Source organism: Doryrhamphus excisus, linkage group LG23 (genome assembly GCF_037039965.1).
Source record: "Doryrhamphus excisus strain RoL-2023G ecotype Guam linkage group LG23, RoL_Dexc_Guam_v1.1, whole genome shotgun sequence".
NCBI lineage: Eukaryota > Metazoa > Chordata > Actinopteri > Syngnathiformes > Syngnathidae > Doryrhamphus > Doryrhamphus excisus.
This window is the reverse complement of record NC_136379.1, coordinates 5,429,284-5,501,372: the sequence shown is the minus strand read 5'-3', so window position 1 is coordinate 5,501,372 and position 72,089 is coordinate 5,429,284. Positions and strand designations below refer to the sequence as shown.

General features: G+C 41.6%; 3 protein-coding genes and 1 long non-coding RNA gene across 5 annotated transcripts; all 4 read left to right on the top strand.

The window, feature by feature from the left end:
* The first annotated feature begins 827 nt into the window (after positions 1–827).
* Positions 828–3,010, top strand: gar1 (GAR1 homolog, ribonucleoprotein). Its single transcript, XM_058064266.2, has 7 exons — positions 828–948; positions 1,216–1,399; positions 1,544–1,698; positions 1,788–1,847; positions 1,912–2,035; positions 2,134–2,277; positions 2,358–3,010. The coding sequence occupies exons 2-7, from the start codon at positions 1,228–1,230 to the stop codon at positions 2,366–2,368; spliced, it is 666 nt and encodes a 221-aa protein (XP_057920249.1). The 5' UTR covers positions 828–948; positions 1,216–1,227; the 3' UTR covers positions 2,369–3,010.
* Positions 3,011–3,307: 297 nt separating this feature from the next.
* On the top strand, positions 3,308–6,817 carry LOC131113691 (alcohol dehydrogenase class-3). The gene is made up of 9 exons (XM_058064265.2): positions 3,308–3,346; positions 3,731–3,832; positions 3,982–4,123; positions 4,189–4,276; positions 5,517–5,736; positions 5,818–6,078; positions 6,225–6,360; positions 6,443–6,581; positions 6,668–6,817. The coding sequence occupies exons 1-9, from the start codon at positions 3,329–3,331 to the stop codon at positions 6,690–6,692; spliced, it is 1,131 nt and encodes a 376-aa protein (XP_057920248.2). The 5' UTR covers positions 3,308–3,328; the 3' UTR covers positions 6,693–6,817.
* A 488-nt stretch (positions 6,818–7,305) lies between these two features.
* On the top strand, positions 7,306–10,636 carry eif4ea (eukaryotic translation initiation factor 4ea). The gene is made up of 7 exons (XM_058064267.2): positions 7,306–7,400; positions 7,882–7,985; positions 8,053–8,148; positions 8,212–8,275; positions 8,602–8,715; positions 8,808–8,947; positions 9,895–10,636. The coding sequence occupies exons 1-7, from the start codon at positions 7,383–7,385 to the stop codon at positions 10,007–10,009; spliced, it is 651 nt and encodes a 216-aa protein (XP_057920250.2). The 5' UTR covers positions 7,306–7,382; the 3' UTR covers positions 10,010–10,636.
* Positions 10,637–22,545: 11,909 nt separating this feature from the next.
* LOC131105912 (uncharacterized) lies at positions 22,546–64,902 on the top strand. 2 transcript variants are annotated; one of them, XR_013625420.1, is made up of 3 exons: positions 22,562–22,945; positions 57,183–57,339; positions 64,670–64,902. It is a non-coding gene; the product is annotated as an uncharacterized LOC131105912 (long non-coding RNA). The 2 variants fall into 2 exon arrangements; XR_013625419.1 differs by lacking the exon at positions 64,670–64,902 and having other exon boundaries at positions 22,546–22,945; positions 57,183–58,472.
* Positions 64,903–72,089: the final 7,187 nt, after the last annotated feature.

Sequence of the window (72,089 nt, the reverse complement as noted above, 5' to 3'; positions counted from 1 at the left end):
AATCGCCCTAACAACAGGCTTTTATTGCAGGCTTGTATGATCTCACAACTGTCAGAATAATCCCTAACACAGACTACTGTTGTGGCCGTTCCCCGCACCAAGATAAAACTCAACTATGACCCCCCCCCCGACATCACTTCCTGTCTTTTTATGTCTTATTTCCCATACTATAGTGTGTGACGCATGTGTAAAGGTGACTATAGGGTTGTTACTTCATGTCTAGAGGGCTCTAATAATGTTGAAAAAAAACTATTTAGAAGAGTGTAAACAGGTTTGCAATACTCCCAATTATACAAAAATATTCAATTTATACATAAGCAATCAAAATTCCCTTAACACAGTCGGTAGTGGAACCAATTAACCATGATGAGTGAGGAATTACTGTATAACTTTGTAGCGCTTATATGCCAACAGCTCAAAGGCCACATTGGCTTGCTCAAGTGGGAGTTTGTGAGTGATGAACTCATCCAGCTGTCGCGTCTTCTTCATGTAGTTGTCGCCCAGCTTTGGGAAATCCTGCACACGCTCTTCCAGCCTCAACATAAATCCATTTTATCAAAGTGTACGCAAAGCGCATCACTTTATTTTATATTCAGTTCAGAACTAGTGAATACACTGTACACTATTGTCACCTCTTGCTCACCATCATGGCGGATTTTCTCCTCCACGACACAATGAAAAGTACCGCCGAATCGGCAGTCCTATTTTCTAGAATCCTTAATATAAAAAATTAACGCCCGTTTGGGCAGATTACTTTACCACGGGATATCATGTCTATCTAATTTACTGCAATTTGTTTTTAGCCGGGTCGACAAACACCCCCTCAGAGTGTACGGTTTACGACCGTGTCGTTTTTTCGACATGGCTGTAGTGCTTTACGGCAGATTGTAGTCACACGTGTTGTGGTCGCATGGAGGATCGTTGGAGTCTGTAGCAGCTGCTGAAGTTGTAAGTCATGAACACGGGACACAATGAACATACTTTGCATAGTTATATACGTTGTATGTTAAATTTACAGTATTTGCGTGTTAAGATGGCTATATATAGAATGTTGCATTATTTCTTTTGCAAATTGTGTATATATGTTTACGTGGTCGGCTAGCTAACGTAGCTAGCTAAGCCATACATTGTGTTGTCCGGTCAACTCGCCATCATCCTTCCTACCAAATGACTTGTAGTTTATTTTGATATGATATTATATTTCTGTTTTTGTAGATCACCTGAAGGATGTCGTTCAGAGGAGGTGGAGGACGAGGTGGAAGAGGTGGAGGATTTAACCGTGGTGGGGGTGGCAGAGGAGGCTATGGCGGCGGCAGAGGAGGCTATGGCGGCGGCAGGGGTGGTGGTAGAGGAGGTTATAACAGACAGCAAGACTTTGGACCCCCGGAATATGTTGTTGGTGGGTTAATGTGACAAATAGCACTGTGGGCCAGTACCATGGAGATCCTGGGTTTACGTTGTTCCAATACTGTAGATGTTTTCACAACTGGTGCAAAATTGAGTCACATCAAGTGTTCTTATGTTTACTTCGCTGCCTCCACAGCTGTAGGAGAATTCATGCATCCATGCGAGGATGACATTGTGTGCAAATGCACAACAGATGAAAACAAAGTTCCTTACTTCAACGCGCCGGTGTACCTGGAAAACAAGGAACAGATCGGGAAGGTGGACGAGATATTCGGACAGCTGCGGGACTTTGTATCCTTTCTATTATTCTGTCTTCCACTTCAGTGTTAATTTACATCAACAACATTGCTGCTCACAATCTACTTAACACAAACCCTCAGTATTTTTCCGTCAAACTGTCTGAAAATATGAAGGCGTCTTCGTTTAAGAAGATGCAGAAGGTAAACATTGCATCCAAATTAAATACATGTTATTTTGCATTGCTCTATTAAACTCTGTTTTCAGTTTTATATAGATCCAATGAAGCTCCTCCCACTGCAGAGATTCCTGCCCAGGCCACCCGGAGAAAAAGGCCCGCCAAGAGGAGGCCGAGGTGGGGGTAGAGGCGGTGGACGAGGCGGCCGTGGAGGTGATGAATTTAAACTGCAACCTGACTAACTCTGTCTTTATTATTGTGTTAATGTATTGTCTTTTTTTCCCTTTCTTAAAATCCACGCCGGTCCTCAGGTGGATTTCGTGGTGGAAGAGGGGGAGGAGGCAGAGGTGGCGGATTTGGTGGAGGTGGCGGATTTGGTGGAGGTGGCGGATTTGGAGGACGCGGAGGTGGCTTCAGAGGGAGAGGAGGAGGTGGCGGAGGACGTGGATTCAGAGGTTTGACCGCATTCTCCACAACTTTTATGTTCTGTAATGTGTTCATGTTGAGTACATATTAAGCTGTGTTTCTTTTGTAGGTGGGAGATGATATGCCGTGTGGTCATAATTCATCCCTGTTCTCTGTGAGCGTTTGTCCTGCGTGCCAACGCTTTCCCATGTGGACACATCATTGGACTATACCTCTTGGATGGATTTGTTTTCTGTCTTTTTTTTTTTACGAGTTTTTGTATGAGTGATGGACCTTTTTTGTTTTTATTTCAAGGTCTCATATGTATGCTTGTGACAACCCCTTTTCTCTTTGTGCACAGACATGTTAATTGTCCTGTATAAGTCATAAATATTTGTACTTTGACCATTAACACATGCAATTACTAAGCATCATTAGTCACGTATGGACATGTGGGCAAATAAGATAAGATATGCCTTTATTAGTCCCTCAGTGGGGAAATTTGAGACTTTTAAGTTAGAAAAGTTTTTTAACATTCAAAATTTGTCAACAGAAGATTTTGTAATTACCTTGATTAAAAGTTTTTGTGTAATATGTGTTGTTTTTGGTATGCTAAAGAACTACAAATTCTAAAAACTACAATGGCTTGCAATGGCTACCCTGACAGATTAAAGTAAAAAGTTTGGCTTTTGGGTGAAATTTCAGATTGCTCAATTTTATGCCACAAAAATAAAAACCTTTGGACTACTACAATATTTCATTAAATAGTTTAAAGATGAGTTAAAATGATCCATGTTATTATCCATTATGTGTTGATCATCAGAGTGAATTAAATGTGGAATTGTGTATTGATTTGTTTAAAAATATTACAAATTTAAGAAAAAAAACATTCTTATAGATATGCTACACGTTGTGCATTAACCTTTATCTGTAAGTAATGCATTCTCCAAGAGGCTTTATCTTAAACGTGTGCCAATGATTTTCCAACCAACTTCCGCGGTGGGCCATTTTCCGGAAGTGCGTCACCATTGACATCGTTGATTGGTCAGATTCTCCTCCTTTTGCGGCTGCGCTCACTTCGCTCGAGGCAGAGCAGAGAGTATGGAGACTGCTGGGAAAGTAAGTCACTGCTTATATTTGTTCTGCTGATTTTTATGCAAATGTCGCCAAGTTGGTAACTACTTTATTTTTATCACGTGTTTTAGGCACTTATGGACCTATTGTCGAGGCAGCCGTGTCTGAATCACTGATTTAATTACGTAATTACGAGAAAATAATAAGCGGCTAGTATTGATGAAAATGTAGCCATTTTTTAAATTAGCTATCATGTTAACAATGTGCTGGAAGGGCACGTGCGTGTCCTTAGCACACGAACTTCTGCAAGTTCAAGGGTCACACGTACGCCACATTACTTGTCAATCACCCAGCCATAACGCCTCAAAGGTGCACTTACTCACTTACCTGAATGTATTGTTTTAATAAAGCTGTGATTGACCGCCCCAGGTGATCAAGTGCAAGGCAGCTGTTGCCTGGGAGGCTGGCAAGCCTCTGTCCATCGAGGAGGTGGAGGTAGCACCACCTCAGGCTCATGAGGTCCGCATCAAGGTGAGATAAAGCCCTCCACTACCTACGGCCATGCTGTCTTTATTCATTCTACTCTTATACACTCATGACCACAACATCAGCCGTGCCTACAAAGTCAAACATAAGCCAAGAAAGACTTGATAATCGAGCTTGGTTATGTTTTCTCTCAGCTCTTTGCCACAGGAGTGTGCCACACCGACGCGTACACTCTGAGCGGCAGCGACCCCGAGGGCCTTTTCCCAGTCATCCTGGGCCATGAGGGGGCGGGGACTGTTGAAAGTGTCGGCGAGGGTGTCACCAAGTTTAAGCCAGGTGAGAAGTCACAACTAAAGGTCAACATTTGGAGTGTGTATGATGATTTATTTTTTTGTACTAAGGTGATGCTGTCATCCCGCTTTACGTGCCTCAATGTGGTGAATGCAAGTTCTGCAAAAATCCCAAGACCAACCTATGCCAGAAAATAAGGTCATGTCAGACACCATGTTCATTCACACGCTTCCATATCTTTTTTTTTTTACTGTGCACATGCAACTAATTTGTACTACTTTGTTTAGCTATATTATATATTCAATGTATGTGTCTGTTCCTTGTTTACATTTTGATGGATTGTTAGATAAACGGCCAAGGCTCTGTGCGAGGGGTCGGCTGATGGCGTCTTTGCCTGCCCAAAGAGGCGTCACACTGTCTCCGAAGTCGCATTTCAATCCAATCCATTTTATTTATATAGCACGATTAAACAAACATAAGGTTTCCAAAATGCTGCACAAGATAAAAAAATACAAAGCACAATAAAAATGAAGTCAGTAGGGTAAATTAGAATAAAATAACATAAAACAAATGTAAAATTTATTAAATCAAATAAAATGAGATAAAACACAGTACAATCAAAGTAAGAGCAAATAAAGGCCAAAAGGAAAAGTAAAAAGAAGTCAGCCTCCTACTGAGTGTTAAAAGCCAAGGAGAAGAGGTGGGTCTTAAAATGGGATTTAAAAAGAGACAGGGAGGAGGCCTGTCGATATTATTCCAAAGTTTTGGGGCTGCAACAGCAAAGGCACGATCCCCCCTGAGCTTCCACTTTGTTTTAGGCTCTCTCATTAGCAGTTGATCAGCTGACCTCAGAGACCCGGACGGTGTGTAAAAATGTAGAACCTCAGAGAGGTATGGCGTTGTTTGTTTTTGTTGAAAAAGTAGTGTCTAGCTGGTAAAAAGTGTTGCAGGTCGAATAGGATTCAAAGTCCAAAATGACGGACTGTAGGCAGAATCCTAGGCAGAGTTTTACAGCAAGACGGCTGTGTTTTTGGAGAGAAACATCACCTTTGTGCTCAGACAAATGCGCACTTCTGAGTGGCCCAAAGCCCCACACTCAAAATCCCACCATTGTAACGTGATATTGTTCCTGTAATAGCCATTTACACTGTGTTCAATTCTTTGTCATATACCCATGCACAGTGGCGGCCTCTGCTGTATAAAAAGGGTACTGACTAAGTTAGTTACTAAGGGCTCACATTAAGGTCAATGCTGCAATTACAGAGGTTACTTGAGGTCATAATTCAATTATTGTATCCACTGGAATCAAACTTTATGTGTAGATTATTTCAGAGGGTTACTAATAAAGTTTCACCGTTGTTATTGTGCCAGAAATAACTTCCTTTATACAAAACCAACATTGAAGTTAGTTTTGTTTGCTTCTCCCACCCTTTGGCAGAGTGACCCAGGGTCAAGGCCTGATGCCAGACAAGACCTCCCGCTTCACTTGCAGGGGGAAGCAAGTGTTCCACTTCATGGGGACCAGCACCTTCTCCGAGTACACCGTGGTGGCCGACATCTCTCTGGCCAAAGTGAACCAGAAGGCTCCCCTGGATAAAGTGTGCCTTCTGGGATGTGGCATCTCCACAGGATACGGTGCTGCCCTGAACACCGCCAAGGTGGGTATGGTGAAAAAGACCACACCATACGATCATGTTCACATAGTCTTGTAATTCTGTCTTCTTCACTCACACTCCAAGGTTGAACCCGGCTCCACGTGCGCCGTCTTCGGCCTGGGAGCTGTAGGTTTGGCCACTGTTATGGGCTGCAAGGTCGCCGGGGCAAGCCGCATCATCGGTGTTGACATCAACCCTGCCAAGTATGACACGGCTAAGCAATTTGGAGCCACCGAGTTTGTGAACCCCAAGGACCACAGCAAGCCCATCAATGAAGTCCTGGTGGAGATGACCGACGGCGGCGTGGACTACTCCTTTGAATGCATCGGAAATGTACAGCTCATGGTGAGGGATTTTGTATGTCGGGGCTGCTCAAAAAAATAAATTCACACTAACGACACACTTGACGTATTTCTGCAAACTTGTGCAGCCGAATTGTATATCATGTTTGCTATGCAAAACAAAAGTAAACAGGAAGTTGCATGTTCCAGCGAGCTGCCTTGGAGGCGTGCCACAAAGGATGGGGAGAGAGCGTCATTATCGGCGTCGCTGGAGCCGGACAGGAAATCTCCACCAGACCTTTCCAGCTGGTGACGGGCAGAGTGTGGCGCGGCACCGCTTTCGGAGGTGATGATTTTAACACGTAACATGGCAGTATGAGTACATCTGAGGCGATAATCCAGTGGCAACTTCACTTTTGTCCTGACAGGCTGGAAGAGTGTGGAGAGCGTTCCCAAACTGGTGGAAGACTACCTGAGTAAGAAGTTGAAGGTGGACGAGTTTGTCACTCACATGCTGCCCTTTGACAAAATCAAAGAGGGTTTTGATCTCATGCATGCTGGAGAAAGGTCAGCACAGATTTCCCATATTGTAATTCTTGTTTTTTTTTCTACCATTTACATTTGTAACTTTTATTTCCCCGCTCGTCCTGCAGCATCCGCACTGTTCTGACCTTCTGAAGTGCCTCCACCAGTCAAGCAGCTCCTTAATGTTTCAACGTTCCTAGCGCTTAATGTGATTACTGTTTAACGGTCTCCTTAACTGTTTCAATAAATCTTTTTCAACACATGCCAATCTATTCTTTAAGTGCACATATTGCATTTTGATGCCTGATCATATGAGAAAACCTGCATAATGCTATATTGCTACAATTATAGTAATATAGCATATGACATGCATAATTTAATATTGGAAGCAATGTATGTACAATTTGGATTATTGGAGGTTTAGCACCATCAAGTATTTCATATGAGGATGAACATAGGAGAAAGTGCTAAATATGAATAAACTGCACTATGTTACATATTGATGAACAAGATAGTGTGAGGCAAAAGTGATTTAATACCATATAAATACAATTTTTACCAAGTGTTGCGGTTCAAAAATATTGCACCGGGACTATTACAGATAATGGTGGTTCTAGTCTGTTTAGACTTGTGAAAATAAAAATATTGTATTAATTCCAACAGCTATAATTTAGGTTCACTGTAATTAATACTTCTTAATACTAATGATTTGTCAACATTGTATTTATATACAGTACAGTGTTTTGTATGGAAACGCAGTGCGCATGCGCAATGTTATGCCCCAGGTGGTCCAATCAGCTATTTTAACAGACCCCAAAACAACTGAAAGGAAGGTTTCACAAGATGGCGACCGCCGTTTTGGTGAGTTATTCCCTGAACGCCCGGAGCTTAATTAGTCCAGGTTAGCTAGCGGTACATGTATGTCAGCTACGACGATGGTTTACTTTGCGAAGTATGCGCCATACCAAGCGGGGCCTGCAAGTTTCAGTGGAATCAAATCACAGTTATTGGTACATCTTCCGGTCGCTAGCTGGCTGCTAGCTAAAGGTGACGTCAGCAACGTTAGCCTAGCATCTTCTCGCAGCCGTACGCCAGATATGATTGTGTTCTCTTAAAAATCGCATAGAAAATTTATTATGGAGGAAAACCTGTTCTTTCAAAGTGTACTGAAGCGTTCTAATGGGAAAGAGCGTCCCAATGGTTACCCTTCACGCTTTCCGTTAAATGGATTGCGATTGTATTGCATCCATGCGTCACCAGTCTCTTTAAATTAGTTTAGTCTGGGATTTAAATTGTACAACTTCAACATAGCCTTGTTAAAATCGTTTGTTTGTTTATTTAGGTGATCGCTTCAGTCACTAGCAAGCCCGAGAAAGAAGTGAGTGAGAGCACGATTCAAAAATGTGAGAGTCCAGAGTCGTACATCAAGCATCCATTGCAGAACAGGTATGGTGGAAGCCATGCTTCTTTCAGGTCTGTTTATATGTTATGCATTTATTTATGTATTGTGCAGATGGGCTCTCTGGTTTTTCAAGAATGACAAGAGCAAAACGTGGCAAGCAAACCTTCGTCTCATCTCCAAATTTGACAGCGTGGAGGACTTTTGGGCGTAAGTCATGTTGTTCCCATGATGCCTTCAGTTGCTATATAATTACTATCATCACCTTCCCAGGTTGTATAACCACATTCAGCTGTCAAGTAACTTGATGTCTGGATGCGACTATTCGCTCTTTAAGGTAAGCGCACACATTTGGACGACCAAGCTCGAGCATGTCCGAATCGAGTCGTCTGCAGCTTTAGCTAATTGATTTAGAAGCACACTTTGCACCATATCGGTATTTTTAAAAGAATAAACTTTGGGCACATTTAAACAACAAAACTATTAAAACGAGCTGTTCGGCAGCAGGCACCCCAGAGTATGATTTCTAAAACTTCTTTGGAGATGATCCCTTATGTATGTATGCCACAGTCTCCACTTTGCTGCAGCACTCTGTTTTACTGCTGCCTTCAGTTTCCTCCGAACTAATACGAATCTGACTAAGGTGCATTTCTTGATCCACAGGATGGGATTGAACCCATGTGGGAGGACGAGCGGAATCGACGAGGCGGCCGCTGGCTGATAACGCTGTCCAAGCAGCAGCGCAAATCAGACCTGGATCGCTTTTGGTTGGAGACGGTAAGTTCGATGAGGTGATGGCTGCGGGGGTCCTCCCTCCTGTTTCTCGCCAGCAAGATGGCTATCATGTCGCAATTTCCTTTTCGCTGCAGCTCTTGTGTCTGGTGGGTGAAGCTTTCGACGACCACAGTGACGACGTGTGCGGAGCCGTCATCAACGTCCGAGCTAAAGGAGACAAGATCGCAATCTGGACCACGGACTATGAAAACAAGGAGGCCATCACACACATAGGGTGAGCTGCGGGACTGTATACAACTCTAGCTTGTTTCTCCCCCTCCAAACCATTCAGTTAGCTTTAGGTTGACTCCTCTGATTTAATTTGTGTTATGCTGCACATTTTATGCTTATATCAATTATTCACACATTACTACTGTATTTTTGGAGAGAAACGGCACAAGTGGGTGAGTTAAAAAATATATATCAACAAATTTGCAGCGTGGCAAATTACTGAAGCACCAATCCACATTTTTTCCATCCGGTTACCTGAATTTGGATATGTGGTGATACTGATACTAATCCGATGTTGATTGTCCTTATTAGGGTCACAGGAAAGCTGGAGCGATTGTTAAATTATTTATACTTAATATTGTTAAGTAGTGTTTACAAATTCTACAGTATGATACAATACAGTATGATAATGAGGTGGTCGATTAACAATCGCTGTGATAAGAAAGACAACTACAACCACATCCAAAGAGTATTAGCAAAGATAGCTAGAAAAATATCAGCAAACATAGCCGTGTGCACACCAAGCCCTCAGCCTGACTCGTTCACGGCTTCGCAGACAATCAGACAACACAAAACCGTTGTGCGTAGCTTCCATGGCGTTGCGTTACCTTTGACTTTATGAGGCTGTAATAAAATCCTCACTGCAGGCAAGTATGATATTGTAGCAGCCCAGTAGTTATTGTCTTGTTATACTTCTAATGTCCAACTAGTATGGCCGTGAATGCATCAGGAGGAGGACTGTTGCAGTGCATGTGTGGAAACAGCTACATTTGCTGATACTCTTTTAGCTATGCTCATGGATCAGACATCTCCAATATGTGAGTGAATACGCCGGTATCTGAACCAGATATCAATACTGGATCGGATCGGCCCAATCATGTCCAGAATGGCGAATATGCGAGGAGCCACAGTTTTCATTGCCTCTTTACTTTAGCATTTGTTTCTTTTTAGGCGTGTGTACAAAGAGCGGTTAGGTGTCCCGCCCAAAGTGGTCATCGGATACCAGTCGCACGCCGACACGGCCACAAAGAGCGGCTCCACAACCAAGAACAAGTTTGTCGCCTGATGATATCGTCATGCCTTTGTTTGCCTTGTGCCAACGGGGAACCGTCTTTTTTTTCCATGAATGTATGATGTGTTGATCCACTAACAAGAACTTGAAGTGGACACGATGGCTTCCTGCCTGTGTATTTGTTGTCACTTGGCCAAAGTGTTTGGACGAGAGTACGTGTACAGTTAAATGGCTGCACTCTCCATGGAGAACCGTTATGTTAGCTGAAGTGGGTGAAGGGAAAGGGATGTTTTGATGCCCGTTTGTTTTTGTTTTCCAATGCAGCTGCATATTCAAGAATATATTGTTTCTTTGTTTTCACGGCGACATATGTCAGGGAGTGTTTGAACCTTGTACAAAGTGTGAATAGTAAAAGAAAATGACCTATTTTTGAAGCGCCGATAAACTCATCATGAAAAAACACACATGGTGTATGCGTAATGTTCTGGAATATTTAAGTTGACGTCTTTGGCAATGACATGAAGTGATTTGTTACAGTCTTTAAGACATTTATGTCCATTATTCAGATGACGTTTGTGCTTTGGTCACGTGACTCTTGCATCATGTGATTTCTATTTCACAATTATCTCTGACCCTGAAACACTACCTGTGCCCTGAACAGTAAATGTGCAAATACACAAACTGAGTGGCATGGTTTTCTTTCAACAAGGTACACACAATTACTATTTAGTCCGCTAATTTGTTAATATAATATTGTTTATATTTTACCCACTTTTGCACCTAAATTAAACTACAATTTCAGTAACGGATCTGCACACGGCATAATAAGCATTGATACTATGATTTTTTATTATCTTAAGAGAATGATTGTTTACACATCTCTTGTATTCTCGTTTCAACGTGTAGGTGAACCTAATGGTGTGTCCTGGGGGAACTCATCGCTTCAGTGTTACCAACCGTCCATTAGGTGGCAGTAGAGCTCCGCTTTTGCAAACTGACCTCTTGTCTGACTCTCCAAACACCACAAGTGGAGGTAATTGGCATTCCACTGAGCACTCCTCCCTCAGTTGGGAAAGGAGATATCTGCAAATAGCAGCTTGGCATCTTATTTATTTATAGGCCCCACCCCCTCTCGCTTACAACCAACAAAAAAAAATCTCCATTACAACGCCCGTCCCCGCCTCAGGCAACTGTCAACCTGGTGCTCAGCATCTCCAGTGCGTCACACAGGCGGGCGGGGGACTGGGGAAGTCAAGCTGTGAGGCCTCACTCTTGTTTGTGTGCACGGCTTATAAACCTCCAGACATGACACCACTGTGGATGAGGTTCCCCCTTCCCGCTCCTTCCAAGGAAGCCTCTTGACAGACATGTCAGAGGACTACAGCGTGTCTGCTCACTTGAGGCGGGCTCAGCGGGCCGGTTATTAAGCATACGGATGCTGACAGTGTCCTGCAGCCACTAATAATATTGTCATCCCTCAGTCTGACACCAAGTGGAGGAATCCTCTCATTTGCCAAGCGCTGCGCTTGGAGGCGTGGGGGGGCGCCACACATGACATAATGCATGAACACATACTGTATGTCTCTGGAGACGACACCGCATGCATCATCACACCAGTGGCATTTGCATATGGACTAAATCCACTTACATACCAGGGTGATGGCAGTACATTTTCTTACTGTCTGATGTGATGGTCTTTAGTGTTGGATTTTGTCCCCCAATAGCAAGATGGCACCCATCATTTCATTCATTATGGAACTTCACAAAAGAAATAACATTTTAGCTGGCTGGCGGACACATTAACAGAGATCAGCAGAGCTTCCGGGATTCTTTTTCTAAGCGAGACAGTTGCTTGGGAGAATTTATCCTATGAAAAATCACTGAAGGGTATTTTTGAAACTGAACATACAGAAATAAAGCTATACAGTCATTTAACAAGAAAATAAAAGAAAAATCACGGATGGGAATATAGTCACAATATGAAGTTGTAATGTAACGAGGGGAAAGAGTGAAATATCCTTAAACCTCAGATGCATTTTTTTTTCTTGGAATGCAAATTTTGGTCACTTCTGATTTGGAAAAATGCACTAACGTGATGCTCAGTATATACACTCAAAGATGACTTACAGTATAATTTTGAAGGACCTACTGCAGAAATGCAAGTCAAAGATTATGTATATGACAGGGGTGCTGCTCTAGACCCGACTGCTAAAAAGCTTTAAAGACCTACTGGTCCAAAATACTAGTTAAAGTACTAGAAGGCAATAGGTGTTTAAAAATAGCAGAGTGTTGCTGTCATACTGAATAGAGGATCTTTGACTAGTGTTAAAAAAAAAAAAAAAAACATGTGGCGACTTAATGTGCTGTTTGTCAGACACACAGCTGCAGATATCTGCTGGAGAACAGCTAAAGAGAGCGATAGCGTCCACCGCTGGAGCTCATGTTTATGTCAGCGGTCATAGAAAATGTGTCACTCTGCCGCTTTCACACGCCAACATGCCTTCCTCGTCTGCCGCACCGCCAGCTGGTCTCTGTCCAGATGTCCGGTCCGAGGCTCCTGCCCCGCCTTTACCCGTCGCCAAGATCAGAGCCTTTGCCAGTTGTCGAGCTCCGCCAAGGACTATTTATACCACAGGCCTCCATATGTCACATGTGTCAGGATGAAACCAAGCTTCTTTGTTGCCATGGAGATCAAGCATTTCCCCCAACATCTTATTCCTTTTGCATTAAAGGGACAGCAATTATTCCTAGACAGATTTTGATTCACATAGCCACTGACTGGATGAAAGCCCGCCCACCTCGCAGTGTCTGACATTTGTCACCGTGAACGCCATTCTTCAAGTGGAAAACACGACTGGGAGACATTTCCATTTCCTTTCTCAGCAAACTAACATGTTGGTCATGCAAAAACGGTCGGCGAGAGTGGCAGGGAGCTGGCAGGTGAGATGGACTCTAATGAATTCGTGCTCGTGGAATGACATCGTGCGGTGAAGTGAGCGAGAGAGCCCGACGCTAATTTATTTTGCAGTTAATTAAGTTGCAGAGCTTGAGTGCCACGCCGTTGCCTGTGAGCACGTCATCATCGGCATGAACACAGCTGCTGTCATCAGGAGGGGAAAATAAGTTTAATAACTTGTACTTATTAATGTTGCTAATCTTTTTAATGCAAAGATAATGCTACAACGAGCTCTCTAGCTGCCCCACAAATGCCGAGTGATGAAACTATGCATCATTTCTACTACTTTATTATATCTAGTCAAGGGGCAAATACTATAGAAAGTACATGTTGGGATTTTTTCCATCAGTTAACCGTATTTCCTCTATACTGGCTGCACTCATGCAGCCCTGGACCATATTAGGCAAGACACAGTTACCTTACAACTCACTTGTGTTACCAACTATACAAGCTGGACACTGACTACTGTAAAGCAATGATTCTCAACTGGTGGGTCATGTATGGACTGGTTGTTAGTGGGCTGTGGGTCTTTCCTGAGCAAAACAAAACAAAAAAAATTCATTCAGAAAGGGATTTTTTTTTAATGATGGGATGTTCCCTGAGGCAAGGTGTGTACTCCAATAGGTGGCAGCAACACTCTGTAGTGTTGTTTGAAACCGGAGAGCAACAACCCTTGTTAGTAATAGTACAATGTCTCAGTCCTGTCTCCTGGTGAGCCTTGGAAAGTATTTTATTAAGTATCAACTGTTTACGTGGAATGTACAGCTGAGTTGAATTGTCATATGTGGAGGTCTTTTTGTCTGGAAAAGGCTATTAAGCCATTTCTAAAGCTTTGAGACTCCAGCGCACCACAGTGAGAGCCATTATCCACATATCCATTATCCACATTCCATGGTTAAAATGGAACAGTGGCGAACATTGCCAGCCAATAATACCCCAAGAGCGCAACGACAACTCATCCAAGAGGTCACAAAAGAACCAACAAAAACATCCAAACAACTACAGTTACTGGTTAAAGTCAGTTTTGCCTTGGTTAAAGTCAGTTTGAAAGTTTTGCCTTGGTTGAAGACAGGAAAGACACTGGGCAAAAACAACCTGTTTATCCTCACGAGGGTCGCGGGCGTGCTGGAGCCTATCCCAGCTGTCTTCGGGCGAGAGGCGGGGTACACCCTGGACTGGTGGCCAGCCAATCACAGGGCACATATAGACAAACAACCATTCACACTCACATTCATACCTATGGACAATTTGGAGTCGCCAAAAGTCGCATGTTTTTGGAATGTGGGAGGAAACCGGAGTACCCGGAGAAAACCCACGCATGCACGGGGACAACATGCAAACTCCACAAAGAGATGGCCAAGGGCGGGATTGAACTCGGGTCTCCTCTCTAGACATCATACCAACAGTAAAATACGGTGGTGGTAGTGTGATGGTCTGGGGCTGTTTTGCTGCGTATTACTTTTGCATTACATGTACCGTATTACAACATTTTCCGCATAAATACCTTATATTCGTAAGCATCTACCTTGAAAAAATGTTTTTGTTGTGGATCGCGGGATGGAAAAAATGAAGTTGTGAGAGATGTACTTACTTTTGTCATACTCTAAGAGTGAATTGAAAGTGTGTCGGGCAGCAGTTGTCCAAAGCATGATGATCACTTTTATAGTTGTCAGGCTGCTCATTTTTATTCAGAGGCTGTCATTATTTCATCGTAGCAGCTCGCTTTGTCTGGAAAAGGCATGTGTCAGGAGAGACAGCACCATCAGCAATGAAGTGTAAAGTGACTCAGCCTGAAAGAATCGTTCGCCTCGACATAAGACGGACCTTTGCGGATCTTGGCTGGATCAGAAATTTATGCAGTTTTATTTTACATCCTTAAATCTACAAAGCATGCTTTCATTACCGCCGCTTGTTATTTACCGCCTTCTCTCTGTACACTTAGAATTGAGGGCCGTGATAGCACATATTTAGTAAGTGGCCCCGCTGAAGAACGATGTGAATATACTGTATAGAAATTAGACAGCTTGGAAAAAAAAAAAAAACGGTAATAAAACAAACACGCCCCTGGTGTTTATTACACAAGCAGAGTAAATATTCCGAGCTTCCTGCCGGCAGCTTTGACTGGTAAAATAGTGATGTGCAACATGCTGCAGAAAGCACTCATTCCCTTTCATTAATTTGAGTACACGTGTTCCGTTTGGGAAGAAAGATCCTGCAGCAGTTACTGCGTTAAATGAGCGTTCCCTCCTGACGCTTCAGTCGCAATCATCGGTGTCGCAGCCCCGCAATCAGGTCGGCGTTCAATCTGTTCCCCAAAGCTTTGGGTATCATCCATCTCTGAGTCTGCCGCGCCAGATAAGTTTTTTTTGGGTGGGGGTGGGGGGTTGTGACCCAGTTTGAAAAAAAAAAAAAAAAAACAAGAATCACATTTACATGTGATAATGGAGTGACTGATGTGTTTCTAATTTGAAGTTTGAAGTGAGGTCACAAGGTCGTTCCACACTGATGAACACAATGAGATCTCTGGATCTGTCTGCCAGCGCTTACCATGAGGATCAGTGTGCGGATGTTGAAGAATTTAGGGCACATGCTAATTCGAACACTCGCACATTCTAACGAGAGACAATACAAGCGTGGTATCAAACATTCGGCTCTTACAAAGAACAAACTTTTTATTGATGGGCAGTTTCTAATATTTTCACCCTCTTTTGTGGTCAATTTCGCGAGAAAGTATTAGGTACAAACGACGACACTCGCAGATTGTGCTTTGTAAGTGCAGGTCAACGCAACCAATTAGATTCACTGTCTGGTGTGGGCGTGGCTCGGGCACCAGTCTTTCTAAGAGTCATGTCCCATCATGGGGCTGCACGGTGGTTGAGTGGTAAAGGTTTGCCATTATTTATTATACAAAAATAGAATAATAAACAATAACAAATTATATAATAATTATAAAATAATTATAGCAAGTATTCCTGTGAATAGTAAGAATGATAATAAAATTACTATGAATAAAATAATAATAATTATTATTCATTATATTATATATACAATAATACAAATGACTAATTTGTATCAATATAGGTATTTAAATAATAAACAATGAATAAAATAATAACAAAAATCAATTATTTTGATTATGAGCTGCACAGTGTTTAAGTGGTTAGCATGGAGACCTCACAGCTAGGCGACCGGAGTTCAATTCTCCCCTCGGCCATCTCTGTGTGGACTTTGCATGTTCTCCCCGTGCATGCGTGGGTTTTCTCCGGGTACTCCGGTTTCCTCCCACATTCCAAAAACATGCTAGGTTAATTGGCGACTCCAAATTGTCCATAGGTATGAATGTGAGTGTGAATGGTTGTTTGTCTATATGTGCCCTGTGATTGGCTGGCCACCAGTCCAGGGTGTAACCCGCCTCTCGCCCGAAGACAGCTGGGATAGGCTCCAGCATCCCCCGTGAACCTGGTGAGGATAAGCGGTAGAAAATGAAGAAATGAATGAAGTTACGCAATGACAAATGAGCCATTGTGGGCGGATGGCCCCTGGGGCACAGTTTGGGCACACTTACTTTTGTGAATCTTTGTCGGGGTTGAGCTTGTGGCGTCGGTTCTCTGAGCAAACTGGTTGAGAGAGGAGGTGCTGAGGCCTAACCAGCAGTGTCTTAACTTTGGGTCTTAACTTTGTGGTAACAAAGGCAGGCCCTAAAATGCACTTCCTGGTGTGGGCGTGGCTTAGACATCTGCTTTTCTTCAAACAAATGGCCTTTGTAAAGCAGCCTCTGTAAGTAAATTCCAAATTTTAAACATACTGTAGTCAGCAAGGCCTTAACTTGTGATTAATAACTTTGTCTTTCTTATTGATTGATTTAGTTGTACAAAGATTGTAAAGTTTGGACAATAACAGACCAAGTAAACAAGATTACTTCTAAAACTTATTTTAAGCTGCGTTTTGCCCCTGCTAGCCCAAACAATGACTTTCTGGTTAATGTGATGAAATCCTGCTGCATGTTCCACATTGGTAACTATACACAAGTGTCCCAAGCGTTTACGTGCGCGAGCATCAGCACCATCGATTGGCGTGTCATGTAATCCTCCATCGTGACAACAGTCAGCGAGATTAGGGGCTAGAGCTGTGGCGTCAGCCCTCTTCGGCGGGTAATGGGCAAAAAAGCATGTTAATTGCCCTTGACTGTTGAAAGTAAATTAATTATTGATCGCTCTCCCGACTCCTCTTCTGTACTTACATAGCCTTACAAATCCTTTTTATCTCCGGCTCGCAGTAAGAACATTTCCTCGTTTCCCCATCATTATGCAGGCGGGCAAACGCGCGCGAGGACCATAAGCCAAACAGCAGCTTCCTGTTCTGCGCCGGAAAGGTCTTCATCTTTACATTGCCTCTGTTAAAATGTTGCATCATGTTCTTGCAGAACTCCCATTTTGCCATGCATGCAACAACACACATGTCCTGGCGCCCCCGCACCGCTAGCTGACAAACAAACAAGAGAGCACATGAATAAAAAGCGGGGTTTGCAGGTCTGACGCCTGTGTTGGGGAATTAATGACACCGGGTGTAAAAAGTGGTGGAGGCGGCACAGACACCAGCATCATTATTTTGCCTATTGATTTCTCATCCTCCTGCAGCATGCAGAGGAGGAAAAAACAACAAACATGTGAAATGAGATTTAAAGATCAACATCATAGGACAAAAATTGGCTGGGACTAGAAACTGATGTGGATTAACCTTTCATGTCATGCTGCATTCACTGTCACCGTGTGCACCTTAAACTGCATCCCCAGTCAAAGACGACAAAATTATGATGACTTCAGTCTGGATATTGTACAACTATTCAACATGGAATGCTGTGGTCATTATTTACCAAAAGCACAAAGATGGCAGCTGTTATTTGGAAGCAGGTGATAATTGGAGAGAAGCGTACGTTTACGTACATTTTTTGGTTAGCAAAAAATATGGTGCATTTCTTGTTGGGTTCAACTGTGTTCTTAATGTATTTTTAACACAAAATATTGCTTGTATGCAGCTGATTGACCTCCTACTACATGGAAACAGGGACTCTGTAGTTATCGGGAGTACTGACAAAGTTACTCCACAATCCATCCATCCATTTTCTATGCCGCTAATCCTAAGTCTCAAAAATGTTAACACAAAATGTTTTTAGAGTTTTACAAATATAATTTTACATGCAGAAAATGATTTGAAATAAACATACACAATCAGTAGGCGCCAATTTCCTTGATTTTGGGCAATCAGCTGATCCTAACATGAATCATAACATTATCCACCGATCTTATCTCGACAGCAAGCAACCAAGTTATTTGATGGTTGCATTTTTCTTTGGCTCCTTTTTGGGTTATTTTGCAGCCGTGATCAAAAGAAAAGCACAGACTTGAGGATGAACGATGCCAAAGTTTCAGATAATGAGGTTTGTGTATTTGGAAGTGAGCCCTGAAATAAGTTTGGGATGACTCTAAACACTCGGTTTCATACGGCATTGTAAAGCTGGAGGTTTATGATGTCACACATAGATGTGCTTCCTTATATGGGCGTGCACTGAAAGCGGGATTCTGCTCCCCCGAGCTCTGCTCCTATGTTTACGTTGTTAGCAACGGCTCCCAGGAAGTGTTTCTTTGGATGTAAGGGAAAGCTAGAGCAGCTGGACTAGCCTAAGTAGCAATTTATCAGTGTCCTCACTGTGTTTATTTTGTGTAAGTAATGGAACAACAGCGGTTGTCTGTGTAGCATTATAGAGTGTGTAAACAGGGAGCAGGGTTGCTAATATTCATTTGCCACCACAATCAGTGGGTCTACCCGAGTTTTTTAAACAAAGGTACTCCCACAAAAAAATGTGTAATGACTCCATTCCACATTACCGATGCTGTAGAAAACGCTAAAATGCTAACGCTACTTAGCATTGAGAGACGTCTTGAAGTAACGTCTTTGCTTGAGAAACCTGGGACTGTCCAGTGTCTACTTCTTGATCGAATACATGATCCAACACATTATTTATTGTTAAAAGCGGGAAGCACAAAATCCAGATAAATACTGCTGGAATAGGTGCAGATTCTAGAAGCTCTACAAGGCTTTTTATCGTGTGTAGCTGCTCTATTGGTGTCCACAACTCAATACAAATACAAATGAGCATAATATGTCTCCTTAAATCCACTCCCTGTTGAAGTTTTATACATACAAGGGTGTGTGTGGGTGTGTAGTACAGGAACATACTTTAAATATATGATAGGAGTAATGGCTGTGTTATTGTGCGGCATCATGTGACGCGCATGCCGCTTTTCCACGGAAGTCTTTGCGGATGAGGAGCTTCTCTCTGTCATTTGTTCATCACTTTGCCATTACACTATGCATAAATGATGCAGCAGCCACTGTGTTTGTTGCAAACAGTCATTCATTTTTCATGGTGGCTTTATCTTGAAAAGCCATCTCCTGTCCGGGACCACCTCGCTGAGTCGCGGTTGGATTTCTTCGTCCGGTAGATGAAGTACCACCGCTGGCGTATAAATATATTTTTTGTTCCGTCTGTCTTTCTTTCCTGACTTCCAGCAAATGCAGCAATTCATAAATTGTGAATGTGCCACTGGTGGTGTCCTTGTTTTCTCAGATGACATTTCCATACATGGACGCTGGTTGAAAATGTCGTTCTCACTCAGCACCGTTGCACCGTGACCCTCCGTACACCACATGATAATGTAAGTGCCTTCAAATAGCACCCAAAACAGATTTATTTATACATTCCTGCTGTTTTGCATATCCTCTGCCCCGAGCCCACACGCTTTATTTCAGTCCAAATGCTGTTGAGTCAGCCTCTTCCTGTATGGCTGTCCCAGATAAGTAGCTTGAAGCTCAATGACCAAAATATCATATGCTTAAATAAAGCGCTATATATATCAAGCTTAGACACAGACCTCCATCCAATATATCTATCTTTATTATGTTTAATTATGAACAATACAGACTGTGAACAACAAACCTCCCTCAACCCCGCCAAGCCCTTCCTTACAATACCACACCATTTTGGATATTTTTACAGCCAGACGCAAGGAAACATTTGCTCCTGAATTTTTAATATCAACATGGTTTCTTCTGTGGAAGGATGACATGTTGACATTTATGGATGGAGACAGCATTACATTCCTCAACGGATTCTTCCATCGGCTACCTAGTTAGTAACAGAATGACTCAAAACATCTCCAACCTCTCCAAGGCCAAATTATAAAGTGAATAGAACAACAACAAAGAGGAAGGTAACAGGCTACTTCCTGGTCCAGTTGGACAGTTCCATTATGATATGGAGGGTGGACAGCTCCACTCATCCAGTTTACTTGATATCTGCACCTTTTGTCAAAGTACTCAGCACAATTTTATTGATAAGTGTATTTGTTGACAAGGCCAAATTATAAATTGAATAGAACAACAACAAAGAGGAAGGTAACAGGCTACTTCCTGGTCCAGTTGGACAGTTCCATTATGATATGGAGGGTGGACAGCTCCACTCATCCAGTTTACTTGATATCACCTTTTGTCAGAGTACTCAACATATTTAATGGTGTCATTTCTTTCCAAAGAATATGTCCAAAACCGAATCTTGTGTACTTTTGAACAACAATGAATTATAGTTGGGAGTTGAGGCTAGCTAACAAACTGTGATCTCAGTTATGTTTTTTCACCCCCCCTTTATTATAAAAGGTTTCATTTTAAAACTGCAATTTGTGTTCATGTGATACCCCACTGAAGTGTGTTCACAATTTTATTGATAAATGTATTCGTTGACAATAGTTCAGAAATGTAACCACCTTGTTTTCACCATGTTTGTACACCACAGGCTTACTTTGTATATAAGGGGTGTAGTAATGGGCACTCGCCAGCAGGGGGAAGTGTGACAACTCGCCTGGCTTTCTGATACTTTACGTCAGTTCGTCTGCTTGACGAACTTCCTCTTTCTGCCAAGCAAGATGGAGGACCCACGTGAGGTTGGCTGTGTCTCATTCATAGCTCTGGTTTTCAGGTGGGTGAAACAGTGAATTGAGCCTGGTATGAAAATGCACTATGTAAATATGTTATAAAACGTTTGAACAATGATGGTGGTGTTATTAATATATGAAGAAATATATGTGTGGAAAGAGAGCAGTGAAACGTTTACACGTGCCGACGCCATTTTGTGCCAATTACGCCATGTTTGAAAAAGTTGGAATTATTCATGTTGTGGAAGTAAGTGAAATGTATAATGTTTATCAATAACTGGGTTAAAAAGAAAGTAAGAACATGTCAGCTCATACATTGTTTTGAAGAGAAAATTAAGATGATTAAGATGATGACCGAAGAACCATATGTGAATGGAAGAAGAAGCTATGCTTTAATCCAAGGTAACATAATACAGTGTTGTCATTGTTTATTGATTTGATTTGCTGTGTCAAAATATAGCTTAGTTAATGTGCTCAATGTACAACTGTGATGAAGAACTATTTATTAAGTATTTATGCTGAACATGCCAAAGTGTGAAATATAACAGTTTATGTGGAATAATGTACGATAACCGCGGTTCCACTGTACATGCCTTTTTAAATCTTATGGCCGCAAAGAATCTTGGGATGTTGGTGGCTGCGGAGGACAAGACAAAGGTGAAAAACAAGGCCATATTTATGGGGTAGCTTTTAGAGGAGCCTTCAAATTAGGCCATCTTTAGTGGGTTACTACAACCTCAACCTTCAAGTCTACCCTCTGAAGAATGCAGTCCCTCAAATAGGATAAAGCTAGTGACTCAAAATGGAACCTAATTACATGCGCAATGTTGTGTAGATTTGTTGAAACTGTCAAAACTAACTCGCTGTCAATTTATTTACTCAGTTAAGAGGATGCAGCCTTTATTTCTCCACACGCATCTTTACAATAATATTACATATACATTTCTTTTGGTCAACAATGCAGTTAAGCCCTTTAATGTCTAGGGATGGCAAACCTGAACAACTAATTGTGGTTTTCATGCTTGGCCAGGCCTTCTGGTCAGCAGTAAACAATGTTTGTACCATCCTCTTAGACTATGGAATCGTAGGAGTGCCAAAATTAAGGGAATGCATGTGGAAATACAAAGAGAATCAATTATAAAAAAAATATAAATGTAGTCACGCCACCATGCACATACTTTGCCCAAACAAAATAGTGACATTGTAATGTGTATGAGATATGTTAATTTTAGCACTCCATATCAGTCAAGCATGCATATTGGCCACCCCAAATAACGCAATTAATCCTACCAATGTATTCCAGAAAAAAGGTTTAGTGGGTTGCCAGAATCAATTTGGACAGAACCTGTGAAAGTCCATCTCATAGTAGAAGCACACATCCTGTTTTCATGGCTGCGCTTTATCAGAGACAGACAGCGACCTGAGTAAGAGGTGGCGACGAGGGCATCCCTAATCTCCCCTGAGGGCAGACACTTTAAAAAAAAAAAGAAAAAAGTAACAGTCAGGTTTCTGCAGCAGTGCGTGTGTGTGTCTGTCTCCTGCTGTGTGCCCGCCTCTAGGGGGCGTTTATTACCAGGGTCTCTCTTCACTTGAATGCATCTGAAGTGTGCAGCTGTGCCAGGTGAGGATGGCAACCTCATTTAGCTGAGCTTTTGTTTCTTTTATTTCTATTTTTTGAAGTGTTTCAGCAAAAAGGCGTCAATACCCCCCCCCACCCACTTTTCTTCTCCACATCTCAGGATTAATAATGCAGCAACCCCCCCTCCCCTTCCTCCTCCTCTTCCTCCACTCCACCAGAAGCACCTTATTCTATCTTGGCCAGATAGTGCTCAGCAAAGCAGGAGCTAATTTTAGAAGATGACACCGCTGAGTGCTTACGATAAGCAGCACACAATGAACGGGGTGACATTATTTTCTTTCTCTTTCCTGTCGCAGACCTCTTTAGGTGCAAATCAGCATAAACACAAGGCCGCCTCCCTCACAACCCGCCAGAATGCATGTGGAAATTGCACCGATGGACTGAACATTTGGAAGTTGTTCCTGCAGGTATGCTACCTAAAGAGACTCAACAGCAGGGTTTGAGTGAGAAATGTTAGGGGCGGAGTTAGTATGCAAATAAGTCAAGTGATTATGTAATACAAATGCATGGGAAACATTCTACAGCAAATTATTTTTCGTGCAAAATAAAGGAACAGAATTTAAAAAAAAATGTTGAGGGCTGTGACTGAACACGTGCTAACTTGAAATGCAGCAGCTGTACCCTTACACCATCAGGGACTGACAGGTGAGTGGGTGGATTATGATTTACTTGTGTCTTCTTCCCTGTGTGAATTAGTTGTCTTTTTATTCCTCACGTCACTTGTTAGGATAATATTGTTTGTTGAAAGAAACGAACAAAAAATGTATAAAATGTCTTGTGCCTACTATATTTATTCATTTATTAATAACTGTGCACATTAATGTCACACTGACATGCCGACTGTCTCCAAAACAAGTCCACAACATGCTTATAACCGAATACAAATGGGCATGTGAGTCTGCCCTTTACCTGCTCTGTCTGTCTGTTCGTTACAGGACAGACAGACAGTAGAGATTTTTACTTGATGTCCTTTGTGAATTTGACAAGAATGCGCCCCCTTGTGCAACATGCCCCCCCCCCCCCCAACCAACCAGGACATTATTTTTCGTGCAAAATAAAGGAACAGAATTAAAAAAATGTTGAGGGCTGTGTATGAATAAACACGTGCTAACTTGAAATGCAGAAGCTGTACCCTTACACCACCAGGGACTGACAGGTGAGTGGGTGGATTATGATTTACTTGTCTCTTCTTACCTGTGTGAATTAGTTGTCTTTTTATTCCTCATGTCACTTGTTAGAATTATATTGTTTGTTGAAAGAAACAAACAAAAAAATGTATGAAATGTCTTGTGCCTACTATATTTATTAATTTATTAATAACCGTGCACATTAATGTCACACTGACATGCCGACTGTCTCCAAAAACAAGTCCACCACATGCTTATAACCTAATACAAATGGGCATGTGAGTCTGCCCTTTATCTGCTCTGTCTGTCTGTTTGTTACAGGAGGAGATCACTGCTTCGCTCGCATATGCGTTTTCATATATTACCTACAGTATCGGCATGAATAGTCAGACATTTTCTGTAGAAGATGTCTGTTCAGGTTGTGTTGATTTGTGTTCTTGCATGCGAGCTTTACCTCTCATCATTCTCAAAGAACTTGTCTCGTCCCACATCTATTTTGGAGCCAGAAGAAGATTTTTTTTTGATGTCCTTTTGTGTATTTGACAAGAATGTGCCCCCTTGTGCAACATGCCAACCCCCCCCCACCACTACCACCAAACAGGCATTGTGGGGCCCTATCCACAGCATGTAAAGCTGGGCCGCTCTATCCAATATACTGTGTACATAGTGATGAGAACAATTATTAAGCAGTTTTTTTCCCTCAGGCAAAACTAAGATATTTCACATTGTGACAAGTCTTTCAGACGGATGCAGCCCTTTTGAAATTGATAAGATGTTGGCAAATGATCACAGAAACACCAACCATCATTTTCTTGCAAATAGTCATCAGTGAGATGGAAAATTCTGTTTTTTTTCATGTAGTTGCATAATAACTGTAAATTTTGCTTTAAATGTTCTGCTTTGAGATTTGGATTGACCCAGAGTACTGTAGTTATGGAATAATAACATCATCCTCTTGACTAATTCTTTTGAACGAAATGCGTAGGTGCAAGACAATTGTTCGTCAATGACACTGAACATTAAAACTCATTATGTCCTTTTCAAGGAATCATCACCTCCTCAGAAACCATTTTACCCCAACAATTAATATGATTTATTCGATAACAGCTTATGGCCCCACAGACTGTGAAGCATTCCCTGCACGTCGTTCTGTGCCGCCAGTGTTTATCAGTCCAAATTTATTATTAATTTCCAAGTCTCCACAATTATTGACCTCAATATTGGTCTAACATCATCGCGCTTATCTTGAGCCCGTGGTGTGTAAATCATACTAAATCATCTTTAATTACCGCGCGGTGGAGTTTTCCTGCGGTTTCTACCATGGAACCTTTGTTACCTCATGATCTGTGCACGCTGACAGGAGTGCATCTGACGAAGAGGATAATTGGGAATTTAGGGCCGCTAATTGATAACATGAGTGCATCTCCAGGGTGAGTGACAGCGGTAGTGGCAGAAAAAGCTGTGATACACTTCCTAGTCCACTCCTACCGTTGGTTTAAAACACAGTGATGTGTCAGAATGAACATGTGACACCTGGGAATTATTATGCTGTTTGTACAGCCGCTGTTTGTACTGGCTGCATTTTACTGTCATATTATCTTCAGGAAACACAAGGACACGACGACATTGAGAGCACACCATAAAGTCCTTTGAACCTAAAAGGAGAAGAGAATTCAGATAAATTCTAGGGATGTGAACATCAATGACAGGGAACCAAAACGCTGGTTGACCTTCAGTTTGTTTTTGCATTTGCAATACCTGGGTGAAACTGTGCACTGCGGGATTGGAGCGGGTGCCAGGCAGTGCTGCTGTGAGAATGTACAGTACCTTTGGTCAATGTCACTCCCTTAAGAGTTGAACTGGACTGGTTGAGTTAACAGATCTGGCTTTTAGCTTGATGGCCACTCAAACTTTATAGTTCATAGTATAGAGGGCTCTTTAGTCGAAATAGGTTTTCCCATTGTTAGCTCCCTGATGCTAATGTCATTTCAGCCCTTAAATGACAAATAACGATGACATACGACGAAGAGACATTCGTAATTGTCTCGTGCAAAAGAAAAAACATGCCTTTTGACCTTTTTTAAGGATGATTTTTCCTGAAAAATGCTGCTTCAATTTCAAATGTCCCATAACCCTTTTTTACAGTCGTATGCAGTCTGGTTCTGCTAGAGCTACAGATTGAGGGAATAAGGAGCATGGTGCTAAACCTGTTCCAAATGAAAAGTGCCGTGAAATGAGTTTTTGATCATTTGGCACCGTATAAGTAAAACTAAATAGATAAATGTGGTTCCTCTTATGTGTGCATGGGTTCAGGGCTTCTCATTACACGTTGTATATTAAAGAAGTGTTATCCTTTTATAGATGAGCCAATAAAGAGCTTAGACTTGCACAATGGGATGTGGTGTCACTGTAGTGGACGCATATAATCTCAGGCAAAGGTTGCGGAATCGTACGCGGGTATTCACATGCATGTTTGACAAATGAACGCCACTTGAAGATGTATGACGCATTAGTCGTGCTCGGTTGGAACTAACGATGTGGGCGATCAGGATTATGTAGAGAAAATAAATCACTTCCCTTTGCTGTCGTTGGGAAAATGATATTGCTTTAGGGCTCTGTAGTGGGCATTAGAGACGGGTTACAGATTATTTCCTTTGCCGCTTTAAAGCGTATACTTTCTATTCAGGCTTTTGTTATCAGAGTCAAAGTTTATGCTTCCACCCACATGTACTGTTGTTTCTCATCTTGTCTAGATTTGGAGTTTTCTCTGCATTGTTGGAGGCGAGTGCCCTTGTTTTCATATTTGCTGCCATTATGACCGTTGATGGAGACGATAATGTCAACACAAAATGTCGCTCAAAGGCCATGGATTCACAACTTGATTAGGTTTTTGTGTTTAGCTCTGCAGCGGATTACGGCGACAATGTTGCCATCCTCCATGTAGTATATATTAACACCTCAGGATGTTACAACTACAAATCTTTTGTTTGTTTTGAACTGTTAGCACAAGAAACAAGTGGGTGTTCATCCATCCATGTCAGCAGGTCACTTCCTGGTCCTTCATAATGTTGCTTCATGATGGTCACTGGGTTTTAATGGTTTGTTGGTTGCTGTTTTGCCACAATTTTCACGATTTTCTGGCGATTTTGCAATGTCTACAGCCATTTCACTTTCCTTTTCTTTGATACTCCAAGTCAGAAGAGTCTGCCTCCCGCTTGGGTGACACAATGGAGGGACAAAAGTTCACTTAAAAAGCACAAAAGTGACATTCTGCCTCTGTGTAGTGATGCGTGACTGTTTGGAATGGGCTATTCCCAACATGTCCCCAGGGTTAGCTCACCATATTCCTAAATTTCATGAATCAGTTTGTCGGTAATCTTGCTAAGTAAGGAACCAGCAACATACGGTGTTAGCATTAGCGTGCCTAATGTGTCTAGTGAGCATATTATGTCCACTCTGTTTTCCTGGCTCCATCACTTTTATAGAGTTGCATTGCCCTTAAAAAAACATCTTCAGCTGTCAGACAGAAAACGGAATACCTGAGCACCCGGTCGCCTGACGTATGAGCCTCCTGGTGCAATATTCTGCAAGATCCACGTTTTAAGAATGAATAGCAGTGCAACGCTCCTCCAAAATAATACAAGATGGATCTTTGCAGGCAGACTTTCTATCATTACTTTAATGTTACATTTCAGCTGAGAGAGCGTAAATGAAGAGACTGGGTTTTCTTCCAGGGATGCTCTGCTAAAACTCTAAACAGTTTTGATATTTGACTTCAGAATGTTATTAGGTATACGCCGTTTTGATTGACACAGTTAGAGATGTGTTCTAGTTAGTTTAACCAGCTCTTGTTGTTCTTGTGTTTTTTGCATTTATTCCACAGATGGGATTACTTTTTGCCCATGCATATAATCAAGGTTGCACTTCAAGTTACCCTCGGGAATTCTGCTACTTTCAACCACCAAATTTCACCAAATTCAGAGTTTTTAATTCGTTTAAACTACAGCACCTGTGACATTAAGAACCTTAACATCCTTTACTTCTCTTTTATGTTCTCTGAGTACTTTTAATCTTTTTGGACAGAAGGTGTAGCTTTTAGAAACAGTGATGGATAACAAAAATGTATTTTTTTTAAACACTGCTGGAGCTGTCTGAACGGGCTAAGCTGCCTGCAAAAATGTAAGAAACACATGCACAAAAAAATCTGCAGTGCCCGATACCTGAACCTGTACGGATTTATATTTATTTGTTTACTGGGAACACAGAGCTATTGTCTGATGTTGGCAATATAAATGGTATACTCTCTAAATCTATTTATCCTGAACAAATAAGGGGTGTCGATACAAGTTGATTGACATGCTCCATGCCTTCAAGTCCTATTGGTGCTAAATAAAAGTCCTCCTGGAATGGGACCCATCAGGAGTCAAGCACAGCTTTGGTAGGAAGATAAATTGAGAATATTGATTGTTGACTTGTTTCACACACAACGTTTAATAACGACCTGCAGCCCTCCATCTCATCTTGGCGTTAATCTGAAATATATTGTTTTCGCAAATAAAATTAGATCTGCGGATCAATAGTGCAGCTTTAAGTCATTGCTAACCTCCAATCAGGCGAATCATTTGACTGGATGAGCGGGACGAGACACATTATCTGTGTCCCAATTCAGTTGTACCAGTTCAAAAGCGTCACCCTTCAAGTTTAGACTTCTTTTCCCAATAATACACCATCACTAGCCAACATTCTTTGTGTACTACTGCCCATTTGAACCCTTTTTAACCATAGTTTCGCCCATGTAATTCTTATCTACATACAGTCTTCCCTCACCACTTATTGGTTAGAATTTTGCAGCTTCATGCTAAGTATGTACAGTAAACCTCGGATATATCGGATTCAATTGTTCCCACTGGTTTTGTCCGATATAAGCGAAATCAGTTATATGCGTATACCGGAAAATGTCCGTTTTACGCATATATCGGATTTATATCCGGTATATGCATAAATCGGATTTTATCCGTTATAAAAAGGCACTTCCTTGACTATGTTTCCAATGTACCTGGACTGGGCAATGAAAAGAGATGTAAGGTAATGAGAATTTAACTTTATTGGACTCTGAGCATAACAAATTGTTAATTAAGCTAGGCCCTGTTACGCCCGTCAGGCCTACGTTATTTCCAATAGTGAGGTTAAGCTCTCATTCACTGCTGTGCTAGTATTATTGACGTCACTCACTTTTATATTTGTCCTAAATCTGAATAATAAACGTGAATATAAATTGCGCAGGCAACGCTGCAAATGACGTCGTATAGCGGCCTGTCACGATTCGGCGAATCAGAGCGCCACGATGCGGCCATCCGATATATGCGAGGGAAATTTAATGGAAATGCATTGGAACAGGACTGGAGATTTTGTCCGAAATAGGCGAAATCCGTTATAAAAAATCCGATATATGCAATTAATTTTTATTGGAAATGCATTACAGAAAAATCGGTTCTTTTTTATCTGTCCGTTGTGAGCGAATTTCCGATATATTCAAGTCCGATATATCCGAGGTTTACTGTACTTGTATTCCTGTTCAATCCTGCAGGTTACAATGTTCCAACTCACCATTGTTCCTCGCGCTTACAGGTATTATGGACCCCCTCAAACGTGCCTGTGAATATTCTTATGCATCCAGCTATAGACTAGAGCTGCCCTACCTTGTCTGTGAGCATTATTTATAGACGTCAATTCAATACATGCTGAGCATGTATCAATAAAACAACAATTGACCGCTTTCCATCTGCTCTCATACTACCCGACATATGTCTGTTTTTGTTGCTGCTCATTATTAAACACCAAAACGCAGTTAACTTTGCAGCGCAACAAGTTATGAGGCATATGATATCATGAAAGTATAGACAGAAAAGAAATAAAGAACATACTTCCCTCAGGACGACACATCTTTATCCATAGCTTGAACTGGTGTGAGGATGAGAGTGGACCTGAGTGGGTGCATCATGAGGAAGTTTTTTTTTTTTGAGACCTTTGTGCCTGTGGAGGATTATCTTCCCACATGGGTTTAGGGAGCATGAACTGATTAAGACTGTAGGAGTTTGAATGCTTTGAGGTGAGGTGCAAATGTTTGGCAAATAAAAGGCGATTTGGTGTTGATGATCCAATGCGACACAGCATCTCTTCAAAGTGCAGATCATTGCTCATAGATTGTTGGCTCAAAGTGCGTAAAATACAGCAGGTCTTGCTCTTTTTCCGTCATGTCCACATTTTACAATCAACAAAAAGCATCTGGAGAGAATTTTACTATCTGACTCGACATGCTTTCTTCCACTGTCGCCTTAATGTCACCTTCCTTTCTATTTCAATCTTTGGGTGAGCTATAAATCTACAATCAACAATGTTTACAGTAACAAACAGTAACAAAAACATTTTTTCTTTGATCAAGTCAAAAAAACCTATACATAAAGATTATGGATGTTAGACAAAATGTTTGAAAGTGCATCAAAGTTCCGTTTAAAGCTGCACAGAGAGACCTAGCTACTGACAGTATAATGGAATAAAGGTTATTGCAGTGAATCTTCCAAAACTCCAGTGATTAAAAGGTAGGTTATCTCTGGTTTAATATGGAGTCCAGCAGCACTCATTGGTCAGATTTATTAATGCAGTCTGGCCCATGAGTGCAGGAAGCCTTTTAAACAATATTTAAAGGCCTTTTTATGTGATGGCATGGTATGAAATAGTGTTATTAAAGGGTAAAATATCATTATTTTGTATTGTAAGCAGGGAGGGGCATGATGAAAACAGCAATGAAAGTTTTTTTTCTTTTCAAAAGAACTTACAGTATTTCATCAACAGGGTACCTGAAATACACAAATGAACACAAATTTATTTCTCCATTCAAAATCCATCTCCCAAAATCCACACGTCTCTTTCTGTGTGTTCTAAAGATATAAAAACAGGTAAAACGAGACAATGCACACCCATACCATATAGAAAGCCAGCCATTGAAAGCTTTTATGGTTTTATATACATGCTGTGAACATATCGTAACAGGCACATTCATGATAATGTAATACTTACAGTAGAGTTGAGAGATATGGACCTTAGACGGTATCACAATATTTTTGGGGCGTATCAATTAAATTCAGAACCTAAACACAAGAGCAGCGGTGACATTTCTAGTATGTAGCATTACCTTTTAGTATTGGGTGTGGTGAAGCTAGTCGCTAGCTGGCTAGTAGCTAGCGAGTGTGGTATGACGAGGTGTCACTATGCCAGTAATGTACTACTTTGGTGTAACAATGTTAATAATAATAATACCAATGTCTCTGTAAGCTTGTTTAATTAGCAGGTCGCACTTGGATGCAAATGGTGTGTTGTTTTCCAGAAGGTTGTATAGTTGCATACAATTACATGTATTGTTGCCTCTTTTTATCTGTTTTTGTATCTTTACAATGCAGATATATGTCCATATCTCCCATAAGGATTGTGGATGATGGGAAAAATTCCAGAAAAAGTGCAGTTTTCCTTCAAAGCTGCACAGAGAGACTAAGTGTGCCTCGCTACTGACAGTATAATGGAATAAAGGTTATTGCAGTGATTATTCCGATGCTCCAGTGATCAAAAGGTACATTAGCTCTGGTTTAATATGGAGTCCAGCAGCACTGCTAATTGCCAAGTTTATTAATGCAGTCTGGCTCATGAGTGCAGGAAGCCTTTTGAATGTTCAACAAAGGCCTTTTTATGTGATGTCTTTGCGTGGTATGAAATAAGTGTTATTAAAGGGTCAAATATCATTATTTCGAATTGTTGGTAGGGTGCGGCCATGATGAAAGCAGCTACTTTATCAAGCTTACTGCTTGAATATTCCATTAGTTTGATCCAGATAGGTCTTGTTTGTTTGAAGACATTTCACCTTTAATCGCCTTTAACCCAAAAGTCGTTTTTAGCTTTAAATTTTGAAGTGTAGTGTCCCCCTATTTATTGATCACAATGCCAGACGTGGCGAGTGAACAACTGTGCTGTATAACAATGCATTTTTTCAATAGCCACTCCGGTGGAATAAGACAATATTTGGAGTAGTTTGACATAGATGCTTCTTTCACACCTCTCATGCCAGCGGTAATACATGTTTAGGACGTGGACATCTTTGTCTGCAAAGGAATGTCCTTTCTGTTTGAGATGCAAACGATCTGCTGACACTGTGCCTGAAGAAACAGGGTTGCTTGGGAGGCTTCTTGGGATTTTTAGTGCTTGGGGGCAAACCAGCTTTTGTCTGAGGGTATTGGTGGGTTTGAAAGGCATCATATTTTATGGTTGGAGGAAATCCTTTTTCTCTGACAAACCAGGCATGTAAGGGACACCACATTTCGCCTCATGTTTCTATCCTCAGGCTCAGGTGCAGTGGAAAATTATTCTCCTGGCAGATTTGACAAAGTTTCATTGGTTTGATGGTATAAAAATAGCATACAAGGATCATTAGCACATGTGTTGACGTGTTAGCACCGAGATTGTTTGCAGTCTTAGCTGTAGCGTGACAGACAGCAGTATTTCTATGCTACTGAAATCTATAACAAATAATGTTCATGGCTAGTTATGTAAAAAAAAAAAAACATCATGAACTAAGAAATATCTTTTCTGCAAATTTAACTACTATTGCACGATGAATTGGAAAATGTGGCCTTTGCTCAAAGCTTTTTAATATGCTGCCTTGACTTTGGCTGCATTTTCTTTTGCATAATCTGTTGAATTCCTAGAATACAATATCTGTAAGGATTGATAGAAAATGCTAACTGGATGTAATCAGTGTATGTATGACGAAGGCTACGTAGCTATTTTCTTTTCACTGATAGTATATACTGACATATTGACCACAATTAGTTGGAAATAAAATACTAATATCAAACTGCTTCACTATGATTTACTTTGAAACATGTGCACCAGAATCACCTGTCTGCCCTGTAGGCACTTGACAGGTGAGTAGAGGAAGAAAAGGCAGAAAGAAAGGGAATTAAAGTTAATTAATGCATTTCTTGTTCGTGCACCTGATTATAGCCCTAATGTACACAATACTACTAACAGCAAATTTAAATATTAAAAAAAAAATGCAGCCAAAGTGATGCAGTCCATTTCCAGTCCGCCTCCCATGCAGCCTACCACCACAGCTTCAAAAAAAATCCCAGGGGAAACCCTGCTTTGATTACCATAATGACCGGTGTAGCACTAGAAAGTGCGGTCTCTTTTGGAATAATTTAATAGTAATTTGAAAATAGTATTGGAAATGTACTTGCTGACCAAGTTGTGATGTTAAAGGTTGAAGAATAATAAATACAATACAAAAATATTCACCCAGGTTTGTCTTAGAGGTTGCTGTACTTATTTCTATTATACCCTATAATCTAATTTAATGTCATACAAATACTATAATAATAATGTATTTTCTAATGTATCTGTAATGAGCCTTGGAAATTGCTAGAAAGAGTGCACCCGTGTGCACGTGCACATGACAAAGGCATCTGGGGAAGGCTCCAGCTCCATTCGATTGCGTTGCATTATCAGTCATTGCCTTTATCTGATGGCTAGTGCCACAGCCAATTACAGTGGACACTGTGGTGAAGTAGCCTTAATATAAAGTAGCTGTGATAGCTGCCACATAAATCCACTCCACCCTAATCCACTGCCTGCTTTTATTAGTTATTCAATGCTTCCTTGACGGTGCCATAGAAGGACCCCAATGGATTGGTGATGTCAGGGAAGCTGAATTACTATATGCTAAAGTGCAAAGCTAGTGCAACGGGTGAAGATGTGCATCCTTGACTTCACAGGGAGGCCTCAGAGGTTCAAGCCCGCTATGACTGCCACCATTATCGTCATACGTTAGACATATTGGACCGGTCCTAGCCACAAGGGCGCACTGCTGTTGACCCCTTCTCAGAGCCTAATTTGTCTCAAGGGTGATGAGGGAATTAAAAGTGGAAGGACTAATTGGCAGTCAAGAGGTCTCGACTCAAGAACGCCTTTAAGGAAGATTAGACTGACCTTTTATGGGCGTGACTGGAAGCTCCCAAACAGTACCTATGGCCTGTAGTCCAAATGTTTAGGAATACATGCCAGCATACATGAAATACAGATATCCTTTGTCTCAGTCAATCAGTCTCGTCTGTGGCACTGCAAAGGCTTTTTGTTAAATGGCAGCCATTTTGGCATACTACATCCTGTACACACATGTACTAAGCTACAATGTGATGAGATCCACAGGAACACGGGAATGCTGGGTTTTCATGGCAATATCAGGCAGAGGCTGGCTGCTGGCTTCCCAAGTGGTATGTAAACACCTGGCTTGTGGAGGTGCTCTCCAGCTGCAAGTCTATCATGACTGCTTGTTGTGATGAAATAAAAACTTTGTCGCTTTCTTTTTAGACATCATGCAATTTTTAAGTAAATTTACTTGTTTTCAGTGTAATTCCGTGTTAAGATCCTCATGAAAGAAAGTGCAAAGTGGTGTGCTATTACTAAAACGGTGTTTTATCACATTGCTAGAGATATGGTCACCATTGCAAAAGTGGAGAAAACCGATTTTAAAAACCTGCTGAAAACATTGGACTCGCGAAGACTGTCAGAGTAAGAATAATTTAGCATAACAATCTCTACCACAAATGTACAGAGAAGTCAGACAGTTGACAGGTTGGTGTTCCTGGCACAAAATAAGGACATGCTTGTGTCCTCTAAAAATCCCAAATCTAAAAATTACGACTGCATTTATGAGTTGCTGACCTTCCAGTCAGCAAAATGTGGAAAAAGCGGAAAAATGTCCTCTTAAAGCGGCCACTTTGTATTGTGTTCTTTTGAGCTGAGGATTTGAGCATAGCAAAATCAAGTTTATTTGAATTAATTGTGTCATTTAATGCATTCAGTATTGCCAGAATTGTATTATTTTTTGTAATTTCAAGTTTTTTGGGAATGTTTATATGTTTGGTTTTTTTTTATCTTGATTGCTTGTGGCTTATTTGCTTGAGACACTAATGCATTTCTAGTTCTGTGTTTTAATAAGAAGCCTCCGCATGTCGGTCAGCATAAATAAAGCATAGTTCTATAAGCACCACATACATTCTCTCTATCCTGCCGCACAGCTGAGATAGTTTAACCTGCTCCTTTTCAGACGTTAATATCTCAGAATGAAAACGACCCCCTGGTTTTTTACGTCCCCATGATTGTAGTGCAGCTTTTTGAAAGTGAAATAATCCATTCTCCACCTGTGGGAGCCTCCTGTCCCTCATCCAATAAAAGCTGTGTGTGGCTTGACTTTAATCCTCGCATGCTGAAGGTTCACAGGTCTTTTCCAGTGGAGCCAACACGCTAGTTGGGGACCGCCACGGGGGTCTAATACAATCAGCTGTGCTTTATTCATTTGTGTTACCATTGTACGGACTTGTGTGCCGAGTCGTGCCCCGAGAGGAAACACTCACCCTACTACTTGATGTCTGAAGAGCTCATAGCTGTAGTAGAGATGTGGATGCAAATGTTTTGTCTCCCCTAGGCAACCAGAAGTAATACTTGCATAGTACTGCTTGCTTAGCAACCCTTTGCATCATGCTAGCATACTAATGGAAGCCCCTGAGCGTGTCTTGTCCACGTCTGGAAACAGTGAGGAGCTGTTGCTGCAAGAAAGGAAACACTGACATTAGTTTATTTTTAAAAACCTATATGGACTATATGGTGGTGCTTGACACCATATGTGGGATTGACTTGAAATTTCTTATACTGTAACTTTGGAGTGTTTATGTGAATCGTGACAGAATTTGGTACACACCTTTAGTGGACTGACAATTGATATTTGAGCAAAGTTGGTCGGAAAACATAAAATATAATTATGAATCCGTTGAGCTTTATTCATCCGCATTAGCTAAATATTTTGAGCTACAGTATATGAACTACTGGACATCTCATGTTTTGATGGTGGCTGATTGTGATTCTGTTAAAAGACATGTTAAGACAGTCCTTCCCCCAGCAAAAAAAAAGACATGGAGTCTTATGTGTTTCTGCACATGTACAATGTGTGTGTTCCATTTTTTTTTTTTTTAAAGATGGAGGCCATTACCTTTGGTGGCGAACATGACACATTGCAAATGGAAGCAGGTCACCGTGAACCGAGCCCACGCCGGGAAACTTTCCACTGCGGTGACATTGAAATGTCATTCCACTTGAGTGGGACAAAAACACAAGGCACTATTAGGCTAGCAGCGCACAAAAAAAAAAAAAATGTTGAAATTGGTCGGACCTTGGAGCTCCGGGTGGCCCGGGAACCTTTTTGAGGCTGACATCTCCAGCTGATCTGATGGGATTACATGTCAGGAATGGGAAAATTCCCAACCCTTTGACTCACATCTCATCTCATGTTTTTTTTGCTCTTAGAGGCTTGTTGGAGGGGAGGGTGATGACAGCGGGGAGAGTGATGGCAAGAGAAGGATGGAGAGGCAAAGATGGAAAATGACAATATAATATGATTTGATTTGTGGCCTGACTGGCGACACAGGTGGATGGAGGAGCTGGGTGAGGCCACAGAGTTCATTTAGTAGCCTTGACAGGCGGCAGCGATGGCGGAGGCATTAGCCGCCTCACTTTAGACTTCTGATGTTTTTCTCCCAGCATGCCTCCTCCTGACATCATGTCAGAGCGAGGTTTAACACTTAAGTTACAAATTGTTAAGTCTCATAATAGCTGCAGGCAACTGCAGTTGAAACATTTCTTTACAATTTTTCTTTGCAGCAGTATAGCCCGTTCGAGCTTGGCAGCCATATTAATTATCCTCTCCTGTGTTTTCACCAAAAAAATAAAAATAAACAAAGTCAGGGTTGTCCAACATGTGGCCCAGCACATTGTAACGTAACAAGAAGACACAAAAACAGCAAAGACTGAAAAATCCGTGATAAAGTGATAATACTAAGAGAACATCATAATACAGAATAATATTATGAGGGAAAAGAACCTAATTGCAGTACCACGATAATACCACGAACAATAAATAAATTTAATAATAAGACAATGATTAATAATTTAAATTTAAATACGTATTTTCTACAGTGGTAGTATTGTGAAAAAGATTGAACATTGAAAAATTACTAAAAATGAAAACAAACAAGCACAAATTTAATGAGAATAAAAAATGAAATATGAGGAAAAATATCATTTTCGGTGCTTAAATTTCATATAAAATAAAACATATTTTTATAGTATATTTGCAAAATAAGCAAAGAAAAACAGCAGCAAAAAATGGGGAAAAAGACCCAAGTTCATACTAATAAATATACATTTTAACTTGGGTAGGATACATTTACAAAAAAAATATATAACCTCTTTGCTTTTTTGCTTGGTATTTTATTTACTGGCGGTAGTTAGGTTCTACGGAGTAGTTTGGTAGTACACGACTGATGGGGATGTCATTCAACTTCCCCAAAACAAACCAAAAAATCTGACCTTGCATTATACCACTGCCTGTTTTGAATAAACTACGCCAAACTTTGAAATGTAGTGGAAATGCAAACTACAGGTAAGGGCCAGAAAATTAGAATATTTTCATAAACTTGATTTATTTCAGTCATTGTGTTCAAAAGGTATAACTTTTACATTATATTTAATAATTGCACACAGACTGATGCATTTCAAATGTTTATTTCTTTAATTTTGATGATTATAGGTGGCAACAAATGAAAATCTGAAATTCCGTGGGTCAGAAAATTAGAATATTACCTAAGGCCAATACAAAAAAAGGATTTTTAGAAATGTTGTTCACTGACGAGGTCCCAGAGTCTGGAGGAAGAGAGGAGAGGCACGGGATCCACGTTGCTTGAAGTCTAGTGTGAAGTTTCCACCATCAGTGATGGTTTGGGGTGCCATGTCATCTGCTGGTGTCGGTCCACTCTGTTTCCTGAGATCCAAGGTCAACGCAGCCGTCTACCAGCAAGTTTTAGAGCACTTCATGCTTCCTGCTGCTGACCTGCTTTATGGAGATGGGGATTTTACGTTCCAACAGGACTTGGCGCCTGCACACAGCGCCAAATCTACCAGTGCCTGGTTTAAGGACCATGATATTTCTGTTCTCAATTGGCCAGCCAACTCGCCTGACCTTAGCCCCATCGAAAATCTGTGGGGTATTGTTAAGAGGAAGATGCAGAATGCCAGACCCAAAAATGCAGAAGAGCTGAAGGCCACTATCAAAGCAACCTGGGCTCTCATAACACCTGAGCAGTGCCAGAAACTGATCGACTCCATGCCACGCCGCATTAATGCAGTCATCGAGGCAAAAGGAGCTCCAACCAAGTATTGAGTACTGTACATTCTCATATTTTTCACGTTCATACTTTTCAGTTGGCCAACATTTCTAAAAATCCTTTTTTTGTATTGGCCTTAGGTAATATTCTAATTTTCTGACCCACGGAATTTCAGATTTTCATTTGTTGCCACCTATAATCATCAAAATTAAAGAAATAAACATTTGAAATGCATCAGTCTGTGTGCAATGATTAAATATAATGTAAAAGTTATACCTTTTGAACACAATGACTGAAATAAATCAAGTTTATGAAAATATTCTAATTTTCTGGCCCTTACCTGTAGAACCGTTTAGTTCCAGGAACTATTGTGTATGTTGAAGATGAAATTGACGTTGTTGGAAAACATTGCTTTTTTTCCTTTATCGTGAAAAACACTGTTTACATTCATATAGCAAATTTCATCATGCTGTGAGGACAAGCAGTTTGCTGAAATTTGCTTACGCCACAAAAAATAATTGCCTTGATTTCACTTACAAGTGAGTCATATTACGGGTTGCTAACGGCAACTATTTGCCTCCAGGCTATTCAGACCGTGTGGATAAAGAAGTGCATAACAGGACAAGCTGTACAAATGTAGACACATTCCTGCTCTTGTATTGAATTCTCAGCTCAAACGAGACACAGGCTTTGTTTGTATCGCAACACAAAGCGCCACTAATTTAAGTGCGTCTTGTGTATTTATACGTTTTATTGTTACCTGTATTTATTTGTGGGATTGAAAGGTTGCTAGTCACGCCAAAACACGTATATATCGAGTAGTCATCTTTACTGTTAAATATAACTTCATGTTGACAGTCATACGCACATAGGACATTTGACAGGGTGTTCCCAGGCTAGCTGTGAAACATAATCCTTCCAATTCCTCCGAGATGGGCATGCCCAGAACACCTCACCAGGGAGGCATTGACAGGGTTTGGAAGGGGAGGAGTCAGTCACCCAGCGTGGGTTTTGCCAGCGCCATGACACAGGAGAATGACGAAGCCTTAAGAAGTCAAATTCATGCGATGAAAGAAATGCCCCGTAAGGCTTTTGTGCCAAAATAAACCGGCGCTGACAAAGTGCCTTGTGCATGCTGGGATTGTGAGGTTGATACTTTATGTAGTGCTTAAAATGGCAATTATGATTCAGGGATTATAAGGATTGTTTTCTGTTGCTTTCGGATATTTGAAATCCTTTTCAGGGGCGGGGCGGGGGCATTAAAGTCTTCTCTCACTTCTCTTGTGTCAATCACTGACAGAAACTTTGGGGGCTTTGGGAGTGAAGGAGCAGTTTTCAGTCGGTTGTGTCACCCAAACCAATAATATCTCTTTAGTATGCAAATGTCTTTGTGAGAGCCCTTTTGTATTTCTTTGCGGTAAAGGCCAGTTCAAGCTGAGTGTGCCTCCTCGCAAGATGAAGTCTGCATGCTGAGAGAAGCCTGCAGGGGAAGTCAACAGATCAATGGGATTATTGAAGAGGCGTCAGAAAAGGTTCATGTGTGACCCAGAGGTGTGTTTTTACAGGACTACACATTGCAGGTACGACTCAATCACACTAGCTCCACTAGAGGTCCTGGTTCGGGGACGCTCTCACCTCCAGACCAGAACACCTGTTTGGACTTGGAGGTAGAAAGGACAGATTCAGCCTGTTGCTGAATGCTTGTCATGAATTAGTGATGCCGCCTTAACACAGCTAGCTTGGGACGCTGCATGACGCACTGCATGATGCCCAGAGGAATGCAATAGGTGACAAACAATGCACGATTCGCTGGATGACGCACTGGAAAATCTAAATCAAAAGACGGATACGAGACCAGAGAGCAACATTTCGTCTTTTTTATTTTACATCTGGCCCTCACAGCTTGGAGACCCGAGTTTGATTTCACCCTCGGTCATCTCTGTGTGGAGTTTGCATGTTCTCCCTGTGCATGCGTGGGTTTTCTCCAGGGACTCCGGTTTCCTCCCACAAATACTTAAACTTGCAGATATAGTTAATCTTCAAACAGCTAAAATAATGCATAAGGCTAAAAATAAGCAATTAGCTAAAAATGTCATCCAATACTTCTCTACAAGAGAGGAGAAATATGATCTCAAGGAAGAAGTACATTTGAAACACTTCTATGCTAGGACTACGTTAAAAAGCCATAGCATTTCAGTATGTGGAATCAAACTATGGAATGGATTGAGTAAGACCCTCAAACAATGCACAACGATGAGCCAATTCAAGAAACAATACAAGCAGTTGTTTGCTAGGAAAGCAGGAAGTGATCAAATGTAACAGTTACTGATTGTAAAAGTACCAGATGGAGGGGTAAGATTTAATAAGCTTTGCTTCTTCCTACTCCTTTTGGACATGTGGAACTGTGAACTGATTATGTGATGCATTCAATTGTAATCTGATGCATGTTCAAATGAAATAAAACCATTACCATTACATTCCAAAAACATGCTAGGTTAATTTGGTGACTCCAAATTGTCCATAGGTATGAATGTGTGTGTTATCTACCTGTATTAGTGAAGCACGGGATGATTAGCACTGGGCTACAAAGACTATAGTGATACCCTTGGTGAAGCACTAGATTCTCTCCTGGGAATGGTACTAAATGATGTACAGAATTTAGAGGTGCAATAGGTGACTTACAGCACGGTCGGCATAGCGATGCCCCGGGTGATGCAGTGCACTGTTGGGCTAACACAAACAGAGTCATTGTTTGTTGTTGTAACTGGCCCACCTGGCAAAGTGAAGCCGCGAACAGAAGGAGCTCACATGTTAACTGGCCCAAAGTCATACTGCCTGCTGTCTGGCTCCAGCAGCAGAGGCACAATAAGTTGACACACTCTTTACTCAAGTTGCCGCTGCCAAGCTTTTCCTCGATGAAGCTGCCCGGCAGCTCGTTCAATAAAGCTAATAAAGTGACGTGATAGCTTCATCTTGTCAACATTCTCTGTTTCCCCAAAAGGTCAGCCTTGTCGATAGAACAACACTTCCACAGTGAAAGCAACATTTTATTTTTTGCGCTGCAGGGTAAGGGGCTGATTTTTGTTTAATTAAAACGAATTGATTATGCTAGAAAATGTACTCGAAATTGAGCAATCAAGGGCCAGTTCTCTTCTGCATATTTTAGTACGCATATCAGGAATAAAATGAGGCAAATGTTACGATTCTGACTTTTTCTCTGTTTTTAGATTGTGTTTTGGTGTTGAATCTTATACCTAAATTATAGCTAAATTAACACGAAGGACCTAAAATGTAAATACAATAATGAATAAAATCCAAGCATTCATGTCAATAATAAGACCACCATGCTACTTCCATTAGTTATTGCTGTCGCTTTCATAGGAGCAGATCCTTCATGTTCAATGATATTGTAGCACTGAGCAGTTGTGTAGTGTTTTGTGAGTTTTGTGAATCTGGATGTGTTTGAATTGAGTCCTGACTCTGTGTGTGTGTGTGTGTGTGTGTGTGTGTTTTGACAGGACAGTTGAGTTTGGCCAACATTAGTACCGTAATCCCTTGCATCACATGTATACACTGAAGTCAGAGTTTTCAAAAAGCTCAGTTTTTAAGAACAAAAATGTATGTATGCGTGTGGATGAAAAAAATCCATATTGGTGTGGACAGGGCTTTAGATGCTGGAGTATTTTACGCGTGTGACCTTTAAGCAGCCCTACGCTGACCTGAATAAGCGTATGACCATGTGATCCCCACCCTCCTCTGTCCTTCCCCCTCCCACTATGCAATCAATAAATATGCTATTTCAAGTCATGATGGGAAAATCAATCTTTTCTCTCGGGCCAGCCTCCTCTCTCTCACGCCGCTACGCTCCGAATGCCTCGGAGGACTCGTGGTGGAAAGTGGAAAGTATTTCAAGGACTCTGCGCTGGACGCAGGCGAATGAGGAGATTAATGAAGCTCGACAAACATCGGGAATGTGCCGCTCAGGAGGGCAATGGATACTGCTCGCCTTTTTATTTCGGACAAATCCCACTGGCATCACGAAGGGGGCCGAGATTAATGTGTCGTAGCTTTTGCGCAGAGAAACAAAAAGCTTATCAAATTGTCTGTGTTGTTTTGACACAGAAATAATATTTTTATCTCAATTATGGAGCATCATGCTGTTGTTTTAATAAATAAAATACACACATGTTCTTACTAAGTTACCATTTAATCCCGTCTTTCATCATTTGTCACAGCTGGACTATATTATTCATAGTTAATAAAGAGTGGAGCTGCAGCCTCGTCTTATTAAGTAGACGCATGCTTCATATTCATTGGCAGCCAACCTCCTTGCCCTGCACTCCCTCATCTTGCTATTATATGTAGTGTAATAGTGTAAAATGAACACAGGAAGTGAGTAAAAATAGTAATCGCGGTGATATAAAGAAGGGGTATAATTAAATAAACTATGCTTTTCGGACTTGAACTGTGAACTGTTGTATTTCTATGTGAACGGTAAACTTGTCTTTCACTTGTGGAGCACTTTTCCACCTCCAAGGCACTCAAAGTGCTTTGACACTGTTAACACATTATATACTGATGACGCAGCAGTGGTAGCAAATGGGGGTTCAGTATCGTTCCCAAGGATGCCCAAAGAATCCGTAACCTTCAGGTTTGGGAGATGGTTTGAACCATCCGTCCCATGAACATATTTCTTCTGTAACTTGGCACACATTAGAAATGACACAAAAAGACTAACATTATTATACACAGTGCTTTTTAAATAGTTGTTGCGCAACTCCTGATGCACGCATCTGTCTTTGCACAAGGCGTGCCCATATCGCACTCACTGAAATACGAGTGAGCGTTGATCTTGCACACAATGCACGTGTGCGTGAGTGGGTGCTTTTGTGTGTCTTGCCATTATCTCGGCAGCCATGCGGCCTCCAGTTGACAAACAGTCAAGTCGGAGAGCGGCTTTGTAGCGCCGCGTTGCCGTGACAACCGCGTCTCCGTCTGCGTCCATCACAGGACGAAGTCTTTCATCTGAACAAGGTTGTTATAAGATGGAAGGCAAATGTTTGAGCGGTTTGATCATCATATATTCCCGACACAATGATGGCATTTATGAGTGTATGCAGAGACCCGCTGTGTCTGTTCTGCATTTGCTTCAGAGCTTCAAGGGAGCCACCCCCTCCAAGAGGGGCGCCCCATGTCCCTCTAATCCTCGTGTACTGAGGAGACAAGATGCTAGAGGTTGCCTGGAGCTATTCATCGAGGAGCATGAAGTAGCCCGAAGTGGCCCCTGGCATAGCGCAGGGTGACATATGTCTGTTAAAGGGATCGTCCCAGCAAGACGTGCTGGCATTTGACTGCAGCATGCTGACTTTGTTGGCACAGGGAGTGTGCACAAATGGGACGATTATATGAGAGATGGAATTTAAATCTTTTTTTTACTGAGAAAGACAAACTGATACTTAAACATCTGTTTGCATAACTGTGTCTGCAAGCAGTACACAAGTCAAACAGCCATTAGGTCATACAGTTGGGACTTTAGGCCGAATGGTCGTTGGCAGTGAGCGAGCTCAAACCGCCATCCGACTTCAAATGAACGAAAATCGTCATTTAGCAGTGAGATCCTGATACACTCCTGATCAAAAGTTGCATTTACATTTTGCACTGATGGCTCTCAAAAATGTTTCAAAGCGGACTCAGTATTGAGTAGCTTTTAACAATACTTGTTAATCTTGGCCAAAAATTGATTTCTTGTTAATTCAATTCAATGCGATTCTTGTTAATAAGGTCAAAAATGGATTTGGACGTGCTTGAAACCAGTGTTTCCAGGAGGCTAGTGGGAATGTTGTTCAAGGTGGTGAAGGTGGCTTCATGGAGGACATGCATGGTCTGGAACCGATGTCCATTTTTGGCCATCCATCTCCATTGGATTTAGATCAGGGGAACGTTCAGGATGGTCCAAAAGAGTGAGTGAGGTCTTCTGGAAGAAGGCACTGTAAACTGCAGCGTTGCCCTGTTGGAAAAGCTAATCATTACCACACAGATAAGGGCCTTCGGTCATGAGGAAAGATTTCCTCAAAGCAATCTGCCATTTGACGCCCCTGCACAATCTGAAGCATGAAAGAAAAGGCACCCCAGATAATGATGGTGCCCCCTCCTCTGTGCTGTGTGGAAAATATTTGAATCTCCCTGTCATGCCAGGAAGTTGGATTTGTTCTCATCAAAGAATAAAACTTTCATCCACCTTTCAATGTCCCATGTTTGGTACTCTCGTGCACATTTTGAAGACCTTATTTGCTCTGAAAGCCCTTCTCTCAGAGATGCTGTCTGATGGTTATTGGACTGCATTCAGCACCCCACTAACAACCTTCATTTGCGCTGAAGATTGTCCCGTGTCTTGACGGAAAGCCAATTGCATCCTTCGGCTCAGGGCCAGAGACATTTTTTCGGGTCTTTGTTCCATAACCCTTACTGTGTCCAACGACCACGCCGAAGGAGAGGAAGCTGTCATCAAGAGATCATGACGGTGTTAATACCTGTCAGAAAGACAGATAATGACATTGAACACACGGTTTTGGCTTTTAAAGGCTTCGGTCTTAAACTTTTAATCAGCTGATGAGAAGCCTTTTCCACTTTAATGCTTGTTTGCAATAAATTGCCTCACCCATTTCTTCTTTTTGCGGTTTAAAGCTCGACTTAGAAGATCCTTCAGATCCAACAGTGCAATTTTTCGACTGCTCATACAATTTTGATCAGGAGTGTATTTGTAGGTTTGTTTCATTGATAAGCCTTCATCTTGGACTTGGACTCGTTAATGGAGATTTGGGGTATAAACTGCTTGGAGATACTTGAAGATGTTTCACCTTTAATCCAAGTGGCTTCTCCAGCACCAAGAGGGCTGTCGGCTTTTTAACGTCTGAGGACTTGAAAGCACTCGATGGCGTAATGAACCATGACCTGGATTACCTTTTTCTTCATTTTCCAGGCAGCGCTTCAAGAATAAGAAATGCTTTCCTTTTTTTTTTTTTTAACTCTTTTCCATGCTGGAAGTGATCATTCTCTGTCGAGCTCTGCCTTCTAACGTACCCTACCCCTGTGGTTAATTACCTTATGGCAGGGGTCGGCAACCATTTCTGTCAAAGAGCCATTCTGCCTTCGCTTCCAGTTGGGAGCCGCAAAACATTACACTGCTTTTAACCTTGTAAAATATTTATATTTCTAAAATGTTACCTATTACAACGACAGAATTCAATAAACAGAACTGCGCCGTCATGTGTTGGCCTACTCTAAAATCATATAAACACGTGACTCTACATCTTTCTTTGTATAAAATTAAAACAAATTATAGCCAATTTGAAGATAAAAACAAGTCCATCAAAATTCACATATGTGCACATTAATATTGTTTGCTCAATACCGTTTATGCCTGTGCTGAATTGTCATCAATAACCATTCAGTTCTATCAATTTCCTCTTTATTTTTTACTTTGGAGAAGTCAGAATGTTTGTACAGAACATTTTCTGTACCCTCTAGAATCGAAAAGTGAAAGTTAAGCTTCTGTGAGAGACCTTTTTATGCATGTGCCTTTTTTTCCCCCCAGTATTTTTCCATGTATTATATGTAAGTGTTGTGCAACTCTGATTGTGCTATGTGAGTGTGTTGAGAAGCTATCAGACTGAATAAAACCCCTGCATTGTTATTGAAGTTATTCAAAATATCCAAATGTACGCTTTGGCAATCCGAAGGGAGCTTCCGCATTTTGGAGACAAGCAATAAAGGGCAAGCTAATTTAACACAGTAGCAGCTAGCATGGAGATCTCGGGGGAAGGAAGGAAGGGGGGGGCAGAGTGATGCAGCATTTGAATGCAGCCAATTCTCACATGTAATTACTGAGTGTATTCTCCAGCCACAGCCCCATCACCTACCTGAACCAATTGCAAGCCTATTATAAACATCCCGCCACCATAAATAACTTTAGCTGTGCCATTCGGGGAGCAATCAAGACTTCATTAATAACTCCTATAAACACAGTTTGCCCGTGACAATGTTCAGCTGGCTTTATTTTCCATTGCTGTCTGGAAAACATCGAACATTTTTTTTTTTTAAAGTTGCGACTGAATGACTCAAACGACTCCTTCGACAAACACAGATGGACTATAGAGGGCGCCACAGCACCACCATCTTTGAGCTTCCAACTTTACTCTATTCAGTCTACTAGCAAAGTGCATTTTCAGTCTAATAGCTTCTCATAGAAGGTTTTCTTGCCAGTTGCACACCACTCACAGATAACACATGGAAAAGTACTGAGAGGAGAAGATGGCATGTCTCTTCACTATCAGCATAGTTAGTACCAGTCCGAGCCTCTAGGATCCATTGCTTTCTAGTCTCGGTGCCTTGGCACAGGTATACCATCTGTGAAAGTACTTCCACTAAGACTCACCTGAAGCTCTTGTTCAAGGGCCATCTTTCCCAAGATGTCCCCCCAGAGCCCTCTCTGATCCACAACTTTAAGCTCTGCAGCGGAGTTCCTGCGTTCATAATGTATTCCTCACACACAACAAGTCCCTGGCTTGTCTCCTTTGGACTAAAATGAGAGCAGAAACAAGAACATTGCAATGTAATGACAAATCATAGTCCTTCTTCTCAGGACGATAGAAGAAAAGAAGGAAAAAGGCTTTTGTTGCGGGGCTTTTATTTTTGCAGATGAAAGTCAACAAGCCAGTTCCATCAAGCAACAGACGGTAGCAGGAACATCTAAAAAAAAAAAAAAAAATAGCATGATCTTCTGCAACTTTAAAATAAAGACAACTGAAATGCAAATGTTTTCTTGCATTTTATAACCTTTTTAAAGCCGCTTGAGAGTCAGAAATGGCGGATTGTCTTGTCTCTTTTGGAGTTTAAGAAATGCGTTTAAGGTTAGCCGTACAGCTGTCTGCTTGATTTGCTGCTGACTGACTTAAACAAATGCTGGAAATGTCACAATATAAACTCTTTTTCCGTATGACTACACAATAACTACTTGTGGGCGAGACTTGTACTGGCCTTTTATTGTGGCCAACCTGTGCAATAATCATGATGTGTAATCAGCATCATGATATGCCAATATCATAGATTGAATAATGAATGCTCACAAACATAAATGACAACATACAATAACTAAATACAGTAATCATCCGTCCCAGACCCAACCCTGATCCGTGAACTGAATTTTTGTAAAGTAGGATTCATTATTACAATTTGAATATTTTTGACAGGCGACAAAGGCGCTCACAAGGAGGAAGAAACAAAGTACAACCAAAAACACTGGTGGCAGTCACCAGGGAGTAAAAGTACAAAGAAAAAGTCAAAGTAGCAAATAAGAGAATACAGGAATGCTCAACAACTCACTCAAGATAGTTGGCAGCAATGAATAAAGGTGTACAAGGATTTCTAGCGATTGGCAAACAAAAAGAAGCGTATGCAATGTTGGCAAGGGGAAGTAACAATCTGACAAGGAAAGACTGGACCGCACGGCTTGAGAAGACTTCATTGTAGATGTGGTACAGGTGTGCAGGGAGGAGACCTCTGTAGGACTGCAATGAGACAGAAGATGGCAGCAGACCAGCAGTGTGCAAATCATTTGGAGCCTTTAGGACATGAAAGAACAGCCATACTGTCCCCTTTGTGCTCATACTAGCCAATATAGTTGATATAATAAAATACATCTAAAAAAAGGACATAATGTAGACTCACACTTAGCATTGAGAGGTCCTTGTTCCTTTTTTAACATTACTGACACCTAGTGACCAGTGTAGAATATGACACATTACCACATACATGCCTTTCAATGTGTCTTCTGAATATCTTATATTTGTATTTTAATTAATTCATTAATTTTTGTGCTTGAAATTTAGGCCAAATATATGTGAATTTGCTTAAATGAGCATTTTTTAATCACCTCTATCATTCCCAAGGAGGGCTATTTCGCGTGGGTTTTCTCCGGGTACTCCGGTTTCCTCCCACATTCCAAAAACATGCTAGGTTAATTAGCGACTCCAAATTGTCCATAGGTTTGAATTAGTGGTGTGTCTGTCATGAACGAATGGGTCAAAAGAACTAGTTCTTTTTTGTGACAGGAATGAACAAGGTCCCTAAAATACCCGTTCAGTCCTTTCAGTTGCAAATGCTTTTTTTGATTGGCTGGAGAGTCAGTTCACCGTTCCTCTTTGCAGGGAGGGACTATTTGCGTGCTTGCCTGTTGTATCCTATCGTCGTGCCTCACTCTGTGGGTGGGTGGGGTTAGCTTGACCTCGTTCATTCCGTTAAAACAAAAAAAATGTTCTTTTGACTCGTCTGTTCATGACCGACACACCATGAGTCGGAACGAACGTGAACATGAGTGAACGGACTGACTCGACACGGCTGACCGGGTCTATGCACAGGGCGCGATCACAGGTTCACGACCAATTGACCGAAATGAACGGATCTTTTTTCTGAATGAACCGGAATGATCCAATTCACTGAAATGACCGTTTTTTTCCCACTACTAGTATGAATGTGAGCATGATCATTGTTTGTCTATAGGTGCCCTATGATTGGCTGAATTTCAGCCTAACCTTGGAGCGCCGTCTCACACAGTCCTTGGTTGAAATGGATGAACACAAAGGCTTCCTGTTCACCCTTTATTGTCCGTGTTTGCCGGCTTCTTCTTTTTTGGTGTCTTGTGGCCATTTTTTTTTCCAATCGGCTATTGAAAGCAACAACATTCTGAATGTTAGTCCTGCTTCCGAGGGATTCAGGATCTTGCCCAAGGTACGATCAAACCATCAGGCTGGGAGATGCCTCCAAGTGCTTCGACAATGTTAACTGCTGGATTCCACCAACAACTTCCAGGTTGGGAGACAACCACTCCAATAACTGGGACATGCCGCTCCACTTTTGCCACCTTTTTGAGGTTCCTCCATACCATTCTCCCAAGAACAGTTTGGACATTATCAGTGTGGCTCCTAGGGATGAAGACGATATTGACGCTGAGGCCTCCTCCTGTGTGCCCATTAATGCCCCCTAATGGTCCTCCTGAGGCACCATTGTCAGCCCATCCCCATTTTAGCTTGCACACTGTCAGCAACAACTTGCGCTTTGCATCGTTCATTGGCTAGTGAATGTGTCTTGTTGGTCATTAGGGCCTCTATGGTGTGACTAAAATGAGTAATTCTGAGTGAATCCACTATTTTTGGGCATTGGAACGTGCGCTGTAGAAAGACAGTTCCTTTTCTATATTATCTTCATATCTTCTGCACAATAAGAGCAGGCAGTTAAGATGAACAGGCTGCAATCCACCATTTTTGTTGCCTATGGCGTCAGAACATAAAGCAGACACACGGGAAAATAATTAATAATGACTGATAACAGAGACACAGTGTGCATCCATCTTTGACTTTGAGGAATTTCTATTAAGCGACGTCCTTCCGGTTTAAATGGACGAGCTGACCGTAGGAAGCATGATCCACATAGCAAGCTGTTGGCTTTCCCAGAGAGGGACAACCATCACACTGCAGATGACGGGCGCCATTTGTCTTCCTCTTTTTCCGGAGTCAGATTTTTCTTCTATTAAGAGGAGTGTCAGGATAAAAACAAATTCAAACGTGAAATCTTCTTTCAAGCATCCCTCACTGCTCATCTGCTGAGATTGGAAACAGGAGCATGAGAGCCCGTCTGAACCTGGACTTCCAAGAACATCTTATTTCATCTGGCAGAACGCAATCCAAAACTTTTCAAGTCGAGTGTTTTGTCTTGACAGAATTCCTCAGGAAAATAAGGCAGGTTCTTTGTACTGAAATGTTAGTGTGCTGTAGAAATACGACCTCGCTTCAATAGGACGGCATGCACTGTCCAATGAGATCCAACGCGGGAGTCGCTTATATAAAAACATTAGAATTTCATTCTTGTAGTGTGGATTCACAATAAAAAAAACGATCAAAGTAAAAGGCAAAGTCACCAGAGCTTTGATGTCTTTAATTTATTCATTTAATTTTTGGACGTATGCAGCTATATACAGTATATATCTTGAACTTCATTCATTTTCTACCGCTTATCCTCACGAGGGTCACGGTGGGTGCTGGAGCCTATCCCAGCTGTCTACGGGCGAGAGGCGGGTACACCCTGGACTGGTCACCAACCAATCACAGGGCACATATAGACAAACAACCATTCACACTCACATTCATACCTATGGACAATTTGGAGTCGCCAATTAACCTAGCATGTTTTTGGAATGTGGGAGGAAACCGGAGTACCCGGAGAAAACCCACGCATGCACGGGGAGAACATGCAAACTCCACACAGAGATGGCTGAGGGTGGAATTGAACTCGGGTCTCCTAGCTGTGAGGTCTGCGCGCTAACCACTTGACCGACGTGCAGCCCACAGAAAACCTATTTATGTAAATTTTTTAACATTATTAGAGCCCTCTAGACATGAAATAGCAGCCCTATAGTCCTTTAACCTTAAAGACTCCATCCATCCATTTTATATGCCATTTATCCTCAGGAGGGTCGCAGGGGGGATGCTGGAGCCTATCCCAGCTGACTTCGGGCAAGAGGTGGGGTACACCCTGGACTGGTCGCCAGCCAATCACATGGCACATATAGACAAACAACCATTCACACTCACATTCATACCTATGGATAATTTGGCGTCGCTAATTAACCTAGCATGTTTTTGGAATGTGGGAGGAAACCGGAGTAAAACCCACGCATGCACGGGGAGAACATGCAAACTCAACACAGAGATGGATGGGATTGAAATCGGGTCTTCTAGCTGTGAGGTCTGTGAGCTAACCACTCATCCACCGTGCAGCCCTATTTATAACTTAACACATACAATACTAAGAGTGCACCTGTGCTTGGGTCTCCTTTTTCAGAGGCACTGGAGGTTGATTTGTATTATTACTACAGTACATGCTAAAAAAAAAGTTTATTTATAGTAAAAAGCACATGCAAATGTCAGCCATCCAGATACTCCTCCCCCATCTTTAAACACGCCCATGAAAACAATATCGACGTACAGCTGGAGACGGCTATCGGGAGTGACCGCCGTGCAGCCGAACCGAAGGTAGCGCTGCGTCATCACCGTGGAGCAGCTGGGGCTTCACAGCGCTCCCTGACTGCAGTTTATCTTAAACATCAATAGCGTGTGGAGCCCATTGAGCCAGCCATTGAATTTTTGTTTTGATGTTGTTGACAGCAGTAGTGATGAGGCACATCGACGTGACTGGTGCTATTTATATAAGATTAAAGAAAATAGTCTTGTAGATAACATGTGGTGTCCAATTGTATTGCATATAAATAAGTCTATCATGCAAACTGCAACAGTTACTTTCTCAAAGTCATCCATCTGGCGGCAAATAAACTACATTTTTTTTTACCAGTATCATTTGGACTCAAGGAGGACTTGGAATAGCTAAGTTAGAAGCCACGCTAACCCCGATAGCTTGAGTTTAAAGTAGCAAAAACGAAAGAATTAGTGCTAAGCACGTATTAACCCAAGCTGGAACCGCATTACAGTAATCAGCTATGAACAGGAAATTAGCACGTACATTAATAAAAGTAGAGCGCAACTTCACTGTTAGTCAATGTCCGAAAACTGTAAATGAGGCATTACGTTAACGCTTATGTCATCAGCCCAAGAATATGGATTTTGCACATAGACCGCTATGATTAAACAGGTCTTTTCTATGAAGAATATAGTGTTTTATCTCTGTACTTTGTGTGTTCTAAGGCTAAAAGGCTTTGGTGAGGCTGTTCCTTGACATCGGATGAGACTTTTAAACCACTTTAAGTTGCCTCGGCGTCCTCGCCTGCACTTTAATCCATCACCATGGCAACCAGCCTGCAAACAGCAGCCATTCTTATCTGCTTAAATTGCAAAGTGGAGCCGCTGCAGACAACAGCATGTCCTCTCGGCTCTAATTGGGACCATGGAGACTCCCTGATAGGCTGAGACGCGTTCTCTCAGATATTGACATCCTCATCGATGAGTTGACGCCTTCGCGGCTAAAAAGTTCATCTTTGTTTGCCAGACCGTTGTTTCCTATCACGTCTCCTTTTCGTGCAATTCATGAGCTTGTCGGGAGATTCTCTTCAGCTCACGTTGTTTTCTCATTCACAATACTTCACCCTCGCTCCTGGATCGATTCGTTTTTCTGTATCAATCTGCGAATTCGTCATTTTATTCATGCTTGCAACTTCCTGCCAGCTGCCCGCAGATACAAAGAAGCCATCTTTGAGGAGATATCCTTTACAGTAACTTTATGACACGCTGTAAAGTGTGACACAGCAGTGTGTGAACATCATCATTTTCAAGGTCAGGCATTTTCAGGCTTGACGGTGCTCCTTCGGCTCCCAAGCATGAATCAACCTCACCTTCTCACCATGTCAGTACCGAGCAACAAGTACTCCGACCTAAATCAACGTAGAAGTTATTGTTCTGACCCTCGCTGTCGAAACGTTGTTGCATCCCTTCTATGACGCTGACGATGGCTGTTTTCCTTTTTGCGTAGCTGCTATGCTTTACGATGTGTCAGCGTTGTCCGCTCAGGTTTAAGCACAATAACCCTCAGCATGGGAAAGTTCAGTTTTTTGGGTCAAATGAGCACATTTGTCAGTTTTATGTGCTGCAGTATTGTGATGGTAACGAGAGTAAGACGCCTGCTGGGTAATTTATCCCGAACAAGGCCATGGAAAGGTGATAAAAAATGAATAAGGCAGGTTGAATTTTAATGTTGATAACTTTATTAAAGCTAAGACTGTCGCTATGGTTAAAGCAGTTTATGTTAGCATGATAATTACGGTCAATGAATGAATGTTTTCAGGTCCCATTGTCCTGGTTTTCATTGTTTTTTTTTTTAGGTTCTCAAATTGAGCGGAATTTGGGCATTCTGCTACATGTGACATAATCCTTGAATGGCTGCCGTGTGGGGGCTTTTTAAATTATCCATCCATTTATTTTCTTCCGTTTATCCGGGTGCTAGTCTTATTATGGGGGTTCAAACTAGCCACCTCTTCCAGATCCAGACCAGCTGTGCGATGTCATCCCTCCAATATGTAGTCGATCTGCCCCGGGGCCCTGGGTATGCCTCACCAGGGTGGCATCTGGGAGGCATCCATATTAGATGCCTGAGCTACTTCAACTAGCTCCTCTCGATGTGAAGGAGCAGCAGCTCTACTCTGATCTCCTCCGGGATGACTCACACTGTCTCTTCTGGTGAGTCCAGCCACTCGACATAGGAAACTCATTTTGGCCACTTGTGTCCATGATCTGGATCTTCCAGTCAAGACCCAAAAGTTATGACCATAGGTGAGGGTAGGAGCGTAGATCCCCGGAGAAAAATCACGCATGATCTCCTGACTGTGTGGCCTACATACCAACCACTTGGGGCCCACCTAAAAATATTAGCAAAAAATATTTTTTTATAGGGTTTGTAGTAGTACATTGTTTATTGTGGTATTGTGGTATTGGTTCCAGACCTGACTGAATTTCCGTGAAATATGATTCAATTATCCCACCCACGACCATCTCCTGTGTGGAGTTTGCATGTTCTCCCCATGCATGCGTGGGTTTTCTCCGGGTACTCCGGTTTCCTCCCACATCCAAAAACATGCTAGGTTAATTGGCGACTCCAAATTGTCCATAGGTATGAATGTGAGTGTGAATGGTAGTTTGTCTATATGTGCCCTGTGATTGGCTGGCCACCAGTCCAGGGTGTACCCCGCCTCTCGCCCGAAGACAGCTGGGATAGACTCCAGCACCCCTGCAACCCTCATGAGGATAAGTGGTAGAAAATGAAGGAATGAATGAATATGGCACACTTGTCTACACTGTGTGTATGCTAGCGGCCCCGCCTCCACCCACCTAGACAAAGAGACTGTATGACTTACAAAAGGGCTCGTTCCGTTCATACCATTGTTCAATGGAACAATCCCACGTTTTCCTAGGTTGATTGGCGACTCCAAATTGTCCATAGGTATGAATGTGAGTGTGAATGGTTGTTTGTCTATATGTGCCCTGTGATTGGCTGGCCACCAGTCCAGGGTGTACACCGCCTCTCGCCCGAAGGTGGCTGGGATAGGCTCCGGCACCCCTGCGATCCTTGTGAGTGATTCAAATGAATGATTCAATTATGATTTTTGCCAATCCATATGAATTTTGACTATTAACAACTGGATGGGCAAATGGAAGGTGAGCAGGGACGACAAATTATCCGCGTCCTCAACTCAACTCAATGTCATGATTGCCTGACAAAAATCAGCACCAACAGAAGTCATTTTCTCCAGAGATTAGACCAGGTCTCAAACCTTCAGTTCTTTCTTTTTCCTCCAATCGCTCGGATTGCTCACACGTTCACAATCATGCACATTGAAAGTGGAATGGTCGCACGCAGCATGCCAGCTTCCTCGTCGAGGTCTGATTGTGAAACTTGATGAAATCACCAAACTGAACTTGTACGCTCGCACCGAAACGACTGGAACACAACTCTGTCCCTCACTCAAACATATTGTGTCTGCTGAGGGGCTTGTGCAGAAATAATGCAATCACGCTCATAGCCTGATCCCTTATCGGGCTGCGAGCGTCGGACTGCAGTGTGAGCGGAATCTCGGCTTGGAATGCATCGTAACGTTTCCTGTTGTGATAAAAGTCTGATAGTAAATGTGCATTGTTGCTCCTGTTATTGGAGGAGAATAGAAATGAAAGCAGGGCTGGGATGAGAGAACGGAGACACATGGAACTCGGAATACTGCAACTATTTGATATTGTGATATCGAATGTGTCACATTATATTCTGCCTTTTCTTATATTCCCGTAATCTCAAAGGACAGATTAGTATCAACTCTTGTGTAGCAGGGTAACAAGGGGGCGGGGCTGACACAATTTTAGCTTGTAAACAATGTACACACCGATTACTTATCCCTTATATGTGCTACTGTGCACTTAATAAACAACAACTGGGAATTTAATGTCTGTGTACTGCATAAAATGGCCACGCTGTAATGTCGGCGGAATAACAAGGAGACAATGACTGTGAGAAGTCAGCCTTTTATTAGCAGTGCTGTACTTCTTACAGGCAGATGCAATCCACACTTCTTTCCCGGAGAAAAAGGTTACAAGCAAGTAAGAGTGTTTTGGAGTTGATCTACTGATGAGACGTGAGATGTCATGCTTTCAGAATGACTTTAAAATTGCGTCACTATTTGCCAGAAAACTAAAACAACTACTGTTTCCACTTATGAAGCACAAATCCAAGGAAAAACAGCTGAAATAGGTGCAAAATCTGGAAGATCTCAAAAGCTGTCTTTGCGGGTGATTGTGTGTAGCTGCTCTGTAGGAGTCTACAACTCAATGAGTGTAATAGGTCTCCTTTGTAATGGTAATGGTTTTCATTTGAACATGCATCAGATTACAATTGAATGCATCACATAATCAGTTCACAGTTCCACATGTCCAAAAGGAGTAGGAAGAAGCAAAGCTTATTAAATCCTACCCCTCCATCTGGTACTTTTACAATCAGTAACTGTTACTTTTGTTCACTTCCTGCTTTCCTAATATAGTTTAAGGATTTTTTTAAATTATTTTATTTTTGTCCCATACCGAAGTAGGAGGTGATATGAGCATCCAATGCCATAATGGGTACCATAGTAAGTGTCAATATAGTGATATATATAGCACATCATGACTGGTTCAAGACTCTTCATCCTTGTATTTAGCAAACATCAACTGCTTGTATTGTTTCTTGAATTGGCTCTTACTCAATCCATTCCATAGTTTGATTCCACATACTGAAATATTATGGCTTTTAACATAGTCTTAGCATATGTGTTTTAAATTTAGTTCTTCCCTGAGATCATATTTCTCATATTGTCTATCTATCATTTAGCAAGGATTGGTGGATTCAGGTTCGAGCCCCAGCGGAAGCTGGCCATATTGCGTGGGTGACCCCTGTCACATTGATGTCGTGACTCGGATGAGAGTGGGGTTATATCCACCATGAATAATAAACCATGCCAGCTGCTGTGTCTGCGTCCAAGTGTGGTGGTAAACCTGAAGCAGGAAGGGCGGCACCAGACGACGAGTTGACAGCTCAGGCTTGATAGTTGATACGTCACCGGCTAGCTCAACTTTCTTGCAGTGGGGTGGGGATGAATGGACACATGTTCAAGCCCAGGACGACCACAGTCACACATTGCGTATGAGATTGCCTGCTCTCCATTAAATCTTCTAAGGGTGCAATGACAGACACTTGGACAACCAGAAGTGGTAGCACTGGTATCTACTGTTATTGTATCAATACTGTATCTTGAAAAATCACAATATGATATCTTGAATTGGAATGCTCCAATCAGGGTGTTATGCTTCTGATTCCAATACCGATCATCCACTTAGAGAGGATGAGTTTGGATGTGAGAGGACATTGGTGGAGCCATAGCAGGACATCCAGGCAGCCATTGGTGGGCTCCAAGTGAGACAGCAGTCAGTCAACCATGGAGTCATGGCATGTGTTGGCAGTTCCAATGGCAGACATGATTGTTTTTGTTTTGGCACCCATGTACAGTTTGAGGAAGCTACCCAAGATGCTACACTACATGCGGTGGACGCTACAGGCTGCAATCGTTCGAGGCTTACGTGATCGGCTTTTGTGATCGTCAATGAAAGGCATTTATCACGTAATTTTTCATGTAAATCCATCTGTAGTGATGGATGGAGCATAGATTGGAGCATCCCTAATATTGAAATATTGATATGGTGTGTCACTAAAGTCAAACCTTGGGTTCCGTACGATTCGGTTCGCAACAAAAATGATGTCATACACTGTTGCAGTTTTCTTACAGTATTGTGTTGTAACAAAGTAGTCCTGCATTGTATCATTTAGAATGGAGTGGCCAAACACGGCTCTCTTTTTCAGCAATAGACTTCAATATTGGTAAATGTGATTTTACATTTCATAAACACACTTCATAAAACAATTTTTTGGTTCCTATGTTTTGGTATCTGCAATTAATTATTCGCATTCACATTATTTCCTGTGGGGAAAAAAAAAACTTTTTGGGGGTTTCTGTCTGATGTTTTGGAGCAAATGACTAACTTAGTCGTGTAGTGCCCCCCCCCCCCCCCCAAATCGGTCTAAAACTAACTGCCAACCGTTCCTGCTGTTTCTCGCCATAAACCTTTAACAGAGTTACTACGATATATTGGCACAAACCAATGATTGCATTTTCCGTTTTCTAGTCAATCCACAATGAGAGCACTGGAAGTCTGGACAGAAGGAACCATGACGATCACAGACACGTCCAAGTGGAGCCCCGATGAGCAGATGAGGGCTCTGAGTGACAGCGAGGACGGGGAGAGGAAATGGACAGATGAAGAGACAAACAGGCAGATGGAGGTCAGTGATTATTCCCCGACCCGCAGATGGTTTGCACTCTTGTGACAGCCAGGCCGCGTGCGAGATGTGCTGACAACGAGGCGTTGAGTGAGGACGCAGCGCTTTCTCTCCTCCTCATTTACTCGTTTTTAAACGCTGCTTCGACTGCCTTTGCTTTTTCCTCAGAAGAACTCCCGACGGATGGGTGGGGTACACACTGGTTGAGGACTATTTTCACTTATATTTCAACTTCCCCCTTGAGAGGAAGGGGAAAGAAAGAAAGAAAGTGAAAGAGTGCAGCGATATGAAGGCTCAGCTCCCGCTTTCAAGAAGAAAAAAAAAAATCCCTGTTGCCTTTGGCTGCAGTTCTACTCGGTGCACCAATACTCCATGTCGCCTTTAACAGTAGGGGGGGATTAGCACCTGATGGTTCAGCAAGAAGTACCTATAACACCCCCTAACCTTATGACTTCCCAATTCGGGAGAGACTTTCCGTGACCCCAGTGAGTGTTGTGCACTGAACAATGCTAAAGCTGCAAGTAAGAGGAGAAGCCAGAGGCCGCTGAGGTTACTACTTGAACTAAGATGAAGGCAAACAACATAAAACCTCCTCAGCACACTCAACATCCTCCTCAAGCACGACTCGCTTCAAAGTGTCCACCTGAAGCACCGCGAGCTTGATAGGTCAGACCTTCACACGTTCCAGTGTCGACTGAGGGCACCGACCTTTGTGACCTTTTGTTTGTGTGTGCATGGTGGATAGTAAATGGCTATAAAGTACACCAGTGCATCCTGGCATAGGATAGACCAGTGGGTCACCATTACCCTTAAATGGCAAACACACACAGGATAGAACATTGCTTAATGTCCATCCTGTAAACATGTTCGTTTAAATTTTGCCTCCGTTTGGGTGAATTCTCGTTATCGTATAATACGGCGCACATCCTGGCAACAAGAGGTTATGTTGCCTGTTAGGTCATCAGTGATTTCGACACATTTCTATAGTTGCCCATGCATAATACAAATCTAAATACATATAAATGATGAATGAAAGGCATCAATGGACATTTAAGGTTACTTTAACCCAGGGGTCTCAAACTCAATTTACCTGGGGGCCACTGGAGCTAGGGTCTGGACAAGGCTGGGCCGCATCAGGTTTTCCAAAAAAAAAAAAACACATTTATTAAAAACAGAAAAATATGCTTTGGTTCTGATTTTCTACAATAAAAGCTCTGATAAAACATTCCACTGTTCTCAAATATCTTAATTTTTATTTTTCTGCACAAAATAAGATGAAAAATAATTAAACAAATCAAGAATAAAGAAAATCAATCAATAATAAATAAATATAATAATAATAATAATAAAACGGCAAATAATAAAAAATAAGAAACCACATATAGTTGGTGGGTAGACAAATTATTTTTTTCAGATTAAAATGAACAAAGCATTATTAGAGCCCTGTAGACATGACAAAACACGACTATAGTCACATTTATACTCTTTTTATTTACAACATATTGCGCAACTGCAGGGTCTTGAGACACATGCTAACTCGCAAACTAGAGAGCTAGCGACCTAAACGGTAGCCTTCAAGTTATTTCCTTTAAACTTAAAAATCCAAAAACTTACCACTTCCACACGGATAGGGAGGATAACTATTAACAGTTATTTAACCTTTAACATGAACATTAATCAAACTAATATTTTTTTCTGGGTACATGATACCATACAGCATCCATATCAAACTTGCGCGGGCCGCACTAACATTGAACTTTCATATCAAGGCGGGGGCCTCAAACTAGTGTCCTGCGGGCCACGTGTTTGAGACCCACGCTTTAACCTAAAGAAACAATGTGGCAGCAAGATCATCCACCACCAACTTCCTTTTTTCAGCCACATCGAAAATCATGTCTTCCGTGAAGGTGATAGTTCAGCTAAAATGTAGAGCATACATGTCACAGCCCACAATTTTATGTTTATGCATCACTGCCGCACTTTGTTTTCATAGTCCCTGAACGCACCTTATCTGTGAGCTGCAATGCTTCCTCCAAATGCTGCCATAGCTTAATGAATCTATGCGTTCATCAATCATCTGACATGATCAGTCATTAGCGGTGAAAGTAAACTTGGATGTACTTTAGAGTAGTCAGTGTGCAGTTTCTATTGTAGTATAGATTTACTACTCATTCAAAAGGAGTCCAGCTGATGAGAAAAAACAAAATCTAAACTTTCACTCCTTTTTTGTCATCTTTCCTCTCCTCTCAGGAGCTCACTATTTGGCAAGCGGGTGATCTCAGCAGACAATTAAAGGCGAAACGTTCCAGCTGGGGATTGCATTGATGGGAATGATGAGTCTATAGCAACACGTTTAAAAAGGGGTGGGTTTGCATAATGACGCTGCAATGAGGCATCGAGCTGAGCCAGACAGCCTCACCATTGAACTGCTGAGTCATGTTTGGGCATTTGAACTTTCAAATCTCAGAGCTAATTTGCATGTGCATATCGCTGCTTGTGGTGATTAATGACATGACAAATCTGAATTATAAATTAGTGGTTTGTACAATGTGTGTCAACAGAGCCCCAGAGAGGAAAACTTGCTAAACTTTTTCTGGACTTTTTTTTTTTTTTTTTGACACCATAATCTCTGTAGGTGTAAAAAAAAAAATCTAGTTTTACATTGTTAATGATTTTAATTATTTTTTTAATAATGTAAATAATTTATCAAAGTAATAATTTATTAATTAAGAAAATAATAAATTTTTCTTAATGAATAATTTTGATACACATTATTTAATTATTATTTATTTCAATATTTTTTTTATTTTTAAATATGTATTATACAAATGAGTGGGTCAGGAATGTATATGTTTTTGAGCTCCAAATTGAAAAAAATTGAAGAAAAGGTTGTGGCAAATCTATAAAACTATATTAATTATTAACTCTATATTATATAGTAATATATAACTATATTAAAGAATTAAGGTATCACCATATCACCAAAATAAAAAATAGTGTGTATGGCGGGCTGCCACAAATAAATGAATGTATGGGAAACACTGCTAATTTTAAATCAGAGGAAAATGCTTTTATTTTGTTTATTTATTGGCCATTTTCCCAATGCTTTTTCTAATATGTAAATTTTTCTGCTGTAACTTTTATTCATGAATTGTGCGGTAAAAAGTAGAAGAGTTGAAACTAATGTACTCCACCAATCTTCAGTTGCTGCAGTGCTGAGGCATGAATCTTCTTAGTAACATCTTTGCTGTTTGTCTGAATGGCATCCTAATGTAGCGACACAGTGTATTACACCTCAGAGGACGTGCTCAGCATGCTGCCCTAACCCGTGGAATCATCCTTTTCACGTTGACGCCGAGGTGCATGCTGCACATGGGAGCGGGGAGCGATAAGGGGCGAGTCTATTTTGGAGTTTAAAGCGCCCACAGGAGCAGAGAAGCATCTTATTATGTGAGGAGAGTTGCTCGTCTTAAAACGTAATAGACTCAGTGTAAGCATCTCGCAGATGCTTTCATACGTCTCTCTCTTGTATAAATGAGATGGTGATTCATTGCTTAGTCCTGACATTAAATAGTATAGCCTGCATAAGCTATTTTTTGTGACAAATGACTAGTCTAACATGGTAAAAACAGCCAAAAGTTACTCTGGAACCACATTTATAACATACTGTATACAGCAGGGGTCTCAAACTCAATTTCCCTGGGGGCCACTGGAGCTAGGGTCTGGGCAAGGCTGGGCCGCATCAGGTTTTCCAAGAAAAAAAAAAACGCATTTATTAAAAACAGAAAAATATACAAACTTTTTCAGTGTTTTGGTTCTGATTTTCTACAATAAAAGCTCTGATAAAACATTCCACTGTTCTCAAATATCTTAATTTTTATTTTTCTGCACAAAATAAGATGAAAAATAAACAAATCAAGAATAATGAAAATCAATCAATCAGTAAGAAATAAATCTAATAATAATAATAATAATAAAACGGAAAATAATAAAAACTTAAGAAACCACATATAGTTGGTGGGTAGACAAACAGATTAAAATGAACAAAGCATTATTAGAGCCCTGTAGACATGACAAAACACGACTATAGTCACATTTATACTCTTTTTATTTACAACATATTGCGCAACTGCAGGGTCTTGAGACACATGCTAACTCGCAAACTAGAGAGCTAGCGACCTAAACGGTAGCCTTCAAGTTATTTCCTTTAAACTTAAATAGCCAAAAACTTACCACTTCCACACGGATAGGGAGGATAACCATTAACAGTTATTTAACCTTTAACGTGAACATTAATCAAACGTAATAATTTTTTCTGGGTACATGATACCATACAGCATCCATATCAAACTTGCGCAGGCTGCACTAAGATTAAACTTTCATATCAAGGCGGGGGCCTCAAACTAGTGTCTTGTGGGCCACATTTGGCCCGCGGGCCGCTTGTTTGAGACCCCTGGTATACAGGATGTGAATATGATGACAGGGTGAATTCTGACAATAATTTCACATCAACAATGATCCAGCTGCATGTATACGCCCACCACTTGATAAAGGATAAAAAAAAATGCCCCATAAACTTAAAATCTTGAAATTGCACATGAAATTTTCCAATTATTTGTCAGTCAGCTGAGAACAGAGATGCTTGGAGGAAAGCGGGGAAAGTTTCGCTTGGGGGAGGGCGGAGAGCGTAGCTGGCCTACAGCACACGCCCATATTAGGAAGGCCGGCAGTTGTGACATCACAAACTGCCAGTGTAAGAACGCCCTCTGAAACCGAGCGTTTTGAGCCATCCCAAACTTCTTTCAGGGCTCACTTCTAAATGCACAAACCTCATTTTCTGAAACTTTGGCATGGTTTAACACGGGAATACAACATTGTAACTACATTTATGGGTCAAAAAGTGGAAAAGGATAAATTGTACAGTTATTTTTTTACATGCTTTGCAAAAAATAAGCACATTTTGATTTGGACTTTCAGCAGCTTCGGAGAATGTGTCATATGTAAACAAAATCTGCAATATCCTGCCTTTGATAATGCACAGACTGTCGGTGTGATGTTGCTGAATGCATGGCGGTGTGATCACATGCTTGCAGCATCAGTCAATGAGGAAGCCATAAGCCTCCCAGCACTGCTAGTGAGCCGTGACAAACAAACAAGTACAAAGGCTCCTCAAAATGAGTTTAGGCTCCAGCGCCTGTGTTAATATGGAATAAAGGGAGGCACACTGCCTGGGTGAGCCTGTTTGAATATGTGATCTTTGAAGTGGAGTAGATGCAGCACATGTCTATGGCAGCTCATTAGACCCTGCTGTGTGTCGTGGCCTCTGAAGGCTGGACCAAAGTCACTATGTGGCGAGATAAAATAAAGATCTAATGGTACTGGACGGAGGCTAGATGGTGGAACCTGTGATGTGGTCTGTGGCCTTTCACGCGGGGACAAGTGGGTATACCTTTCGGCTCGGGGGTTGAAAACCCTCTAATTGAAGTTAATGAGCACGGTGACCTAGGAGTTCCACGTACGATGCAGAGGTGGCCCAGTGACTTCTTACGCAAGCGCCATTTGGAGAAACATCCCTCTGTGGAATTAGCCCGGCTCAGCCTTTGTAATCCTGCACACAGATACTTTTACAAATCCTCTATTTAATTAGATTCCTCCATTTAGTCATTCGCAAGCAGAAGTCTAATTCCTGCGTTATTAGGACTGCAGAGAGTGTTTTCCTGCTCCTGCGTATTGCTCCACAGAGTTCCATTTCACCTTGTATGTCCCTTTTGTGCCGTTTCACTCACTGAATTGTTCTCTTCTTGGACCACTGGACTATTGGCTGTTCACGCAAGGGAAACCAAAAATGAGTAACAGCTCCCAGTGTGATGCGGGTGTGCACCTCGACAAATTACGATAATAAACATATCTTTGATTCAGTTTTTTTTGTTTGTTTTTGTTTGTTTTGTGAAAATGTCAGCGCCTTCTATGGAGGAGCACTAATCCATTTAATCCATCTTCCCTTTGAAAGATGCTGTCATGTGGCAAATTTATGGATACATTGAATGGACCCTAAATTCTCTGAATGGACCCTGTGGTAAAGTAGACAGTGATTAAACCTTGTGACCCCCAAGGGGACGGATCATGTTAGTCACTGCGTGGATAGGAAAGTTTAACCATAACTTGGGCAAATATTGAGCATTTACGGAACGTCACATTACTTTCCGTGCAGAGTTGCGTGAATTTTCCAATAATCAGACCGCTACGTATTCTTCTTAATGGGGTCCTGGTCTGGACTCTGTGTTGGCCAATATGATGGATCATGCTCCCTGATGCTACGTTACTATCGAAGCGACACTTCTTCAACTTTACCAAACGTGCAAACCATCTGTTCATTCTTTCTCGTTTCCTCGAGGTGCATTCACAGACATAGGCACTCTGAACATCAACCCAAAACACAAGCAGGTCCTCCCATCACTTACTGATATGGGAATCTCAATAAAAACAAACAAACAAGAACCTTTGATTGTACACGGTCAGGCAAAATGATCTGACTAATTTGTAGCTTAAATAAAAGGCAAATAAAGTAAAGAAACAAAGTGTTTTTGTTTTCGAAAAGTACATAAAAATGAAATCAGTTCTGGCGGTGCAAGGTCGGGCGGTTGATTTTGGTTTCAATGCAGATTCCAGTAGATCTGAAATTGGTAACCCATAACAAGATGGTGCTTGGAGCTGGTACGGGATCATGTCTACCAAGATTGAAGCGCAAACGGAACGCTCGTTGTGTTGCAGTTACAGATTCGTCTTCACAATGAAAGCGCGATGCTCACCAATCCAATTCATGGCAGCAACTGAAAAAGAAACAAAAAACAATGGCATTATAAAATAAAACATTTTTTGTTTCTTTACTTTATTTGCCTTTTATTTAACCTACCAATGTGTCAGATCATTTTGCCTGACCCTGTACAATGTGTGCTCCTGCCACCGGTCATCATTACTGATCCGGACCCTGACTCCTCGTCAAAGTCCGTCCACAACATTCTTGAATATATAGACAGGATTTAAGATGGCTGTCGAGTACTCAAGACTTCCATGTTAGTTATTGTTCAATTATGTGTTATCTCCCAGCTTCTTGGGCCAACTTTGTGAGCAGTCAGCAGTCGTGGCGATGGGACGCACCTGCTCAAAGGGCAACTTGACTTTCAGCTAATAGCACAGAGCACATTGGTGATTATGAAAGCTGCTGAGAGATAACCTTTAAGCATGTGCCTGATGAAAAGGGCTCTACAGGGGAACGTCTGGCCTTCAGTACATACATTATGTCTGCTCAGTTATAATTGCGCTTGTGCTGCAGGCTTAAGGCAACAACTGGACGTAATGAAGGCCGCACCCCGACCCGCTGTGTTGTCAAGATAAGTGAGCATCTTTCGTCTGCTTCCTTGTATTTACATTGAAAGCTCTTTTCATTGTCTTGCACCTCGCTTCATCAGACTGCTGTCAGTTGTTGATAGCATCAACCTGCAGATTGTATTAGCGTTTGCACACATGAGTCATTTTGTCCTCATCATATGATTCATCTGAGCCAATCAATACAAAGCAGAGACACACGTGGAGACGAGGAAATACTGGGAATTATGAAACCTTTATGGGGAGCCAAGCCTATATGCTACGCTAACATTACCTACATGGTCAAGTGTTTATCAAAGACATTAAAGGGGACCTATTATGCTCATTTTTCAACCCTTTGTATTGAGTTGTAGACTCCTATAGAGCAGCTACACACAATAACAATAGCACACACAGCTTTATAGTTCTTCCAGAATCTGCACCTATTCAACTGTATTTCTTTGGATCAGTGCTTCACGCCAAAAAGGCCTGTTTTAATTTATTTCACCCGCCCGTCTGTGACATCACAAAGGGACAGTTTAACCACGCCCTTTGAAACCAATCATTTTGAGCATTCCCAAACTCATTATCTGAAACTTTGGTATCTTTTAACACGAGAATACAACATTCAAAATCACTGTTTTGTTTTCTGTGTGTCTGGCGCCTGTGTCTGTGTGATTGCGATTTTAAAAGTATTATTTGCACATTTTCGCATATAAGCCATACAATTAAGTTGGCTTGGTTATTGTTGGAATCATATTTAATTTTGAACCTTTTTATTATTATATAGCATGTTATTTATATTACATATTACAATACACTGTTAGAGTGCTTTAGAGGTGAAATAACACCCCTATAGTGAACTTAACACTCAATACTTGTGCTCCTGTGTGTTGCTGTAAATGGTGCAGACAGGAAGTGAGGGTTCAGAGTTGAGTTTCCACTTGGTGTGGGTTAAGGCCGCAACAGTAGCCTGTGACAGGGATTGCTGGGCCTGTTGTGAGCTCCTTCAAACCTGCAATAAAAGCCTGTTGTTTTGGTGATGGAAGTCTGGTGTTTGTGTGTCTCACTGAATATTACAGTGACATTACTGACACCTAGTGACCAGTGTAGAATACTGCATATCATCATAATGTCTTTTGAATTACTTTCGTTAGATTTTTTTTTGTTAATCAATTCAATTTGTATGCTTGATAATGCACAATTTAGGCAAAAATAAGAATAGTGTGCCTAAATATAACTTTTTAAAATTACTACTACTAATAATAATTACTAATAACAGTGTCCATTTTTAACGTCAAGTAAAAAAGTCCCCTCACCCACTAAAGAGTTAAGTATTCTTATAGGAAGCCCGAGCGGATACGAGCCGCTTTCAGTGATAAAACGTCTTCAAAGTGGTGCGCGATTCCCAAAGAGATCTTGAGATTAAAAAGGTCGTTAGTGTCTGATGTGCTTAAAGCGACCCCCTCCCTCAGTCATAAGCGCACCCCTGCAAACTCTCAGCAGTTTATCAATCACGTTAATTAATAGGCAGCCAAAGGCTATCTGCTAATATTTTCTACACCATTGGACGGCTGGATGGATGGCCCGTGATGGATGGGCCGCTGTTGCCCCGGGAGCACGAGCTGGGAAATGCACGGGGGGGAGTGAAGTCAGGTGTGTCGGGAATGTTCTTCCGCTTTTTCTGCTTCTAATTGAGGAGAACATGGTGGCTTCACCTGCATGCACTGGGAGGAACTCCTCGGAGTGACCAAATAGTCCTGTCAGTAGTCTAAAAGTCAATGACTGAAGATGTTTTACTTCCTGCAGTCACTTCAACGCCTACACGGATCATTTTCATTTTTGTCAACACATACTATTATGATGTGTGACTAAAGTGATATTATTTTCCTCCTCAGTGCTGCAAAAATCCCCTTTTACCATCTAAAAATGACAAATAAATGAGGCGACATATTGCATCGACTGACATTTTAGGAACAATAAATGTACGCTTCATCACAATCTTTTCTATGCACACTAATGTGTATTAAGTCACACACTGGTAAGATGGGATTCTGACACTTACTGAGGGGTGCAATGCCGCAACGTCCTCCAAACCCGGGAGGCTAATGCCGTATAACGGCGTGCAATAAGCTAATGAGATGTCATATTTTATTTGCAACGTTTTTTATGTTCTTATGACATAAAACACTTAAGGGAAATTAAGACCACTTACTGCATATAAATAGCATAAAGAAAAGACAATATATGCAGATGAATGTACAATTTAACCAAGGAGCTCCTAGATCACAAAACACCTGCTGTTAATTTTCAGTTAAGCTGATTTCTTAATATTGTTTCCTCATCATGTTTCCATTATTCGAGGCATGGGAAATATGCAATTTTCATTTCCCAAGTGCAATCCTTGCAAGCGGAGGATATGCGATAAGGCCGTTATTTTTTAATGTACTGATGAAATGAAGGAAAAAAAAAAAAGCCCGGGTGATAAACTGTCAGAACTTTCCATAAAAAAAAAAGCGCTAAACAATAGCGCGATCGCATTGGTCACGCCAGCTCACGCGTCATCTTTGCCAATAAAAGCAGGTGCCTGTCATGTCACATCGCATCAGAAGCTCGATTCTACATCATATTCACTTTAATGTGCAAACAGCGGAACGCCTTTATGTTTGTATTTGCATATGTGGACATACATAAAGCTTCTTTCATATTTGCATACGATGTTTTAAAATAACCATGTGGGCCTATAAGAATACATGCACATTTTAATTCACTTTTTATGTGCTAAATTAAGCCTTGGTACTGGAATTTAGACAAATGCTTTTACAAAACCGTAACATGCCTTTTTGTGTAGCTGTAGCTTTAATGCTAATGAGCTATGTTTGGCCACGCCTTTCTCCGACAGAGTATGTTGCCTCCAAGAAGTGTTATACTCTATTTAATAAAACATTATTAAAAGGTCATTCTTGCATAATTGGGTAGTCTTGTTTTGAACTGGAACAATCATTTCAGAAATCGAACATGAAAGAAAGGTTAAAATGAGACGCGGTGGTGACAACAAACACACAGACTAGACCTTTGATCTCAGCCGTCTTGTGTCAGATGCTTTTAACTAAATCTCCGCCATTATCTGTTGGATGTTTTTTCAAAAATCAATGCGGTTCTTTGTGAGATACGTGGACAAAGTTAATTATGTAGTTTGCTGGCATTGTTTTGAACGTGGACCTTAGTTTCCTTGGCTACTTTGAGTCAGTGTGGAAAAGCAAGCATTTCACCACAGTGCCATCTGCTGGTTTGGCCAGGGCACCGGCCTTGACCTGGCCTTGACGTGGCCTTGACGTGGCCTTGACGTGGCCTTGACCTGGCCTTGACCTGGCCTTCACGTGGCCTTCACGTGGCCTTCACGTGGCCTTCACGTTTGGGTTCGCTGACGGACGATGCAGCTCCCAGACGTGTCCATCCCGGTGCTGCATGAGTTACTCAAGCTCGACATTTGCGACCATGCATCAGAAATTTATGCGAGCCGACTGCCCACTTTTCACAAAGCGGAAGCCGCGTTGCAGCCGTCCCAATTACAAATTGGCTTTTTAGACCGTTGGAAACACACAACCATCATTCTGCCTCAGTGAGCTTGACAGCCCAATCCCACATATTCTCCTCGCATGGGACGCAGATGTATGGTGCTTACAAAAGCCTTGCTTCAGCAATAAAAAGCCTCCGAGTTGACACGACTCCGCTGTCCATGGCAACGGGAAACTGAGTCAGTCGCCTTTGTTCGTCGCACGACTCAATCAAACACACAAAAGCTGCGGAATGTGGGCCAGCATGAGTGTCTCATCCTTGACAAGAGTTTGTTTTGTCTCCTTCTTCATCCAATCAACTGGCATCAAGCATGACCGAGGAGTGCACACTGAGAAACGCTTAACTGCGCAACTTGTCATACTGTACTGTACGCACACAGACGTTTACAATGAGCATCCTCAATACCCGCACTATAAAGACATGTAAACGTCACACTGGACCAAGGGTGCATTTAATGGCCTGTGGCACACTAATGCTATAATTTATCAAGAAACTTTAAAAAATCTAGAGTAACTTTTCAAAAATAAATTCAACAATAATAACAGTCCAACCTAAAACCTTTGCATGGTTTTCGCCATATATCATACCCATGATATTTATGCTATACTGTACAATATATAGATGATTTTTATTATCTTGGTAAAGATACAGCTCCCATAACAGATCTCATGATGGATAAAGTGATGTGCCTGACAATAATCCAATCAAGCGTTTAGTGTCCTGTGTGGGATGCAATGAATCACAGAGGGCTGTTCATTTGGGAAACTCTCTCCATTGATGATATACTGTACACGAGCAGGCTTCCTAATGCATGTGGGAGGATGTTTAATCTACAAAAAGATGACGGGGCGGTGGCAGCAGTGGTGGTGGGAGGACTGACTCAGCTTGGCGCAACTTGTAGAACAACAATCATAATATTTAGCAGTACAGCATTCTGTCCATCGCCATTCAGCAGATGCTTTAAGGAAAGCATGGCAACGGTTAAACTAACCACGAAATGGCTTCATTTATGACATAAATGAATATATTGCGGTCTGTGATCCGATTCAAGGATCCTTCCCGGGGTTCACTATCATGGACTGAAGTCCGCCGGTCTGCTTTCCACTGGTACCTGCATCCATTCAGTGAGACACGAGACATATAAACTATATACTCGCAGCTGGTTGGTTGAGTCCAATGGACCCTTATTAATACCATTTGGGCTGCACGGTGAACGAGTGGTTAGTGTACAGGCCTCACATCGAGGAGACCCGAGTTCAATTCCACCCTCGGCTATCTCCGTGTGGATTTTGCATGTTCTCCCCGTGCATACGTGGGTTTTCTCCGGGTACTCCGGTTTCCTCCCACATTCCAAAAACATGCTAGGTTAATTGGCGACTCCAAATTGTCCATAGGTATGAATGTGAGTGTGAATGGTTGTTTGTCTATATGTGCCCTGTGATTGGCTGGCCACCAGTCCAGGGTGTACCCCGCCTCTCGCCCGAAGACAGCTGGGATAGGCTCCAGCACCCCTTGTGAGGAAAAGTGGTAGAAAATGAATGAATGAATGATATTTTGTTGGGGCTGCACGGCGGGTGAGTGGATGGTGCGCAGGCCTCACAGCTAGGAGACCCGAGTTCAATTCCACCCTCGGCCATCTCTGTGTGGAGTTTGCATGTTGTCCCCGTGCATGCGTGGGTTTTCTCTGGGTACTCCGGTTTCCTCCCACATTCCAAAAACATGCTAGGTTAATTGTCGACTCTAAATTGTCCATAGGTATGAATGTGAGTGTGAATGGTTGTTTGTCCATATGTGCCCTGTGATTGGCTGGCGACCAGCTGGGATAGGCTCCAGCATCCCCGCGACCCTTGTGAGGATAAGCGGTAGAAAATGAATGAATGAAAAGTTTGAAGGACTTGGTCCCACTTGTATTACCCGTGAAGGCCAGTCTGTTAAACCCATGATTGATGAGGAAACTGGTCACACTAGAGGCGGATTGAGCGGGAATGCCATTGAAATTAAAGTTATTTTTTCCTGGATATTCCAAGTGTATTTTTAAATTCTGCTGCTTTCCAAATATTTGGGCTTATTCTTGTGGCCGGCCCGGATGTTTGCTCTTGATCTTGCAAGAGAAAATAAAGGGACTTGCTTTGGATGGCCTTTGGACACCGCTGCTCTATGTCATCAAACTGCAAGTCATTTCATGGCTATAAATAAAGTGTAAAAAGAAGTAAAGAGAAAAAAAAAACCCAAATATTCTTAATGTGAGCAGCATGACTGGTGGTTAAATCTTTTCAGTTCTTTCACCAAAAGCATGCAGACAGTTTGTTAGCTCCTTCTCTACAGACACCTACAGCACTGCTCCATGAATAGAACATGTATAGACCTGGGATTTGGAAGACGACATAGTGTCAAGTCACACATGCGAGAGAGGAAGCAGATTGCGGCTTAAAAATAAGCAACAATCTGCTCACTGGTGCAGGATTGTAAATTAAGCCCAGGGAATAAACACGATGCTATCTTTCCATTATGACCCTTGAATACTGATCAACTTCTCGTGCCGAATTTTCCCCTCAAACCCCCAAGGTGCAGCCGCCTCCGAGTCCGGTCATTAAGCAAATGATTGCGCTGACAGCCGCTGACAGGTTAGCAACCTTCCTCCTTTCCCCGAGAGACCGTGTGAGGCCACAGAGTGAGTGCAGTTGACAAGAAAGCATATTATCACTTTCATCCCCTACACTGAAGAAAAATCATCTTTGAGGCTGTGCAACAGTGGGCTCAGTCCTTGAACCTCACACACACACACACACACACACACACCGGTTAGTCCAAAAAATGAGAGAATCCCGTCAGCTTTGCAAACCCGACCATCCTGGTGAGGAAATGTAAATTCAAACGCACACAGGCGCATCAGTATTCAGGCCAGAGCTGCGTTAAAAGCAGACACATCCATGTAGATAATTGCTTTGCATTCCACTTACTCCAGTTTAGAAGCAAGAAAAAAACAAATGGAGCCAAAGGACAGGGAGGATAGTTTTTTGCTTTTTAACTTTCCTTATCACAAGGTGGCCAGATCATCACAAGCACACTTAAGACTTCTTGACAGTATTTAAAAAAAAACAAGTAGCGAATCCCCAAAACAATGAAGGGGCTATTCAAAAGTCATTTCACTCTGTTTTAACTCTGACATCCCAGAATCTTATAGATGGTCTTTGTCTTAACAGAAGAGGGGGGAATGATGCTCTCCTCTCTCTACCCATCTATTCATTCATTTCTTCATACTACCAAAAATTCAATCGTTCATCCACCCAACCAAAAATCCAATATCTATTCATCCATTGATTCAAATTTTATCCATCCATTCATCCATACATACATCAACTAAAAGTCATGCATTAAGTCATCCCATTCCCTTCGTCCCTCATTCATCATTCAGTCAAAGATCCTTGCACCAATCCACCCATCCTTGCACCCCATTTATTCATTCATTGATCCAACAAGTCAAAAATTTCTGCAACAACCCATCCATTCTCCCTCGTTTATAGTTATTAATCGGTTTAAGGGCTGACCGCGATAAATGAATTTCCGCGTCAAGGTTAGTAAATAGAATATTTTCATAGATCATATAACATTTGTTTATGACTTTCTAAATATATTTTAAGGGCATCCGGAATTGAATACATAATAATAATAAATTTTATTTGTATAGCGTTTTTCAGAGTACTCAAAGACACTTTACAGTAGAGAAAAAAGAAGTAAAAATAGAGTTGAGTAAAAACAGAGTAAACGATGCATTAAAATACGACATCCATAAATTCATTCAGAGCTAA

Bases quoted from the DNA above. Each gene is read 5' to 3' on its own strand.
- gar1 (XM_058064266.2), top strand. From the start codon at position 1,228: ATGTCGTTCAGAGGAGGTGGAGGACGAGGTGGAAGAGGTGGAGGATTT. The intron at 1,699-1,787 runs GTATCCTTTCTA...ACAAACCCTCAG, and splicing joins TCGGACAGCTGCGGGACTTT to TATTTTTCCGTCAAACTGTC. The intron at 1,848-1,911 runs GTAAACATTGCA...CTCTGTTTTCAG, and splicing joins CGTTTAAGAAGATGCAGAAG to TTTTATATAGATCCAATGAA.
- LOC131113691 (XM_058064265.2), top strand. The intron at 4,124-4,188 runs GTGAGAAGTCAC...TTTTGTACTAAG, and splicing joins TGTCACCAAGTTTAAGCCAG to GTGATGCTGTCATCCCGCTT. The intron at 4,277-5,516 runs GTCATGTCAGAC...ACCCTTTGGCAG, and splicing joins AACCTATGCCAGAAAATAAG to AGTGACCCAGGGTCAAGGCC.
- eif4ea (XM_058064267.2), top strand. The intron at 8,149-8,211 runs GTAAGTCATGTT...TCACCTTCCCAG, and splicing joins AGCGTGGAGGACTTTTGGGC to GTTGTATAACCACATTCAGC. The intron at 8,276-8,601 runs GTAAGCGCACAC...CTTGATCCACAG, and splicing joins GCGACTATTCGCTCTTTAAG to GATGGGATTGAACCCATGTG.